This window comes from Alnus glutinosa, chromosome 6, assembly GCF_958979055.1.
Source record: "Alnus glutinosa chromosome 6, dhAlnGlut1.1, whole genome shotgun sequence".
Lineage (NCBI taxonomy): Eukaryota > Viridiplantae > Streptophyta > Magnoliopsida > Fagales > Betulaceae > Alnus > Alnus glutinosa.
Window position 1 is genome coordinate 6845659 of NC_084891.1, and position 72089 is coordinate 6917747.

At 38.3% G+C, this 72089-nt stretch overlaps 3 protein-coding genes across 3 annotated transcripts; 1 reads left to right on the forward strand and 2 right to left on the reverse strand.

Annotated features, from left to right (window-relative positions):
• Nucleotides 1–558: 558 nt before the first annotated feature.
• LOC133870071 (uncharacterized) lies at nucleotides 559–5077 on the forward strand. Its single transcript, XM_062307112.1, has 4 exons — nucleotides 559–676; nucleotides 948–1312; nucleotides 1913–4068; nucleotides 4794–5077. The coding sequence occupies exons 2-3, from the start codon at nucleotides 966–968 to the stop codon at nucleotides 4026–4028; spliced, it is 2463 nt and encodes an 820-aa protein (XP_062163096.1). The 5' UTR covers nucleotides 559–676; nucleotides 948–965; the 3' UTR covers nucleotides 4029–4068; nucleotides 4794–5077.
• A 37-nt stretch (nucleotides 5078–5114) lies between these two features.
• LOC133870072 (uncharacterized) lies at nucleotides 5115–15342 on the reverse strand. Its single transcript, XM_062307113.1, has 9 exons — nucleotides 15190–15342; nucleotides 14941–15033; nucleotides 14462–14695; nucleotides 10749–10857; nucleotides 9015–9060; nucleotides 8363–8448; nucleotides 8104–8162; nucleotides 6209–6338; nucleotides 5115–5409 (listed from the first exon to the last, which is right to left on the reverse strand). The coding sequence occupies exons 2-8, from the start codon at nucleotides 15021–15023 to the stop codon at nucleotides 6224–6226; spliced, it is 732 nt and encodes a 243-aa protein (XP_062163097.1). The 5' UTR covers nucleotides 15024–15033; nucleotides 15190–15342; the 3' UTR covers nucleotides 5115–5409; nucleotides 6209–6223.
• A 2230-nt stretch (nucleotides 15343–17572) lies between these two features.
• LOC133870973 (uncharacterized) lies at nucleotides 17573–21961 on the reverse strand. The gene is made up of 5 exons (XM_062308288.1): nucleotides 21444–21961; nucleotides 20158–20409; nucleotides 19720–19788; nucleotides 18440–18632; nucleotides 17573–18223 (listed from the first exon to the last, which is right to left on the reverse strand). The coding sequence occupies exons 1-5, from the start codon at nucleotides 21783–21785 to the stop codon at nucleotides 17802–17804; spliced, it is 1278 nt and encodes a 425-aa protein (XP_062164272.1). The 5' UTR covers nucleotides 21786–21961; the 3' UTR covers nucleotides 17573–17801.
• Nucleotides 21962–72089: the final 50128 nt, after the last annotated feature.

Below are 72089 nucleotides of genomic sequence, written 5' to 3' on the forward strand. Positions count from 1 at the left end.
AATTACTAATTTAAAGATTAATTTTCAATATTACATAATTGAGAAATGATCCCTACACTCATTTCTCACAACAGTCCCACAACAAGCTGACGTGGCTGGTAATATTTTAAGAGAAATGATCCCTACACTCATTTCTCACAACAGCTCCACAACAAGCTGATGTGGCTGGTAATATTTTATTATTTTTTTACAAAAAGAAATGAAAAGAAAACAAAAAAATAATAAAATATTACAAGCCACATCAGCTTGTTGTAAGGTTGTTGTGAGAAATGAGTGTAGGGATCATTTCTCATATTTTATTACTTTTTTTGTTTTCTTTTTGTAAAAAAATAATAAAATACTACCAGCCACATCAGCTTGTTGTGAAACTATTGTGAGAAATGAGTATAAGAATCATTTCTCCCCGTAATTATATAACAGTTTACTGAATAAATAATGTTGCTATTCAAATAAAAGTGAGATAAACGTACTTAAAAAAATAAAAAGAAAATAAAAAGAAAAAAGAAAAAAGAAAAAAGAGAAAAGAAAAGTGAGATAAACGTAAGATTACTCATGTGAGAGAAATGGTGTGCAGCCTTCTTTACAAAATATCTTTTAAAAAGGCTAGGGCTCCTCCTCTTTCCACCTCTCGTTCATTTTAACCCAGAGAGAGAGGGCGAACAAGCATTCAAGACAGGTAACCCTATTTTCTTGATCTTGTTTGTTTAAACAGAAAATCAACGAATTCCGATTGTCTCGTTTTCTTTCGTTTGAATCTGTCGTTGATAGATTTAGATTCGATGGTTTTGAATTTGGGGGTTTTGAAGCCCGATCTAACATATGAATGAAGAAAACCACTTCTTTCGTTTTTTCGTTTATTTTTTATTTGGAAAAAAAAATCAGCAGAGGAAAGTAATCTCTAGATTATAAATTTTAAGGTTATTGATTGTGGATTTGTGATTGCTTAGGGTTAGAAAGGTAACGCGATGTACAACGGAATAGGGTTACAAACCCCGAGGGGGTCAGGTACTAATGGGTACATACAGGGCAACAAGTTCTTCATCAGGCACAGGACTGGGAGGATCGCCGAGAACACCAAGGGATTCGAGCCGAACCAAGGCACAGCCGGTGTCACTCGGAAGCCCAACAAGGACATCCTCGAGCACGATCGCAAGCGTCAGGTCGAGCTCAAGCTCGTTGTGCTCCAGGACACGCTTATGGATCAGGGTTACACTGATGCCGAGATTGCTGAGAAGCTCGATGAGGCTCGGAAGACTCTTTTAGCCTCCGCTTCCGATGATGGACCTGCTGCCATTGGGGGCTCGGACAACAAGTAATTTCACTTTTTCAGTTTTTTGAATGTAGGTAAAGATTAAGAAACATGATTGCGTATTGTCTTCTTACATTGCTTAATATAGTTTCACTTGCAGTTGCTTTTAATAATTACTGGGTTGTTGATACTGGTTTTTTATTTTTTTTTTTCCCTTTTTCGTGTCATGTTGATAGGAATAATAGATTAATAGGATATGCTTGGTAGAATGTGACAGTCACAATAAATGTTGTAATAACATGTGCTATTGGGGATAAACAGTTTAGCCTCTCTCGATTGGGGCTGTAGGGTGGTGTTCCGGAGGCATATTTTTGGCCCATGGTTTACAATGACACTTCATTGTGTTCACTTCTCAATTGTGTGTATCAATTAAAAATATTTATACAACAGATTTTTGTAGAGGAAGGGAGTATAGTTAGCTATAAGGAAGAGGGATTATACCCCTTAAATAGTGTAAATAACATCCTGTAAAAAGGTAGTTGTTTTTGCATTTGTATCTAGCTTTACTTCCTACCATGATCTTTAAAATTTATATTTAACTAGCTTCTTATCAAAAAAAGACGGACGTTTTCTTAGAGAGTTTTTTGCTTTCTTCTTCATCAGGCTTTCAGAGACGCAGACCCACCAAATTGCTGCTAGAAAAGAGAAGCAGATGGAAACATTAAGAGCTGCTTTTGGGATAGCTGCATCTGAACTCAATGAACAAAATATTGAAGGGATTGATGATGCAAGAGATGGCCAGAAAAATGGTGTAAGTGATGACGTCAAGCATAATGAGAAGCGTGAGCATGCTTTTCTCGATAGGGAGTTCAGATCGAAAAAAAATATGGAGGAAGATCAGAAAGCCGAAAAAGATGATAAGAAAAAGGGTGTCCGTAAAGAATCAAGGCGCCACAAGAAGGAAGAAAGTAAAAAGAGGAGGCGGGAGACTGATTCTTCTGATACAGATAGCAGTAGGGACCATGGAAAGGCTCTTCGAAAGAAACATCACAGAGTTAATAGGGGGAGTGATGGCAAAAGTGATTCTGACATTGATGTTTATAAGAAGCACAAGCCTTCGAAGAACTATAAGAAAAGCAGAATGCTCGACAGCGATGATTCCGATTCTGCCACTGATTCTGATGGCAATGTCAATGCACGCAAGACTTCAAAGAAGCACAAGAAAAGCAGAGCGCATGACAGTGATGATTCTGATTCAGCTACTGATTCTGATATTGATATTGAAAAGAAGCGTAAGACTTTAAAGAAGCCCAGGAAGAACAGAAAGAATGATAGTGATACTTCTGATTCAGCAACTGATGATGAGGACATTGGCAATGAGAGTTCCAAAAAGGGGGCCAAGTATAAAAAATCTAGTAGCAGGCATGACTCTGCTGGTGGTTCTAGGTTTGATGGGGGCCCATCCAAGCAACAAATTCAGAATGGTAATCAGCCTGTGAGAACTAGCAGAAGACATGATTCAGAGGATGAATCTGATGATACCGATAGTGAAGTGGAAAAGAAAAGAAGTCAACTGGAGGGACAGAGGAACCAGCATACTGGAAGTCGTCAGAAAGAGAGAGGTGAGGTGGATGTGGAAGATCACAGAAAAAGTAACAATGGTAGACATCTTAAAAGCAGCATAGTGAATTATGTGGATGATGAATATGATTCTGACAGAGCAGGAAAATATAAACGGGAAATAACTGATAAAATTCGGAGAAGTGGCAGGCGTGACTCTAAAGACGATTATGATTTTGGTACTGATGCTGATGACAAAGCAGAGAAGCATAGAATTAAGAGGCATAATACTGATGAAACGGACTCTGATGTCCGTTATGATAGCAATGCTAAGATGACTGCCGGGAGACAAAAACCATTGGAGAAAGAGTCATTTTTTCCAATTGATGACATTGATAATAGTCTGTACAAGCCCAAGAGAGATGTGGATGGATCCAGCTACCAAAGTCGAGATGTAACAAGGAAGAGAAATCTTAATGATGTAAATGAAGATGGGCAGCCAGAATTGAAGTCAAGAAGCCAGAATTATGTTAAAGAGGAAGAGCACAACAGTGGGGAGCAGCAGAAGGACTCCAGAATTGAGTCTGAATTGTATGCTAGAGCATACATAAGCAAGGATGACCAGAAGAGGGAGGATTACAGAAGGATTAGATCTGGGGGACGGCATGATAATGAGACTGTTGAACGTGGTGGCAGAATTTATGATAAAGATGATGAACCACAGCGCCTTGGTAGAAAGGATGACCGGGATTATGAGGAGCACAGAGGGAGAAAGCATAGAAGAGATGATGAAGATTATGATAGAAGGCATGAGAGGGTTAATGAAGAGCAACAGCATGGAAGTAGAAGGCAGGTAAGAGGGGAGGAAGAAGAGCGTGACAACGGGCGTGATGAGAGGGATAGACATATGGACTACTCCAAGAAAGCGAGATATGATGATTCTCGATCAAGTGAGAGAAGAAGGTATGATGACAGACGTGATGATGATAGAGCCAGAAGGCATGATGACAGACGTGATGATGATAGAGCTGGAAGGTATGATGACAAACGAGATGATGGTAGAGCCGGAAGATATGATGACAAACGTGATGATGATAGAGCCGGAAGGTATGATGACAAACGTGATAATGGTAGAGCCGGAAGGTATGATGACAAATGTGATGATGGTAGAGCCGGAAGGTATGATGACAAACGTGATGATGGTAGAGCAAGGCGTTGAGGCTAATACTGCCATTTGTCTTGGAGTTTAAGTGCAGATGGTGAGTTGATATGCTCTCTTGAAATTTACTTTTATATATATATATATATATATTTTATGAATTCTCTTGAAAGTTACTTATATGCATTGCTTGTTGAATGGTTTAGGAAATTTTCCTATATAGGATTTTGGAGCCTTGTACAAATGTTGCATATTAGCGCACACTAGTTTGAACATGCATTTACAGAGGTAGGTTATGCCGGCTAGAGTGGAAATCAAATGCTTATCTTTGTACAGAAATGGGTGTGAGCATTATATTTGGATAAGTAAGGAACAAGAGCTTAAGGCCGTCCATCGTTTCCCAAAGCCAGACGTTATTTCAATATTTTTTTTCCTATGTCTTATTTTGGGTTCTATTTGAAGCGAGGCGGTTGTGTGGCCGTTTTTCTTGACATCTTCTGTTATGCTAGCTGCTCTACAAAACAGAGAAGCGTGTACTTGTTCAAACATTCGAGTTTGAACCTGCCAGTTATTGCATTCCATATATTTATTCAGTGTGGCTTCATCTCGGCTTCCAGTTTAGCTGGATCAATTTCTTTCTACTTTTACACATCTCATTTTCTCTCTACCTAGCTTGGTTAGGGTTTCTTCTCCAATCAATTATTATTATTAATATTATTATACCGTACAATTGTTGTATGTTTTGGAATTAATATCTGGCTAGACTACTTTCCAATCGTCATCTTTGGATTTTGCCGTTTTCTGATTTTAAATGTGTTGTTACAGCACTTGTCACATCAAAGTTTGCTAAATTGAGTATAGCCAGAGAACAGCTGAATCCTGTGTGGCTTACGAAGAAGGAAGATCCTCTTCTCAATGTACTGGAAGATGCATGTATTTTCTTTTGGCTTGGTATTTGGAGCATTTCTTTCTTTTCCAATACATTTTGAATCAGCTTGCAAGGGAGTGTTCTTCCCATTGTAATGTTGCCCCATGTATTGTAGCAACTGAAATGGGATTTTGTTTATTTTACTTGAGAAACCCCGCTTTATCTGATTATTAGTTTTTGATCTTTTGTTCTTTTGATGTTCAAATTAGAAGATCAGATGAAGCAAATAATCACATTAGAGAAGGCTGTTCCTGTACAATATACTATGACTCGTGTTCAAAGAAAATGCGTATGTCATTTGCCAAAGAATGTTGATTTTTTTTCACGTCAAATCATATTGATCAAAGACTGTCTGATACACTTTGTGACTCAATGTCTCCCGCACCATCCCTACAACTGGGTTCGCCGAGGGTTTTAAATCTTCCCACTGGTGATAGAATGCTTTGGAATAATTTACTGTTCCATTACTCTGACCTCTCTTATCCAAAGCCAGAGGCCGTATGTCATGAGAACCTGCAAAGCATTTTTTTAAGGACATTAATTTAAAATGTAAGAGAAAAATATGTTTTAATGTGGCAGTCAAAAGGGCATAAATTTGATAATTTTAAAGGCATATCAGCATGAATTTCGATAACTTTATGACGCAAGAGTTAGAACTTTATGACGCAAGGGTTATGCTACATCTTGAACATGTACCTGTAGAGAAGCTAATTTTGTAATAAAATAAAGATCAACGAAATTGAGGTTATAAGGGTTAGTGAGACTTCTTCATGTATTAATTTTTTGTCCTCACATAAAAACTTGGCCATAATAGTCCAAAATTTTCACGGTCGTAAATTCTTACAAACTGATTGGTAAGAAATTGACAAGTGTCTTTCTAATATATGAGAGGTTTCGGTTTTTTATTTTTATTTTTTAACATATGATTGGTAAGAAATTTCTCACATGTTAAAAGGACACTTGGCAATTTATTAAACTGGTTTCTAGAAAATTTTTGTCCATAAGATAATATTCTCTTAGTAAGTTATGCAAATTCAAGCATTTAATGCCAGAAATAAGCTGCAACTAGCTAAAATCCAACCATATCTTAAACTTTTGTTTAAATATAGAAAACAATCCCATTTTCACATGGTCTTTGCATGTGAATTTTTCTAGGCCATTCATTTGAATCTCAAAATGAATGGCAAGTAGAAAAAATATATATATAGGTCAACCAAAAGCAAAGTAACTATCTAGAATTCAATATCAGCCTACGTTTTGTAATTTAAAAAGATTTAAAAGAATTATAAATTATTAAAAGGACAGAATTTACTTGTACACATAGAGGTCAAGGACAAAGTTCATGGAAATGATCCAATTGCTGATGAACCCATCTGTCATAATCTTGTAGTAGTTGCTGCAGAAGCAATGGTACGAGCCTATCCACCAGAGCTTGCATCATTCTGTATGTCACCACACTTCCACTAACTGAATGGGGTGCATGTAATAGCCCCAGCCAAAGAGAATAATAGAGGTTCTAGAGAAACAAAAATGCATCTTGTAAAGCAGGAATTGTTCTTGTTCTTGGTAATATGGCATGAAAAGATTAGCCTCTTAGCTTCGGTGTAATCTAACACTTGGACTAGGTTGAGCTATAAGATACTCCAGAAGATTAAACCAGATACCAATATCGAGAAACAAATGGGTAGTCTCAACGTGTTATGTATTATTTATGGGAATGTTAGATAGAGTTGAGATCAATTTCAGATCTCAATGCAACCAAATTAAGGGATGAAATGATGAAGTGTTTACATGGGTTGATGCCTCTCTGGAAATAACAGAAGTAACTTCTTGTTAGAATCAGGGGAGAGGCAGATGCAACAACTGTGGTGAAATTAATATCTTCTGTACTTTTTCCTAGCAGAAATTAGGCCTCCACTCATAGATTATCAGATATGTACACTGAATACATAATGGTTCAAGGTATCTCAGACCAATTTGCAGCCCTGAAAACCAATAATTGGTTTCTTTTCTGAAATGCAGCTCCTTTTCATACCTTTATCAAAAGGATTACAAATACAAACGTTGATCATGGCACTTCTATTGTTTTGATTGTAAACAACGCACACAGTATATTGCCGAATATATAGCTAATTACTGATGTAATTGTGTTTGCCCAAAAAATCTGTATGCTAGGAAATTCTGCTGCTCAACTACAAAAAATAGGCAACCAAATATGTATGTTCTGGGATCTCTTCTTGTTTGTTTCCAGTCAATAACATGTAATCAGATCCTTCTGTTCTCAAGTATAGCCTGGCTTATTCTTTCTGGGCTATTCAATGTGCAAGGGGGCGCACTTATTAGCCAGTTTAGGTGAAAAAGATGAACCTGAGGTGCAATGCGATGAAACTGAGGTGAAATGTGAGGGCTCTTTTCTGAAAGGGCCTGTTAATTGTCTCCTTATGTTATTTATTTAGGTTTGCAATATTTTTTCCAGCGAGGACACTGCTATTTTTGCATCCTGGTTCTTCTCTAGAAGTACATTTTTGGCATTGTTGTGGTCCTACCAGGGTAAACATTTTATCACATCACCTCTAGGATTCATTAATATCTTTTCCAGATTTATTATTAGTGACAAAATGAAACTTAAAAGGGCAGCTTCTATATTGTACTATATGCATATGAATTTTTGTGGATGGCTGCTCTCAAAACTGCTGCCCAATTATAATATCAGTGTTTGGAAGAAATTACTTGCTTTTGTTTATGTGGAATGAAGTAGGTTACATTTAGGGCTGACAAGTTTTGACACAACCCACGAACCCGACATGAACCCAAGACAAAATTAGCGGGTTCGGATTAAGGGGTCTGACCCGTTTAATTAAATGGGTCGTGTTAGAGTTGACCTATATAGTCTTATACATATGCCTCGACAACCTGAACCCGACACACGAATACGAATTGTCACCCCTAGACCCTAGTTGGCCAGTTACATCTCCTGACCTGTCACCCATTCACAATAGCAATGGATGTTCATATTGGGTTGGCCTCTAGGATTTCTTGATTTTATATAATGATAGTTAAACCATGGCATGTTCATGAAGCAGCTGTTCCAAGATTTAATCTGACTATACGAAGGATGTGTTTATCGTTTTTCCAAGATATTTAAGCTCAAAGATAGGTTCCAAGAGGAGAAACTGCATTAAAAAAAGTGATTACTGAATTACTTACAAATTTCCAGGACGCTCAATAGCTGATATAGGCATCATGGTAAACGGGCGTGTGTAAATCTGCAACAAACAGGTAGCGTTCTTCACATACTAGTGATACCGTGTCCTAGCTCAATAACCAGCTGGAGCAAAGATGCATAAAAAACAAATAACTTCCACTGGACTAGAAAACAAACATGAATTGAATGAAATGACCAATTATCCTGCATATGCCACAATCAAATGAACATTATCATGAATTTAAAGGGAATAATTACAACCTCAAGAGTGAGATTCAACTTCACGTCAATCTCCAAAAACGACTCAAAATCATTTGTCTCCCATTTCATGTGATTCATCATAAATGCTGTAAGCCCAGAGCAAAGATTAGAAAAAGAAAAACATAATTATTCTTTGAAAATTATATAAATGCATTACAGCTCAAAACAGTGAACTTCACAGATCTTAGACAAAAAGTATGTAGGAACTTAGCCAGTCAAGCAATGAGAGTATCCTGGTTTTTTCTTGAAGAAATACACAAAATTTATCATGCACATTGAGCTTCTCAGACCCTAAAAAAATTTTGTAAACCTTACAATCGAGCGATGGAGATATTTAAACAAGGCCTGTTTTTTCATTGCAAAACTGATCATATTGTTTGCATCATGTCAAATGTATATAACACTCCACATATTATCTAAAAGTGGTAGGAAAGGTTCTTGTAGGTGTTTTAGAGGAACACTCTCCATAGTCCAGGACCATCTAATAAAAGTATTAATATTTTCAGGTTTAAATTGATGAAAGAGAGAAACAAAAAGAAAAGGCAAAATAGAAAAAGGTTAGCCCTCTGCAGTAAATTTTAAATTTTATTCCCATGGACAACTCTTTATTCTTCTCAAAATATGTCCAGTAGATCTACATGGCTACATGTACCTGAAAAATGGTTGTTTTGGCGTTCCATGATCTCTGAACCCTCAAACTGCATAACATATTGGGAACACTTCAATTATTATTATTATTTTTTTTAGTGTATATAAATTTCATTGGAAAAAAGAGAACAAACCAATTATTTAGGCAGCTTAGAAGAGATATCCCAAAAGAAAAAGAAAAAAAATAACTCACCATCAAATGTTTAAAAGGCCTAGGCACGCCATGCCATATAATTGATTGTGTGGCTCAAAGTAGTAAGTCAAAGTTCACATTTAACTAGGCAAAGTAACATTTGAGCATGATGCTTTTTTTTTTTTTTTTTTTCCCGGTATATATTATGATTTATCCCCAATCCATCCTGGTATTTTTCTCCTTCACATGTATAAGGCTTTTACGTCCTATTTAAGTTACAAGGCATTTACGTCCACCACCCTACGCCTAAAATGCATAAATGACTTGTAAGTCATTTATCACTATGCCTACATGTTATAATTCTCTATCAGATGCCCAAAGTAATAATGGAATGCGTCGTAGGTTGCATTTGGTTGCGTTGCCAGTTTACATTTCCCAAACACAGGAACAGGCATTTAACATTTGTTATGTTTTGTTAAAGCATTAATTAAATGAATAAGTTTACTATATCCTATCAGTTTAAGCTTTTGAGATAAGAGGTGATTTAACATGGTATCAGAGCAGAGTTCGTGAGTTTGAATCCCGACTCTATAGTTTACCCCAATTTCAGCTAAATATTCCACATATTGGGTTGCACTTGTTGATAGAGGGTTTGAACCCATATGTGAGGTGGAGTGTTAAGCTTTTGGAATAGAGAAATGTTTAGTTTCATCCTCTTACACATCTCTGTACAAGAGATGTGCAAATCCATCATTGAATATGTAGGACCTACATGTGGGTCCCACAGATTCAATGGTGAATTTGCAAAAGAGATGTGCAAGAGGTGTATGTGTGAGTTGTTCAGAGCATGGACTGGGACAAAAGAAAAGAACCAATTTTTCTAGTATTAGTGGTCAGTACCAATGTAACGACCTAGAAAAAAATATTAGCCACATTTACACTATCACTCCAAAATAACTAGTCAATTTGAAGCTTCCTTAAAATTCTTTATAAAGCCCAGTTTCATCTAGTAACTAGGCAATGTGAGATTTAACACTCATGACTATCTTTATAAATCACTCACTTTATGTAAGCTATTACTTATCTTCCCCATATGGGACCGGAGTGTTACAACCAATAAATAATATGACACCAAACACATCTCTTTGGGATAAGTAGTGATTTAACATGTTTTCAAGTATTTGAAAACTAAAACCATGTTTAGCAGTCAAGACATGTTCATGGCAAAGGTAATGGCAACGACATGTTGATAGTTGTAAAGGACTAAATTAAGGTGTTAATGCCATGGTGGTGGTGGTATGGTGAAGTTGGAGGTGGCCAGGGTGGAAATATGCTAGTGATAATGGTGGCAGATTGTGGTCGCAACGGTGGTGGCATGGCTGCAATGCTGTTGGTGGGGAGGTGAAAGCATGGATTTGATGTTGCTAAATGGTAGTGGAAGAAGTTTTTTTGTTGGAAGTATAAAACTTTAGTTTCTCTTTTACTGGTAATTATGTATCCCATGATTCCCATTCCTTTTATTCCCAACCATAGGAGGAGCCCCTTCCCCACCCCCTTGGTAATTTTTTTTTCTTATACTATGTTATCTAGAGGAGAAAAGCTCACCTTGCAAGAAAGCATCTCGACCTTGCAATCTTCATTTGTCTGGGTCACTTGTAAGTCCAGCACAGGGGCTGCTTCAAAATTTAAAAGTTGAACTTTTGGAAGAGAGCACCTGCACAAGCCATGGAGGATAATTTTTGTTTGAAACTCAATTTTAACAATGTGTAAACAAGAATCTCTCTGTAGTGTATACAAGTAGATCCACAGGGGAAAGTTTGGTGTCCATGAACACCGGGCTCTGTATTTGAGATGAGTTAACATGTAGTTTATCTATAGTGAAAAAAATAAATAAATCCAACTCATATGATTTTGGAGGAGATTACAACTGAAATAACCTGAGTCTCTGATTCATTTATATTGAATTTGAGAACTCTTATTGAGCTCAAGTAAAGAACTGGACTTTCTTGAAATATCATTGAGGCAATCTACTCATCCTTGCACATCGATCATACAGACCAGAAACGTCTTCTAATAAAACTTGGATAGATTAATTAACCAATCACTGTCAATCCATGCCACCAAAGCAGCACCAAGAAGATGGGAGGGAGTTACCCAGTTTTCGGAACAGAAATTGTAAAGCACCAAAAGACAGTGCTCATAAATGAAACTGAACAATAGAAAGAGGCTCCCCAGAAGAATAAATTTTTCCATCCCCAGAAGAATAGATTTTTCCATCTTCTTTGCTCCGCTCTTTGTAGTGTCAAGAAATTTGTGAACCTGTTTGGTAAGTAATTGTGTTGTGGAATATTTGTTTGAATAGTAGTAAGAAGTGATTGATGTGATATAAAATTTGAGAATGTTTTATAGAAAAGAGAAAAAGTTTTGTTTTGTAGTGGGTTTTTTTTATTTGAATAGTAATAAAAAATTATTGATGTGATATAAAGTGTAAAAAAATTAGAATGTTTTTGATTTGATGTTTATGGGAGAAGTGAAAAGAAATAGAGGGAGAGTTAGAATGGTTTGCCAAACAAGCTCTTAATGTTTCCAAGCTTTTGGAGTGGGTGTATGGAAACATATAAGGAGGGAGTGGGAGAAATTCCGCAATTTTGTTCGTTTTGAAGTGGGGAGTAAATCTAATATTAGTTTTTGGCAAGACTGGTGGTGTGGGGATAGTTCATTGAAGCAATGCTTTCCAGCTCTTTTTTGTATAGTAAGGAACAAAGACGCGTTGGTGGCGGATAATTTGGTGGTCCATAATGATGTAATTCAGTGGAATGTTCTTTTCATGCGACAAATCCAGGATTGAGAGATGGATATGGTCATTTCTTTCTTCGACCGATTATATTCCACTTTGACTCGTCATGGAGAGGGTGACAGATTAGTGTGGAATCCCTCTAAAAAAGGTTTATTTGAGGTGAGATCCTTCTACGAAGAGCTCATTAGGAAAGATGGCCCATCTCTTCCATTTTTTCCTTGGAAGAATATTTGGCGTGTTAAGGCTCCAACAAGGGTGGCTTTCTTCGTATGGTTAGCAGCTTTGGGCAAAATATTGACGCATGATAACTTGCGTAAGAGGAATGTAATAGTAATGGAGTGGTGTTGTTTATGCAAGAAGAGTGGGGAGTCTATTGATCACTTGTTGCTTCATTGCGAGGTCGTCCGAGCTCTTTGGAGCTACGTTCTTATTTTATTTGGGGTTGAGTGGGTTATGCCACGAACGGTGTTGGAGTTATTGAATAGTTGGGAGGCGGCAATTGGGAGTGGTCATGCTAAAGAGGTTTGGCGGTTAGCTCCTCTATGCTTGCTGTGGTGTATTTGGAGGGAGCGGAATGCTCGTCTGTTTGAAGATGTAGAGACACCTATGGTGGAGCTACGGAAGCGGTTGCTCAATACTTTATATTTTTGGATAGCGCCACATCATAGTTTGAGTGTTTTTACTTTTGTAAATTTTTTAAATTTATTTTCTGTTCGACCCTTTTAGGGGCTCTTTTGTATACTTCCCGTGTATAAGGGTTGCACCCCTTTGCACTTTTCAATAAATTGCTATTACTTATCAAAAAGCTATGTTTTATCTTTTAAGGGCTGAATGCCAGCTAAAAACTAACAATGTAGCTTTTGTATGTATTAGGTTTTTAGTGTTGGCAAATTCAGTGTTAAAAAATGTTATGTTGTAAGTTTTAAGTTTAGGGTTGAGTTGGGATCAAAATGCAGTTGAAGAGAAGTAAAAAATTGAAGTCTGCAAGACCTCAGTTGATACCTCAGTCTAAGCTCGTTGAACTAAACTAGTGCATCAAGTCCACTACTAAAAATTGAGACATTTGGTCAAAGGGTCATTCGACCGAAGTGATACAGAGTTGTTCAATACTTAAACATGAGAAGATCAGTCAAATCTCGTTCGACTGAGGTGATGAAATCAGTGATGAATCCCTGAAACCCTAATTGTTCGATCGAACAACCCAGCCACTGAGTGTTTTAATTTCAACTGACTTTGACCTAAAACCTCAATTTTCTTCTTCTGTATATAAGCCTCATTGACCATGACTTTTAGAGACCCAAAGAGACAATGTTTCATTAATACTGGAGAGGTTTACCATTGTTCTTTAGCCTAAACAGATTTTAAAAAAAAATTCTTGTTTCATCCTTATCATTTAAACCTAAGAAAAGCCTACAACCACTAAAGTTGTAGGTTGAAGCAGGAGAGGTTTGTTTGTATAAGTGATTTGTGTAGAAGAAGGCCAAAGGTTCTAGAGTCACTACGATGAGAGGTGAACAGGTCATTTGCCGGGGTTACAAATTGAGTCTTGAGAGTTACAAAGGTTTTGTAAGTAACATCAATTTGTAACATAAATCTTCTACAGTGGATACGTTTGGGGTTGGCTGGATACCTTTTGAAGAGTACTTCAAAATGTGTTGATTTCTTTTATGCTTCCTTTAATTTTGGTATTGATATATGTGGTGTTTGGCTATAAAAGTTAATAACTTTGTGATTTCTAGTAAAAGATGTATTAACTTAATAAGTAGTAAAGATTGGATTCTTAAACAATAATACCTTAATCAAGCAATTTTTGGTTTTAATGGTCAATGCTTGTTGATCTATAAATGTCCTAAGTTCCTACTTCATTCGATGACTTAAATAAAGGCAAACCACAAACAATTGTCACAAAATTCTGAAGACCACTAACAAATCACAAAATCTGATCATGATAGTTTCACCATGCAGTCCCTAGATCTTTTATTATACCATTGTTGGGATCCCTCGTGTTTGTTTGAACTGCTAGTGCCAAGTCCAGTAACAAGAGGACTGTAAAAGATCAGAAATAAGATCTTTTAATAGAATCATTCAAGATTCACACCTTAAAAATCCCCTCTTAGCTTCATATTCTTAACAAAGAAATTATCCCCAAGCCACTGGTCAAGAACAGCAACCACTTGCAAAATTTAATCCCTTTAGGTTCCCTTCATCACAAAATTTTAAAGCTTAGATGGCACAAAGAGATCCAACACTAGACTTATTACCATTCCAAAGGATGCATTCTTTCTAATATTCACAAACCTATATATTTGCTTCACAATGCAGCACAATCAGTCCCCATTAAGTCTTACAAAAAGAATAGCATTCATTTCCTTGCAGTTTCACCCTATTTTCCGTTTTTTGGAAAATTCAATTTCTCCACTCAAGAAGCAATAATAGTACTCACACAGCTCCATAGACCAGGAAAATAAATTCATTATTTTGTTGCTTCAAAACAGACCAGCAGAGAGGAAAAGGAAAGGACCTGTAAGTGTTAGTGTCGAGAGCTTGAAAATCTTGCAAGGCGCTTGTGTTTAGCATTGCTTGAATTCCAGAAGGGTGTCTTAGAAATTCACTAATATGAAGCGGCTTGCCCCCAGAGCCATCATCATAGCTTGGTAGCTTAATTCTCTGTTTCCTTGCAGCTGATAAATTTGCTTTCTTTGCATTCGACTCTGATGGGGTTGATATATTTACCTTGATCACTTCAGTTTTCTTCCTGTACAAGCTTTCAAATAGGAAAAAGTGGTTTACTTTTACCCTGATCACTTCAACTTCCTCCAACCCAAATGAAGGAAAACTTTATTAACATTTGAGAATTTGAATCACAGGTTTAATAGTCTGGATTGGAAGGATTCCTCCAACCCAATTGAGAGAAAATTTTATCCTTAAAATACCAACTAATACCAAATGCAACTTCCCCATTATTCATCCAAAAAAAAGAAAAAGAAAAAATAGTAAAACCTGGGTTCGGGCTTTGGGATAGCAGAAAACAGAAGTGGGTCATAGCCTTTTCCTCGTCCGTGCCATTTAATAGTTGAAAGCATGATTATAATGCTGCAAACCACAAAACAATACTATCTATAATCATGAAAAACTTGAAAAGGAAATACAGAGAAATAACAGGGTAGGGAAGCAATTTGAATAAAGATGACATGTTTTGGTTGCCAAGAAGAGAGAGAGAGAGAGAGAGAGAGAAGCATGTTCATTCACCAGTTTTGGTTTATATTTTGCTTCGGAAATTGGAAAAAGGAAAAGGGAGTTGCTGAGACAGAGAGAGTGTGAGAGAGCCAAAATCTCCAGGATGAAGGAGATTGAGAGAGATTGGTCGGTACCGTTAGCTTTTTATTGTCAGTGATTACGGAAATACCCCTCCCTACTCTGTCAATGTTTGCTATTCCGCGTCATAAACACTAGACAGCAACTCTCTCGCATGCACCCATCATGTGAGGCCACCAGATTACCACGTGTCTTACACAAACAGTTTTATTTTATTTTATTAAAAATTAAAAAAAAAATATGTATATTTTACTAGAATAAGTGTTAAATAAACTATCACATCTACTCGGTTTAACAATAACTAATTGAACATTTACTGAGGAGAAAGACTCATTTTTTTTAAAAAAAGAAAAAGAAAAAAGCAATTCATGCGACAAGTGTTAACATGTAATTAAAGTTTATTAATTTAATTTATTTGTTTATTTATTTTTTTTAAAGTAGGAGACGTTTATATAGTTATATGTTAACACGAGTCAACAAATAATTCTAAAAAGATGATACTTCTAGCATTACTCTTTTGTATTGGTCCTTGCTTTTCTAAGCTTATATAGTTATTTTTCTCCTTTTACAAACTACTCACAAAATTTCACTTTCTTGTTCTTCATCACATGAATTGTATATGCGCTATGGACTAATTTGATTACAATGATGATCGGTGGAAGAGAAAGATATATAAAGTTTGAATAATTCTATTTAGTAGACTTCTATATTCAGTTGTATAATAATGTATAGGAGTCTACTAAATACTAAATAACATTACTCATAAAGTTTTATACATTAAGACTAAAGTGGCCTATCAATAATGTAATCAATAGTAGAAATTCTTTAGTTTTTCCTCAAGTGATTAAAAAAGCTATAAAGGTATAGGTAAAATGTTTTTGATTTATTTATTATTTTTTTAAAAAAAAAAAATTAAATTAGGGGATATGTTTAAATGTGCCCATTTTATCAATGAAATACATGGTTGAAATATGTTTTGGTCATTGGAATTATGTTTATGTTTAAAAGAATTTATTCCTAAAAGTAAAAGATTTTAATTGAGTTATTGAGAGATTTTGATGGTAATAATTGATTTCGTTTGAGTGTGTGCATTTATTTATTTTATCATTTTTAAAATTTAGTGCTTTTTATTCATCATATTGAATAAAGCGATAAGGTTGTGATTCGGGGGTAATAAAGCCTCCCACTTTAGGTGGCATTTCGACTAGATCCTCCAAATGATAAGAGATTAATAGGAGATTTGCCGGTGGAAATCCACCTTGGTGTATCCCAGATTTTACCACTAAATCATGTCTCTTGAATCTTGGAGGTCAATTCATTGTCTGAATGCTACCCATGAGAGAGAGAGAGAGAGAGAGAGAGAGAGCACGAAATTAGCTGAATTCTCATCATAAGTTGAATGATTCTGCAGAAAAGTATGAGTTCTAAAATGATTAATAGCTAAACGTAAGCAGAAAAGTATGATTCCTAAAATGATTAATAGCTAAACGTAAGATCTTCGTCTCTTTTTTATTTTTCAAAGTTGATATATCTTTTAAAACCACCATTAGATAAAAAGTGGACAAAAGTCTTACATTTAACATTACTCTTCCCGGCATATATTTATGATACAATTTAAACAAAAAAGGTTCCAAGGAAAAAAAATAAAAGAAAAAAACAAGAAAAGAGAGAACAAGTTAAAATTATAAAAAGTAGAGGAGTGCGGAAAGGGTGCAAAAGCATATTGAGGATAAAAAGAGCGCAATATTGATTGCAATGACTTGGTATGTGATGTGTAATGGGAATTACTGTTTCATGATATGATAAGCATGTGTGATTAAAATAGGTCTAAAATTACATAGTGGAAGAAAAAATACAATCTAAATAGGAGACCATTGTTAGTAATGGGATTTGATTTATCAATCTCAAGAGTGATTTGGGAACATTTCATAGCGGGTGGAAACCCCGAAAGTCACACCCAATATGGGTAATTACATTGGTCGCCCATTCCCGACCTTTTAATTAAAAAAAAAAAAAAAGTGTGATGTGGGTACAAGATGATATACAATATGAATTACAAAGTTGCCTCCCACAATGATTCTACTCAATCCGAACGCTGATAGCTCTTTTGATATCTGTTGATTGCACAAACAACGTATGCAATGACAGAGGGTTTTGCAGGATCCATATGTCTCAATCAGGTGAATCCCACGTCCTAACCTGATCAGGACAAATGAAACCCATAACTCCCCTCTTCCTCATCCGTCTGGTTGTGCCCGGTATTAAAATCTTGTTAGGGTTAGAAGAAAGGCGTTTCACTCTGTTTTTGAAACAGTAATACCATAAACAGTCAAATTGAATTAATATGTATATCATCTTCGTTGATCTCCAACCTAAAATCAATCATGTGGTAGAACAATCCACAAACCAGCACTCGTTATTACATCTAAAATTCCAACTTCATAATGATGAATCAACAATGGCGTAGAACATCAGTGATACAGATTTATCATGATTTACAAAAAGATTTCTGCTCGGGAAACTGGGAGGTTCTAATCAAGACTCATTTATCTTTCAACCTTCTGAATCACCCTGAGCTTAGCACTCCTACACCGGCGGTTCAATCTCTCTTCCTCCTCGGATGGTGTTATTGGTCTTTTTGTGAGGATTGTTCCTCCACAGCCCTGTATCATTTGTCTAATCCAAGCTTCTTTTTCATCATTGTCATTTCTGATCTTTCTCAATTCACTCCCATGCCTCTCTTCTTCATCCCCATCAACCTCATTGCTGTTAATGATATCAAGGAATGTTTGTTTTACAATTCTGTCCTCCAAACTGTGGAAAGAGATGACAGCAAGCCTACCCCCGGGTGCAAGACAATCAAAACAAGAATAGAGGGAATCCTCCAATGTCTTCAGTTCGTCATTAACAGCTATCCTCAGAGCTTGAAACACCCTGGTTGCCGTCTTTATCCAACCTTGCCTCCCTCCTGTAGCAATTGAATTAAATAAACTTTATGCTTTTCTTATTGTTAGTGGGGACAGTTGTTGAATCCCCTTGTTATGGACAGAGATATGGGGAATGGTATACAGTAGACACATAACTTGTCTTGAGCGTGTCAGGCAAAGGTATCATAAATTTAGATGGGATATATATGAAGCAAAGCAACAAGAAAATTTCAATGGAAGAATGGTAAGAGTACTACCTCTTCTCCAAGGAGTTGCATTCTGAATAAGATCTACGAGTTGGCCAGTTGAATGCAACCCGCCATGTAATCGGGCTTTAACAATTTTATCCTGAAGAGAGCGCCAATTGCTTTCTTCCCCATATTCCCGCAAGATTCTCCCCAGTTCAGTATCTGGCCAAGAATTTAAAATGTCTTCTGCTTTCAGACTTGCCTGTCAGAGGCCTGTTACAATCAGTTAAATCAAACACAAATTTAAAATGACTATTTAGCAAGCAAACATAGGAAACCCCAAGGCCATTCACTCATTCCCCAACAAACAGTAGGGTGGTAAAGGCATGTACATCGAACAGGGAAACAGAAAACTGTCAATGAGATTTCTAGCATTGAAAAAGGTGGTTCAAAATTCCACAAATCTAGCTACAACCCATGTGATATATTGAAGAGGGAAGAGAGGCCGCAACAAATTGTCATGTCTAAGCATTTTCAAGACCCAGAAAAACACTTTGCGTTCAACCTACAATTAAGGTGCATGCATGCGGTAAGTAATTGGAGTCTTAGCATGATGCTTTCCGGCGCCATGTATTCTAATTTTTGGGTTATCAGAGCATGTCACTTGGTATGGACAGTTTATAGCCTAATTTCCTTAAAAAGGAAAGGAAAGAAAAGACCAAGAATGCCTCTGACAATTCTAGTAGTTTTCCACATTCGTTTCTCTAAAAAATCCTGCTCATCTGATGGACCAAACATTACAAAAAATAGCATATCAGTAGTCATATGGGTCACTAAAATGTCTGAAAAGCGAAATAACCAACCATCTTAAAACTACTAGTCACATTTTGTTATGTTACTACTACTACATACCTTCAAACTACACATAATCTTAGATTTTAATTCCCATTAGTAGACCACAATAGTCATTATCAAATCCCACTCTTGCAAATAAGAAAAGGACAGTAATAGGGCTACAATTATTTACTAGTCGTTGGAAAGTTTGAAGCTCACTATTTTGGTAAAGCTGTTGCGAGAATTGGAATAACTTATGAGTAAATATATATTTGAAGTTGTATGAGTTTTACTTAAAACATGATATATTTTCATTTTTCTTTTAACAAAGTGCTGTAGAAATGCCAACTTACCTCAAACCAAGAAAGGCACAATAAGGTAGTCCTACTTTCTAAGTAAAAGAGTAAATTCAATTCAATAAATGAGAGAGAGATTTTTTTTTTTTTGATGAATAAAAATTCAATAATTTGCCTATTAGCTGAAAGAACAAAGTCTCTGGAAAGCTTTACGGTTACCTGGGGATCCATTCGCATATCGAGTGGTCCATCACCAATCACACTGAACCCTCTTTCAGAATTGTTCACCTGTCCAAAAGAGAAGGCATTTCAAAACGGGGATAATATTATGCAATTTATAGGAAACAGACTTTCCAAAAAATACAGATCAAAGTACAAAACTGCCAAATTGAATGGCAAAAGATCGTAGCGGTCAACAGTTATACAATAACAAGAAAAGCAACCTGATACGGCTCTAGAAGGGGAAAAACATTAAACTGTTACCCGCATAATTAATCAAGCCCACTGCCCCAGCCCCAAGATATACGAACATGTCATAAAAGAAAAGGAAGAGAGGAAAAATAAAATCTGATGTGATACATGTAATGAAGATTGACACATACACAAAATGAAAGTCATGTATGGCTAAGAAACTAAAAAGTGCAAAAGAAAACAAACCTGCATGGATGACATTCCCAAATCCATTAAGATGCCATCAACTCCAGTGTCTAAGATTTTCTCATCAACCTCACTAAGCACAGATTTGATATACCTAAAATTCTTCAGAATGGTATGTGATTTCAGGTCTGAAGTTGGGTGACAAGAATCACCATGCAAGATGCCATCAATTCGAGTTCTAGCTTTCTCGTGTGCCACAGGATCAACATCCATGCCAATATAATATTTCAATTCTGGATGGGCTTGAATTATCTGATGTTTACAATAAGTAATGGAATAAGAATTACAAGCGTTTGGCAGGAGAAAGTCAAGTAAAAATTCGATGATACAAATTGTTAGATAAGAAAAAACTGACAAAGAATCGTCACTGAAAAGACCAAGTATAAGAACCAACCAGTAAAAACATATTTCAGTTAATATGAAACGACCTTTTTTTATTTTTGATAAGTGGTCAATATATCTCTGTCCAATGCACACATCAACTTTATGTTAGTCCTACACATGTCGGAATAGAAAATGAAAACCTAATCTTTGCATGCAAAGAGACAATTCAACTCAATTGGCTGGGGACCACCCCATCATGAAGCGGGAATTACTAGTTCGAATCTCCCATTCTCCTTCCCTTGGGGCCAATATATAAATAGGAAAAGAAAAGAAAAGGCAATTCAACCAGAATCTTCTAACTTGGATCAGATGATACCATCAGCATAACTTAAGGACCTCGGCAAGCCTAAACCCAACAAGCAAAAGCATAATATGGAGCTCCACAAAGGACGAGAAAGTTCTCAACTCACTTAGAGCTCTTTTGTGCATCTTTTTTCTCCAGTAAGCTAGTCAATAAGTAAAACTACGTGCATAAGGTTCATTAAAAGCAATGTATATTTTCTCATAAGAAGTTTGTAACAGGAAGAATCTCCAGGTCCTAGGAACATTCAAGACCATCCGTCTTCTTACAAAGAAAACAGCCCATAAAACAGCTGCAATGGCAATGTATCTGAACTTTCGGTAAGGAAGCTCTGACCAGCACAAGAATTCAATGAATTTAGACAAAAATTGCTGCTTTCTAAAATTTTAAGCTGAATCATAGTGTTATTTCAAAATCCTGTTAATGGGTTTGAGAAAACTCAATGATAGATGGGCTCTAACCCAATGGAACTCAAATTAACCACAAATTGAGAGTTGAAGTATTAACGATAATCATGTATTCTTTCAACTCCGAAAATCAAATGCTAAGCATTGGCACAGTAATGATTTAAATTGAAGAGCGAGTATTGGGAGGGACTGACAGCGGAGGAGTGTCCGGCGGCTCCGACGGTGCAATCGACGAAAGAGCGGAGTGGCTTCGAAGAAGAAGAAAACAAAGAGAAGACGTCGAGCACTTCACCGAGCATCACAGGGATGTGCCCGGCGCTGGAGTCGGCGTAGAGGTGGGCTGCGTCGTCGCCCAAAGCTTTGTCCGAGCGCGTCCTCCGCTTCTCCTTCACCACCACCAATTTCGCCTCCTTTTGCTTCCTCTTTTTGTTACTACTCCTTGAAGCACCGGTGGTTATGCTACAAGTGCAAGTGAGAGTTCTTGTGGTGGTGAAGAATGAGGAAAGCAAGAAGAGCTTTGCGGTTGATTTTGCCATTTCTTTCTACTCCCTCTAACACACCATTATCGTCCATTTAAACTACTGTGTTGGGAGATTTGATTCTTTTCCATTGTCAGATGCTGTAGCATCTATCTCTCTTTCTGGTTTTACTTGAAGCTTTTTAACCAAAACCCTAACAGGCTAATGTCAGGGATTGGTTGATCCAAACACGTCCATAGTGTAGTAGGTCCTCATTTGAATCAAGAGATATGTTATATACAAAAAGTGATGTGCAAAAATCATTTCTCTTGAACCAGAGACTATTCGGTTCTTTATAGGGTTGGTGCATTTTTGTCTAAAAATGTGAAAAAGATAAAAATGCCCCCACACTATAAAAACTGGATACTCTCCAATTCATTTAAATTTGAAAAGATCCGTTTCCATCATTAGTTGGGTCGAGCTAGAGTTTTAATGGAGCCCATATTCATGCTTCATTTCTTTAATTGTTTCCGGTCCATTTTAATAAGAAAAAACATACAAAATTAATCACTGTAGTTTATCTGATTTACAATTAACTCACTATGATATCAAAATGAATCAGATCTATGAGGTATGTCAAAAATACAAATCATTCCTTGCAGTCAAATTTCATCAAAACACTTGATGGATTTCGTTAGTGGCCGATGGGGGTGGCGGCACGCCACCTTCGGCTTCCTTTGGGCCACCCCTAGCCACCACTAGGGGTGGTTTGAAGGTCACCCCTAACACTGGAGTAGCGTGCGGCCGCCCCCATGGGTTGAGAAGGGTCTTTTTCTTTTCTTTTCTTTCTTTTTAAGTTTTTAATTTTTTTAGCTTTTTAGTTTTACATATTTTATATTTTTGTATTCACAATGACTTGTGCCATTATTTTATTAGCGTTAACGTGGCACACTAACAAAATGGCAATTCCATGTACCACTATATTGTGAAAGACTAGATTGGTTCGTTCTGCCATAAGTACCTCCATATTCTGTTGGGTGGGGTTCAACAATGGGTATGAGTCAATGATTAGAAAACTTGTTTTTGATGGAATTTGATTGCAGAGAGTGATTTGCATTTTTGGCATACTCAGAGACCTTTGAGTTCATTTTAACGTGACATTACTACATTTGAGATGAACTCTCGTAACGGAATAATTTTTTTTTTTTTTTTTTTCGAAAGACTTAGAAATTGATAACACAACGCATAAGAACTGACTGAATTACCTCAATATATTAATTAGATGCATAGTTTTTCTCTACACGAGATAAATACTCCAAGTATATCAAAACAAGTGCCACAACACGCATACATAAAGATCCTACCAACTACAAAAATCATTCTAAACGTTTACCCAACTTAAATACAATGACGACTTTAAACACAAACAATTACAAATAAATACAACCAGCTACAACAATGTTAGCTTAAAATCATTATAGCTAGCGAAAAGAAATCCAAGCCTTCATCTTCTGAACCTGTATCCATAATTATGTGATTGTCGTCATTACAATAACCCTATATTGTAATTGTGTGAGTCAACCGTTTCAATAATATAAAGGTTACTGATTTACTTATTAGAAGCACATAATATATAATATAACTTTATGTCTATATATGTATATACAATTCATGGTCCATAGTTATAGGGATGTAAACGAAATAAAGCTACTCATGAGCTCGTTCAGGATCGGCTCGATAAAGCTAAGCTCGTGCACGATTTGGTTATTAAATGAACCATTTGTAGATAAGAAACTATACTCAATTATTAAACGATATAAACTCGTATAAAAGTCAACTCGCTCATTTAAAGTTCGCGAACATACTCGTAAAAAGGCTCGACTCGCTTATTAGGGCAACTTGTATATATATATATATTGATAAAAATTACGTATTTAGTATATTACTTATTAATTAACAATAACTAATTATTGCTATACAATATATAATTATATCTATAAGTATCTATATAATATATAATTTGATAAATAAAGATAATTAAGATGTTTATATCTTATATGATCTAAGAGACTATTACTCTAAGTCTAATAATTAAGTATCTAATGATTGTTGAATTAACAATAAATTGTTAATAATATGATTTAATGAAAATCTTGATACTTAATCATATTATTCAAATAATCCTATCATATACAATGACAATGTAATTGGTATAATTCCGAATCAAGTGATTAGCATTAAAATTAATATGTTTCTTATAATTACAAATTAAGTATAATCATTATAATTCATATCAATAGATTATATGATCATATGCATATTATCTAACAATTTATATGATATTAAATTTGAGGTGATATGATACATTATATCTTTATTATATAATGTAATAATCATATCAACAATACTTATTTTATATCATTGTATAATTAAGTGTGATCTAAGTTCTAATAATGTACTATGATCTAACAACAATAGGCGATATGATTTAACAATTCATTTGATTAAATTTAGGGAAAAATACAATTTAGGTTGACCCAAGCACGTCCTCAGTGTATTAGGATCCTCTCCAGTTGATTTTGAAAGGGAAAATGTCCAGTTCTTTAGAGTGTATAGGCATTTTGTGTCAAAAAAAATGTGCAAAGACAAAAGTACCCCTACATTATAAAGAACTGGATACTCATGAGATGCAAAGGAGATTAAACTTTGGGATAAAACCCAAGAGCAGGAGGAATAGAAGTTGACACATGGACCAGAGAATTTTTCCTTGGCCTCATGCGTTAACTCCAAGAGATGGAAGACTAGGATTTTGCAAGCCCTAGCCGTCCACCCCTAGGGGAGTTCTAGCTCTACTAGAACTTCTACTACAGCTTGTCCCACATTGCTTAAATCTCCAACTCTCTTAGTATTTAGAACCTATAAATAGATATGCCTGTAGCTCTTGAAAAATAATTAACTGCAATAGTTCTTTAGTTTTTACTAAGAACTAATTTTTTGAGTTAACTCTCGAGAATAAGTTTAAGTTTTGAAGAGCAAGTTGAGAGCTCAATTTCTTGGTTATCATTAGTCATTGGTAAGAAGATTTGAAGGTCTCATAATCTGAGACTTCACACGTTCTTCGTTGAGTAGCAAGGAGCAAAATTTTTCCCATAAAGCCAAGGAGTGGTCGAGTTCTTCAAGTAAGTGTTTTTGTTTTGCAATTTCTTTTAAAATAGCATAGTTCTTCACTTGTTTTTCATAAAGTTCGATATTGGCTTTGGGCGAATATTGACGTCCTTAAAGATAAACAAGCATTGTACCTCCACCTAGTACTAGTAAGTTGGGGATGCCGCCTCCTCTCCTCTCTTTTCTAGCACCTCGAGACATTTATCAAGTCCAAGCAATGCTTGAACTTGTTTGCGGTAACAGGTTTCGTCAACATGTCTGCTGCATTCTCAAAAGTGTGGATCTTCTCAAGTAACAATTCACCTGTAGCAACCAATTCTCTGATCTTGTAAAATTTCACATCAATATGCTTGGTGCTCGCATGATACACATGGTTCTTTGCCAAATAAATGGCACTCTAACTGTCACAATATAACTGAACTCCACCTTGCTGAATATCCAGCTCCCTGACTAACCATCTGAGCCACAAAGCTTCTTTTGTAGCCTCAGCCGCCACCATGTACTCTGCCTCAGTCGTGGACATCGCAACAGTAGACTGGATCATAGATCTCCAACAAATAGGTCCTCCTGCAAGAGTAAACTCATAACCTATGGTTGACCTCCTGTCATCCAAATCCCTTGCATAGTCTACATCCATATACCCCACAACTGACAAATTACTCTTTTGTCTAGCAAAAGTGATGTCGTAGTCTGTAGTATCTCTCAAATATCTGTAAATCCACTTGACTGCATCCCAATGTTGTCTCCCTGGATTTGCCATGTACTTACTCACCACACTGATTGCCTGAGCTAAATCTGGCCTAGTACATACCATAGTGTACATTAGACACCCCATTGCACTGGCATATGAGACCTTAGACATATCTTCAGTCTCTTCAACTGTCTTTGGACACTGTGAGGTAAACAAACAGAAATGATTTGCCAAAGGTGTACTCACCGGTTTCGCATTCTCCATGCTAAACCTCTCCAGCACCTTCTTCACATTGCCGACTTGGAATAGCCATAATCTCTTGGTATCCCTATCCTTGCAAATCTCCATCCCAAGAATCTTTTTGGCTGGGCCTAAATCCTTCATGTCAAATTCTTTACTCAACAAGATCTTCATCTTGTTGACCTCTATTTTACTCCTAGCTGCAATAAGCATATCATCCACGTACAGTAACAAAAAAATAAATGAGCCATCATCAAGGTTCTTCACATATACACAACAGTCATACTCACATCACCTGTAGCCAATTCTGATCATGTAGGAGTCAAACCACTTGTACCACTGCCTCGGAGACTAATTTAGCCTATAAAGTGACTTCTTCAATTTACAGACCAAGTGCTTTTGTCCAGGTTGACTGAACCTTTCTAGCTGCTCCTCCAAATCACCATGGAGGAAAGTTGTCTTTACATCTATCTGCTCCAGTGCCATATCATAATGACTTGCCAAAGCCAATATTGCTCTGATGGAAGTATCAAGTATGCCTGACCACTGGGGAAAATATTTCCTCATAGTCAACCCCTTCTACTGTGAGTACCCCTTTGCTACCAAACGAGCCTTGAACTTCTCCCCCCCTTTTTTTCTGATATTGCTTCCTTTTTCTTAAACACCCATTTACACCCTATCACCCTCTTCCTCTCTGAAAGCTCTACCAAATCCCACGTCTGATTCTTATGTAAAGACTCCATCTCCTCTGCCATAGCATCCACCCATCTACTATTCTCTTGGCTATTGACAGCCTTTTGAAAAGTAGTAGGATCTCTGCTACTAATAACAAGAGCATAAGAAGCCATATCTTCAAAACCATACCTGGTTGGTGGCCTGATAGTGTGCCTGGGTCTGCCTATGGCTATAATGTGCTGCTCCTCAACGTTTGAAGTAGAGGTCTTTGTACCCTGAGAAATGTTCTCCTATACAGGAGTCTGTAGCTCCACTTGCACAACATGCTTATCACTGCTACCGCTTTTTGACACCTGCTGCTTTTCACCCTGAGTACTCTTTAACATGGAATTTTCATCAAATACCACGTCTTTTTTGATCACCGCTTTCTTTGCCTTAGATCCCATAACTTGTAACCCTTAACCTCTTTCTCATATCCAAGAAAGACACACTGTCTAGACTTTGGGTCAAGTTCTAATCTCTCTTCACTAGGTAGTGCACATAGGCTGGACACCCAAATACTCTCAAACTAGAGTAATCTACCTCATTACTTGTCCACACCTCCTCTGCAACCTTGCCTTCTAGTGCTACCCTTAATGACCTGTTTATCAAGTAGCAAGCCATACTCACTGCATCTGCCCAAAAATTCTTTGCAAGTCCAGCATTCAACCTAAGACATCGTGCTTTCTTTGCGATCGACCTATTCATCCTTTCTGCCACACCGTTTTGCTCTGGTGTCATGCGTACTGTGAAGTGTCTCTTTATCCCATGCTGCTCATAGAAATCCCTGAACTTGTCATTTTTGTACTCAATACCATTATCTGACCTGAGGCACTTGATCTTTCTCCCAGTCTGGTACTCCACCTTAGCTTTGCACAACTTGAACTTGGTAAACGTCTCTAGCTTGTGCCGCATGAAGTACACCCAATTTTTTTTGAAATTTCATCAATAAAAGTTGATAAGCACTGAATGTTGCAAATTCAAGCCTCTTAACTTGCATACGTTAATTCCTTAACATTGTTATTTGTTTGATTTTGTGTTGTTTTATTGTTTTCAAGTTTTAAATAAACATGCAATTAATTCCATTGATTTTGGGCATAAAGCAAATTTTAAGAAGACCTAGAAGCTTAACCAATCATAATAGAAGACCTATATGATATGGTTAAGTTTAATCAAATCAAGGAAATGATTAAATCGGAATTTCTCCAATAAGAGTCAAAATCGGATTGGATTAAAATTTGGATTCTGCACACGTCTTAGTGTTTTAATCATAACTTTCTTCTCAAGTCTTGGATTGTAATGAAATTAGTGGCGTTGGAAAGATAATAAAAAATGAAACAAATATGTGAGAAATAGGAAGAACCTATTTTTGACGTTTACTATGTCAAAATCATCCTACAATAAATGATCGCAAATCTAGATGAATCCTATTCTGATTTGTACTAGGATTTCTTCTTAATTTGACTAGAAGACTCAAGTACGATTTTTCTGTAATTCTTTGGGCTTCTTTGCTCCCTATAATTAGACCCCTAAACTTTAAGAGAAGGTGTGCTTAGCTTTAAACATAAAATTCTTTTTGGATGCTTAACAAGTTGAAGAGGAGAAGAACATGGCAGGAGGTCATTTCAGCACCACGATGAGTGGCTAAATTTGTAATAGGGTATTGATGTAGCCCTTTCCAAGTAACAATGATTTAATTGTATTTTAATTTGGAATTTTTTATATGCATGATGGTTGTATAACTGTGAAAATTGATCTTAATGTTTATATTCAATCATTATGAATTTCATATCTTGTCTCAAAAAGTCTTTTATATTAATTGAACTCAATCCTTTATATTTTCTGTGATTATGTGAATGATTATTATACAATGGTTTTAATTGACATATGATCAAGAGAGTTAGATAGGCCATACCTAGGGAAGATGGATTGTACTACAACCTAGTTTAGTGTAATTTAGGTGGATGGTCCATGCCAACCGAAGATGGATTATACTATTTCATTGATTATGTGTATCCTATTAAAGACGTAGCTAATTCTTACGCAGTTCTTGAGGTTCGACACCCTCAATATAGCTCTATCCTACAAGGATTCGTCATATTGTGAGTGGTTATTTTTATTATTGATATATTTTGGTAAACAATAGACCACATCAATTTTTGGCACCGTTGCTGGGGACTATTTAACGGTTGCATTATTAAGTTTTAAATATTAAATCTAGCTTAATTATTTCCTGTTTCTTTTTATTTATTTTTTTCTTAATTTCGGTTTCTAATTTTGCTTTTAGTTTTTTTTTTTCTTTTTCTCTTAGTTTTTCTTACTCAGGTCTAACGCATCCAGCGGTCTGCGATCGAACACACCTTCCCAAATCAGTAGTACTAAAGCTACTGTACTACAAAGAGCGCATGGCTAGGGACCCCTATGAAGGTTATCAAACTCACTTTGGGTTTGATCACTTTGATTTAGAGCCAGAGGCTTTCTCTAGACCGGCAAATAATCCTTACTTCGATTATTATGACATGGGATGGATAAGCCATCATAATTTCTCTTGGCATGATCAATGCCACGAATTACACTATCAAGCAAATTCGCAGTTCAACAATCAAGCGGTCTATCCACCATCTAACTTCCATCCTCCCCACCAGCAATGGTAATCATGTCCATATTGTACTGAATTTAAGGATAACTGCCAGCCTTTTTCCACATATCGGTCTCCACAATAGCAGTCTCAGGCCACACCATCTCCTCAGTTGGATTCTGACCTTCAAGATCAGCTGTTGAAATTTACGAGCAAGATGGAGCAATATACCCCTCAATTCTTCGCCGAGATAGAAGCCAAGATGAAAGCTCACGTTGAACAAATCATTAACCACCTCAATAGAGAAGAAGAAGAGCTTCAAATTTAGCGGGTGACCAATCTTGATGGATACTACATGGTGGATGAGAGTACTTCTTATCATGAGCAAGCCATCACCACACTGAAGAATGGAGAAGTGGTCGAAACTCACGTGAAAAATAGGGAGGAGCAAATTGAGGCCCCAAAAGCTTTACATTGGGCAAAAGGCGAGGAAATGAGCACTGAGGCTCCTTCATCATCCACTCTTATTCTTGAGACGCCATATGAATCCTGAGCCCGTATTCTAGGTAATCTAAAAATTTCACTTTTAGACACAGATAACACTCTCACAGTCATTATTGTTGCTTATGACTTAACAAGAGGCGATGATAGTAGTTTGTTAGAGCTTTTAGAAGAGCAAAAAGAGACCATTGAGGTAGAAAACTTCCTTGAGTATTATCCTCATTTTGCTCTAGTTCATGATTCCCTTTTGGATGAAAAACTATTTGAGAATATTCAGAGGGATCTACCTCGATATGTGGACATTCGGAATTACCTTTCAATAGGTAAAATTTATTCTCTTTGGTCCAAGAGAAGAAAAGATTGGTGCTTCAAATTTAAACTTAAGGGTTAGAGAGCACTGAGCGCATCAAGGATGTGGATTCTGTTGGCCTGGCGGATCCCATATATTTTGACTAAATGAGTCAGCTTCATAGGTTCAAGCACAGGCCTTGTGCACTCGAGTCCTCCATCAAGCTAGGGTACATGATCTCCTTCCAGGTTTATCTTTTCCATTGTTGTTTCATTCTTGGTTTATATTTTTACAACAATGTGTTGCACTTGACTGGTATTTGGTTGGAGTATCACTCTCTTTTTCAAGAAATGTGTTTTTGCAATCAAGTTTGGGGGTATGATATGCCCCAAATCTGCTTATTCAAGTATTTCTATCATTTTAGTGTTATGTTCAGTGCTATACACACGTTGGGGATAATGCGTGATTCAAGTTTAGGGGTATGGAAGAACGAAATAATGTCCAATATTTTGCTTTATTATCTCTAAGAATTTGGTTGAACTTGAATTCTGATTTGTATGTCATTGGTGAGCTTAACATGATGAACACATGATCACTTGACTAGGAAATTAAGAAGTTTTGTTATTTTCTCTGGCAGCATGAGATATTACTTGTTTCAATTTGATTCTCGCAAGCACACAAGCACGTAGTCTGTGGGGTATGAAATCTGAAATCAAGTATGTCAGTTGTAAATATCTTAGATGCAGTTGGCAACTTATTGGAGAAATAACCTTGGCATATAGTTAATAAATAAATAAATAAATAAATAAAATAATATTGATCACTTTGAGCTTTTTGTTGAGTAACCGAACCTCTTGCCTCATTAAGTATTGAGTGTTCGCGTCAAAAAGTGAAAGTTTTCTTTGATTGATAGAATGGCTAAGTTTAGCTTTGTAACATTTTTTACTTGAGTTAGTAAGTCTTTAGGATATTTTATACCTAGTGCCCTGAAACCATCTGGTTTGAGAGTCATTGATCTAACACTCGTTATATGAGCCAATTAGAAAGCTTAAGGGAGCTAAGCACTGCACAACCTGGATATTTATATATATATATATATATATATATATATATATATATATATATATATATATATATAAAGAAAAAGAAAAAAGAAGAAAATATGCCTTGTTTGTTTTATCTAATGGGGAGTCCAGCGAATTTTGAATATTGAACTATTCATGATTGAGACTAATTTTTAAAACCTCATGACTATATGTTAAGTTCATTGTACATTAGTTGAATCTTGTGATATCTCATAATGCCATGTTTGTAACTTAATTTTTAATTCTCTAAAATTGTGAAGATGGAATTTGTTTTGTTAACTTTGCTAATGAATAAGAATCATTGTTTTTGTGCTACTTCAATCTTATGGATAACATGATTTGCATAATGTTTATGGGTATCATTATTAGCAAACCCTCATGAGATTTTACTCATCTACTAGGGAGTCCTAGGGGTTTAAAAAGCTTGTTGCATATGCAAAATGTAATCGTACATCCCGAAAGAAGGATTTATCTTGTTGTTTCCCAGTTTATTTTCTGTTTTGTATTGCTAAGGGACTAGCAGTATGTAGGTTTGAGGGTGTGATAAGCGCTGAAAGATTCAAGCCCCTTAACTTGCATATGTTAATTCCTTAGCATTGTTATTTATTTGATTTTGTGTTGTTTTATTGTTTTTAGGTTTTAAATAAACTGCAGTTAATTCCACTGATTTTGGGCTTAAAGTACACTTTAAGAAGACCTAAAAGATATGGTTAAGCTTAACCAATCATAATAGAAGACCTATATGATGTGGTTAAATTTAATCAAATCAAGGAAATGATTAAATCAGAATTTCTCCAATAAGAGTCAAAATCGAATTGGATTCAAATTTGGATTTTGCACATGTCTGAGTGTTTTGATCATAAATTTCTTCTCAGATCTCGGATTGTAATGAAATAGATGGCGTTGGAAAGCTAATAAAAAATAAAATAGATATGTCTGAAATAGATTTTTCCTAATTCTGAAGTTTACTATGCTAAAATTTCTCCGCAATAAATGATTATAAATCTTGACGAATCCTATTTTGATTTGTATTATGATTGCTTCCTAATTTGATTAGAAGACTCAAGTACGATTTTTCTGAAATTCCTTGGGCTTCTTTGATCCCTATAAATAGACTTCTAAGCTTTAAGAGAAGGTGTACTTAGCTTTAGACATAAAATTCTTCTTTTAGGCTTGACAAGTTGAAGAAACATGGTAGGAGGCCATACAAACACCACGATGAGCGGCTAAATTCATAATTGGGTGTTGATGTACTCCTTTCCAAGTAACAATGGTTTAATTGTATTTTAATTTAAGATTTTCTATATGCATGATGATTGTATAACTGTAAGAATTGATCGTAATGTTTATATTTAATTATTATGAATTTCTTATCTTGTCTTAGAAAGTCTTTTATATTGTGTGTATCCTATTAAAGACGTAGCTAATCCAGACCTAGAGAAAATAGGTCATACTGCATCTTAGTGGTTAGGTGGATGGTCCCTATATCATTCATAGTATGAATTTCCTTTGTTAATTTATAATGGACCATTGTTATGTGGTGAGTGGGAAAATCAATTCCCTATTCTTTCTCTCATAACTACTCTCTTTACATTTATGTCTGTTACTTTTATGCACTTATTTTTAGAAAATAAAAATCAAACATCTTTTAAATTAAGTTATATTTAATCTCAAAAAAATTTATAGCAATTCCTATGCTGTCCTTGAGGTTCGATACTCTCAATATAGCTTTATCCTACAAGGGTTCATCCTATTGCAAGTGGTTATTTTTATTATTGATATATTTTGGTAAACAATAGACTACATCAAAAGTCAGAAAATACATGTGCCCCCCCTCCCGGTGATGCTGTCCTCACTTGTCTCCAAACATCTGAATGAACATAATCCAAAATACCCCTTGTCTTGTGTGTGGCTGTCTTGAATTGCACCCGGTTCTACTTCCTCAGAATATAGAACTTACAAAACTCAAGTTTGCATGTTTTGACAACCTTCAACAGATTTCTCTTATGAAGTTTTTAACATGCCCCGCTCACCCATATGTCCTAACCGCATATGCCACAAAACAGTATAATTAGATTTAGACTCCACAGAAGCTACTCCACATACAACTATACTCCATAATAGTTTGTAGATGTTCTTTGAATTTTTCTGACCCTTCATCACAACCATTTCACCCTTAGTTACCTTCATTATTCCACCTTTAGACTTATAATTGAACCCATTAGAGTCTAAAGTACCCAATGAAATCAAATTCTTTTCTACATCTGGTACATGTATAACATCACATAACGTTCTAACCACATCATCAAACATTTTAATTCTGATGTTATCTATGCCAGTAATTTTACAATGTGCACCATTACCTATAGTAACTATACCAGAATTAACTGACCTATAGGTGTCAATCCAATATCTGTTGGACGTTATGTGAAATGAACATGCTGAGTCCAAAAGCCAAGAATCTACAGGATGCCCTGAAGTTGAAGCAACAGAGAGCATATCATCATCGTCCTTGTTCTTCTTCCAGTCTGGACAGTCTCGCTTTATGCGCCTTTTCTTCCAGCACTTGTAGCAATTGACGTCCTTCCTCTTCATAGACTTTGACCGAGAGTTATTTCCCTACAAACCCTCTTTGTTACTTCTTCTTCCACACTTCTGGTTACCCTTCACAACTAGCCCTTCTCCTTGAGAACTTTCGTCGCTAACTTTCTTCCTTTGATGAAAAGCCAGTAGGGCGCTTGTAACGTCCTCTAACTGCAAGGACTCTTTCCCCCACGTCAGAGTCGTAACCAAATCTTCATACATGTTGGAAGTTGGGAGTGAATTGGTAGTCAACTCGACTACGTGAATTTTAAATTTATATATTGAACCACTTCGCAATAGTATGAATCAATTGTACTATAGTAAGGGTTATCGAACCACAGAGATTGGGGGTTGTTTTGTGTAACGGGATATCTAAAGAGCGTATTTAACTTAACCTTGAAAATGAAAATAAAAGTAAGGTTGTAGAATTGAAGCTACAACAAATAAGGTGAAGAAATGAAAGTGGAAATGAAAATAAACTTAAAGGAAACTTAGGGTATTGATCTTATCCAATCCTTAACCAATGAAATGCTTAAAGTCTATATGGATCTTCCTAACATGCATGATATGAGCGCGTGATGAGCGTCAACCATTACGACGACCTTGACATGAAAATACTTTTGTTAAGGACGTAATCATAAATCACCTAGTTTCACATCAAACACTTTCCATGTAAAGATTTAAACTATAATTGAAAAAACGATTATACTACCAAAGGTGTGGGGGGTTGATGCTCCCTAGCTTACTACTCTATAACACATCCTAATAAGCATACACAATGCGTGAACACCCTAATTAGGCCACAATAATAAGGTATCTAGTTTCACACTGATCTATTCCATGTAAAGATTAAACTACAATGGAAAGACATTTTACACTACCAAAGGTATGAAATGACCGGTGTTCCCTAGCATACCCTATAAGGTGACTCTAATAGGTAAACACACATCATGTCAAATGAATCATTGCAAAAGACATCATTCTTGTTTCCAAGAACGTTGATTTTATTCAAGAAATCTAAGCAAACTCATAGACAAGTTTAACTCTTTTTCATGAATAATTAGAGTGGAATTTTGAAAACAAAACCTTTTAGCATGGATTTTGCAATCCTCTAGCCCTTCACAATCATCAAACATATCTAGAAAATCCTAAGAACATCAAGAACACTTCATGATTTTTGGAGAGGATTTTGATCAAACCCTAAGAACTAATTTAGCTATGCATAATTAAATCTAATCTAAGCATGAAATCTATGGAAAACAATAAAGAAACAAGAAGAAAATGAACTAAAACAGTAGATTAAAACCTAAGGAATTCGGATTACAAGAAAGACAAGAAAAGAAATACAAAACTAAACTAGAACATGAAATTTAAAGAAAAAACAACAAAGGAATTAAGCTCTCTGGATTTCGGTCCAGAGAGTTACATCAAAGGAAACTAAAAATACAAGAAATTAAGTTGATACACCTGAACAAATCCGAAATCCCCAAAAGATGCATGTTTAAACCCTAAACCCTAATATCATAAATATAGCGATTTAAGTTACAAAGAACTAATCAAGGATCAATTCTAGCCGCACAAACAGATCTAGTCGCCGTCCATTTCTGTCCATAAAACCCAACTTTCAATTTGGATCTCACAAAGATTTGGAAATATCTGGACCTTCTGGAAGATGCGAAGTCGATCGATTGAATAAATGTCGATCGATCGAAAATATGTTGCTCTGAAAATCGATCGATCGCATCTGGATCGATCGAAGTTGAGTCGACTGAAAGTCGATCGATCGAATTATTGGCTGTACAAATAATCGATCGATTGAAATGCCTTGGATGATTTTCCATCTTTTCAGGATCAACCTCGACCTCTGGAAATGACCAAATTGCCCTTGATGTATTTTCAAGTCTAATTCAAGTGTTTTGAACTAGATTTCAATTAAGACCTGAAAATAAGACAAAATACAAAACTACAACAAAACGTTATATATACAACATAAACTAGGTCTAACAAATGCAAATTAAGGGGTTTTGAATCGAGTAATTCAAGACTTACCATGAATTCAACAGCAACAACGCCTTGTCTTTGTCTTTGAACTTCACATCAACCCTCTTCAAATCACTGATTATCTTATTGAATATGTTTATGTGTTGGCTCAAATCTGAGCCTTCCACCATCTTCTGCCGGTACAACCGATGCTTTAGATAAAGCTTATTCATCAACGACTTGGACATATACTGATTTTCCAATTTCAACCAAACTGCCGCCGGGGATTCTTCGTCCATGACATGATACATCACATCATCTCCTAGACAAAGCCGAATAGTAGCCACCGCTCTCGCCTCAATCTCCTTCCAATCTATGTCCAGCATATCATCTGGTTTCATCCCATATAACACCTTCACCATCCCTTGTTGCACCAACAAATCCTTGACACGCCGCTACCATAACCCGAAGTTGCCTATTCCATCAAACTTCATAACATCGAATTTTGTAGAAGATGTGCCAACCAATCATCATAATGAACCTGCCTCTAATACAAATTGTTGTTACTGTGTACAACAATGATGAATCATATGGAATCAAAACAAGAAAAGAGTAAGAGACAAGTAAGACACAGATTTAACGTGGTTTGGCAATTTGCCTACGTCCACAAGAGTGAGTGTGGCTATATTCCTTTTATCAGTTTGGGTTACAATACAACATATATATAATGAAACCCTACTATCCCCAAAATGCCCTAGTAAACCTAGCAGTAAACCATGTTTCTCAAGACTCGCGTCCGGACGCTAGCATAAGAACTTAACTGTTCGTAGTTACCGCATTTACGTCCTGACACTTGTACGAACAAGTGCTCTTGGTGGGTCGTGTCTTTTGGGTCGTCCGAACGATTGCGCTAACACCAAGTCGCTGTGGTTTGCGTCTGCTGAACTGTTCGAACACTGGTGGGCGTCCAGGTGCCTCCTCTAGCTGTCCGGATGGTCGCCCACTACCAGCTTTACTGGTACTCTTAAACTTCTCTCTATGCCCAAGAGAATATGAGTCACTTATTTTAACACTGGTGTTCCTACTGTTTACCTTTTCTAGGACTAACACGCATCATGGTGCGGAGTTCAACACACCCTCTTAAAGCAAAGTTTTGGCAAATGGTCTATTGCACATTTGCTTTTATCCAAAAAAGAGATAGTGTGGTCGTACGTTTATTTTGTGCACTCCTTATTTTTAGTTTTTTGCACAACATATTCAGTACTAATGGGGTTTTGCAGCGAGGGTTTGGGTGTCTTTGGTTAAGGAGAATGTGGACTTATCTCATGGATCTAGTGACAGTTAACACCAATGTAGTGTTGGCAAATCCAGATCTGTTACGACCTGATGCGAATGTTATCAGCCATGCATAGGTGTAGATCAATGTAGACTTGTTACGTACGAGTTTTAGGTCTGCCATGGAAGATAAAAAAATCTTAAGAATGAAACCCATCACTCATTTTGAACCACGAGATTTTGGTAGGCGTAGGGAGTTATTGGATCAAGTACGTCGACAATCGGCAACTGGCAATCGTTCCCACCGACAACGCTAACTCTTAATGATGAAAAATTAATAATGAATACCCCCGCCTAGTCCTCGATCTAGGATCCTATAGGGGAAAAGTGATACTCCCTTACTCGGTTACTCAAATAGTGCCAGATACGCCCGCCTAATATCGTCATCGCAATTCAAACGTCAGGTGACAAACTCCTGTCTGGGCCAACTTCGGTCTTTTCGGGCACAAGCCATAATCCTTTACTCGGTTAGTCAAACAATGCTGGGTATGCTCGCTTACTATCGCCTTCGGCGTTTTAAAGATCAGGGCGACAAGCACCCATCTTGGCCGACTAGGGAATATCCCACCGGGCATGAGTGATACTCTCTTACTCGGTTGCTCAAAGAGTGCCAGTTATGCCCGCCTACTATTGTCGTCTCAAAGGTTAAGGGAAAAGTTCCCAATTTGGTACCAAACCTCATGTGGGCCCATCTTTGCTTCGGCCTAACATTGTGTGCTCTACTTAAGCACTGTAAATTTTGTCTGCATTTTAATTATGACTAATCAATTATGCATGATATATTGTGTCGTCTAAGTCAACTGTTGACCCATATTAATTATGCTCAAAAGATTGGTGTTGATGTAGTTGTCACGCTTGCTGGCCAACGCTGTCAAAGGCCTGCCAGACGAAAAAGAGATCAAGAGTTGTGTGCCGTGCATGTGGATGATGACAGCGATACCACCTCCAATGCTTAAGTCAATAATCGATTGAAAGAACAATTAAGAGATAACAATCAAGAGATATATGAAATCTAGACATCAATATATGGTGTAACTGAGTGCATACCTTAGCTCAGCTTTCCCTTGGGTTTTATTGCTAGTTCCTCTCCTCTTTCGGGTTTGGGAGAGCCATTTTCGGCCTGATTTTCTAGGGTATTCTTGAAATTTTCCTTGCCTTGATAGTCTCCTTGATCGTACTTGCCTTTTCTGGCTGGACCCTTTATGTTATGAGCTTTTGGCTCGTTTTGGGCAATATTTCCTAGAGATTTGCACTACACTATGTGGTCTTGGCGAGACTTTTAGGCCGATAGGGGGTGCTAAACACAGACGTCCTAAAACCGTGTTTGGGTCTTGGTTGTTGGGCTTGGGCTACCCAATGGGAATTTGGGCCCTCCATACCAGTAGTCCACCATTATTTTGGGTCATGAGTGTGGCCCAATGGGAATTTGTGTATAGTGGGTTTAGGGGTGTTTTGGAACTCGTCGAAGGAACTTATGGTTGGGTCAGAGTTTGGGCTGTTTGCGGGGTGCGACAAAGTCTGAAAGTTTTTCAAAGAAGTCAAACGACGTCTATAACCACTAGCTAGTTATCAAGATGGCGCGAGCTTTCACACTGGTACGATTTAGAGGGCGTAATTTATTCGTATTGTGTACTTGTAATTCTCAGGGGATGCATAGAAGCTTTTGAATCGGTTTGGGTAGCTATTTTCCATGATGGCTCAGTTTCGAATCCATTGTTCCTACCATTTACCTTTTTGAGCACTGACACACATCATGGCGTAGAGTTCTGCACACCCTTTTAAAGCATAGTTTTGGCGAACGGTCTCTGCACATTTGCTTTTGTCCAGAAAAGAGATTGTGTGGGTGTATGTTTGTCTTGTGCACTCCTCATTTTTAGTCTTTTGCACAACAAATTCGGTACTGAATGCCGTTTTGTGGCGAGGGTTTGGGTGTCGTCCATTAAGAAGAATGTGGACTTATCTCATGGATCTGGTGACGGTGAACACCAATATAGTGTTAGTAAATCTAGATCTGTTACGACCAGATGTGAACGCTATCAGCCACGCGTAACTGTTGATTGATGCAAACTTGTTACGTATGAGTTTTAGGTCTGCCATGGAAGATAAAACAATCTTGCGTATGAAGCCCATCACTTATTTTGAACCATGAGCTTCAGTTTCCGGTAAGCGTAGGGTACACCTAGAAGAAGTACTCTTAATGGGTAAAAGTCTTTAAGAAGAACAACTTGAGCAATTGGCAATCGTTCCTACCGACAACGCTAACTTTTGATGTTGAAAAATTAACAACGAATACCCCCACCTAGTCCTCGATCCAGGATCCTAGTGGGCACAAACGATACTCCTGCCTAATATCGCCATCGCCACTTCAAAATTCAGGCAACAAACTCCTGTCTGGGTCGACTAGGGTCTTGTCGGGCGCAAACCAGTTATCCTTTTCTCAATTAGTCAAAAAATACTCGGTATGCCTGCCTACTATTGCCATCGGTGCTTCAAAGATTAGGGAGACAAACAACCCATCTTAGCTGACTAGGGAATATCCCGCAGGGAACAAGTGGTATTCTCTTACTCGGTTACTCAAACAGTGCCAAGTACGCATACTATCGTCATCTCGACAGTTAAGGGCAGAGTTCCCAATTGGGTACGAAACCTCCTGTCGGCGCATCTTTTCTTAGGCCTAACAATGTAGGCTTGACTTAAGCACTGTAAATTTCGTCTCCATGTTTATTATGACTAATGAATTATGCATGATATATTGTGTTGTCTCAGTCAACCATTGACCCATATTGATTATGCTTTCCTATTGATTGTGCCTAAAAGATTGGTGTTGATGTATTTATCACGCCTGGCATTTGGCGGTCTTAGAGACCTGCAAAACGAACAAGGGATTAAGAGTGGTGTACCGTGCAAGTGGGTGATAGCGGTAGCACCACCTCCGATGCTTAAGCCAGTAATCGAGCGAAACAACAATTAAGAGATAACAATCAATATATACATGAAAGCTAGACATAAATATATGGTTTAAGTGAGTGCATAGCTTGGGTCAGCTTTCCCAAGGGTTTTATAACTGGTTTCCTTCCTCTTTCGGGTTTGGGAGAGCCATTTTCGGCCAAATTTTCTGGGGTATTCCTCATATTTTCCTTGCCCGAGTAGTCTCCTTGAATGTAGGAGCTATTGTCATTTTGGCTGATTCCTTCCCCTTGGGGCTTATGATGAGGCGTCTTTCTGTCTTAGAGGTTTGTGTCTCTCTTTTCCTTGGTCCTTGCCTTTTCTGGTGGGACCTTTTTTTGTTTTGAGGTTTTGGATCATTTTGGGCAATATTTCTCTGAGGCTTGCACTACACCATTTGGTCTTGGCAGGACTCTTGGGCCGACAAGGGGTGCTAAACACAGACATCCTAAAACTCCGTTTACGTTTAGGTTGTTGGGCTTCTACTGCCCAATGGGAATTTGGGCGAGAAATCCTCCATACTAGAAGTTGACAATTCTTTTGGGTCACGAGTGTGGCCCAATGGGAATTTGAGTACGGTGGGTTTAGGGTGTTTTGAAATGTGCTGAAGGAACCTATGGTTAGGTCAGAGTGTTGGTGAGTTTTTGTGCGTAGACGGGGTCCGAAAAAGTCTAGAAGTCTTTTGGGGAAGTCAAACAACATCTATAACCACTAGATCGTTATCAGGATGGTGCGAGCTTGTGCGTTAGTTCGATTTGGAGGGCATAATTTATTCGTGCCGCATACTTGTAATTCTCTGCGGATGCGCAGACGCTTTTGAATCCGTTTGGGTAGCTGTTTTCCCTGATGGCTCAATTTTGAATTTGTTGTTCCTACTGTTTACCTTTTTTAGCACTGACACGCATCTTGGCACGGAGTTCTGCACACCCTTTTAAAGCAAAGTTTTGGCGAACGGTCTCTGTACATTTGCTTTTGTCTAGAAAAGAGATTGTGTGGGTGTATGTTTGTCTCGTGCTCTCCTCATTTTTAGTCTTCTGTGCAACATATTCGGTATTGAATGGCATTCTGCGACAAGGGTTTGGGTGTCGTCAATTAAGGAGAATGTAGTGTTGGTAAATCCAGATCAGTTACAATCAGATGCGAACGCTATTTGCCACGCATAAGTGTAGATTGATGCAAACCTGTTATGTACGATTTTTAGGTCTGCCACAAAAGATCAAAAAATCTTGAGAATGAAACCCATCACTCATTCTGAACCATAAGATTCTGCTACAAGCAAGCGTAGGGTGTTTTGGATCAAGTACTCACCATGGGTAAAAGTCTTTAAGAAGAAAAACCTGAGCAATTGGCAATCATTCCCATCGACAACACTAACTCTTAATGTCAAAAAATTAACAACGAATACCCTCGTCTAGTCCTCGATCCAGGATCCCGCTGGGCACAAACAATGCTCCCTTACTCAGTTACTCAAATAGCGCTGGATACGCACGACTAATATCGCCATCACTACTTCAAACATCATGCAACAAACTCCTATCTGGGCAGACTAGGGTCTTGTAGGGGCGAAAACAGTAATCCTTTTCGCGTTTAATCAAATAATGCTAGTACACCCGCCTGCTATCGCCATCGGCGCTTCAAAGATTAGGGTGAGAAACAACTGCCTTGGCCGACTAGGGAATATCCCACTGGGCACGCTTGGTACTCTCTTACGTGGTTACTAAAATAGTGCCAAGTACGCTTGCCTACTATCGTCGTCTCGATGATTTAGGGCAGAGTCCCCAATTGGGTTCCAAACCTCCTGTGGGCCCATCTTTGCTCATGCCTAACAGTGTGCGTTCCACTTAAGCACTGTAAATTTTGTCTCTATGTTAATTATGATTAGATAATTATGCTTGATATATTGTGTCGTCTAACTCAACCATTTACCCACATTGGTTATGCTCTCCTATTGATTTTGCTCTCCTATTGATTGTGCCTAAAAGATTGGTGTTGATGCAGTTGTCACGCTTAGCGGCCGAGGGTCTTAGAGGCCTACAAGATGAACAAGAGATCAAGAGTTGTGTGCCGTGCGAGCGGGTGATGACGGTGGCACCATCTCCGATGCTTAAGTCAATATTCGAGCGAAATAACAATTAAGAGATAACAGTCAAGAGATATATGTAAGCTAGACATAAATATAAGGTGTAAATGAGTGCATACCTAGGCTCAGCTTTCCTCAGAATTTTACACTGGTTCCTCTCCTCAGAATATAAGGTTTTTTGGGTATTCCAATTATTTTCCCTGCCTGGGTAGTCTCCTTGATTGTAGGAGTTGTTGCCATTTTGGTTGATTCTCGCCCTTTGGGACTTACCTGACAAGGCATCTTTTCCTGTTGGAGGTGTGTGCCTTGTATTGTAATCCATTTTTTTTTTTTTTTTTGATTTTAATTCCCTGATTCATGCCATTTCTGGCAGGACCCTTTCTCTTATGAGGTTTTGGCTCGTTTTGGGCAATATTTCCTAGTGACTTGCGTGGTCTTGACGGGACTCTTGGGCCACACATACATCCTAACATCGTGTTTGGGTCTAGGTTGTTGGGCTTGGGTTTCCCAATGGGAATTTTAGCGAGAACTCCTCCATACCAGTAGTCCACCATTCTTTTGGGTCTGAGTGTGGCCCAATGGGAATTTGCATACAATGGATTTTATGGGTGTTTTGGAACGCGCCAAAGGAATCTATGGTTGGTTCAGTGTATGGGTGAGTTTTTGGGACTCAGGCGAGGTACAACAAAGTCTGGAAGTTTTTTGAGGATGTCAAACGATGTCTGTAACTTATTTGGGGATGCTAGTTATTAGGATGTCGTGCTGGTTCGATTTTAAGGGGGTAACTTATTCATATCGCGTACTTGTAATTCTTTGGGGATATGTGGAAGCTTTTGAATTGGTTTGGGTAGCTGTTTTCCAAGATGGGTTAGTTTAAAATGCTGGTCTTCCTATCGTTTACCTTTTCTAGGACTAACAAGCATCGTGGCATGGAGTTCTACAAACCCTTTTAAAGCAGAGTTTTGGCAAACAATCTCTACACATTGACTTTTGTCCAGAAAAGAGATAGTGTGGTCGTACGTTTGTTTTGTGCACTCTTTATTTTTAGTCTTTTGCTCAACATATTCAATACTGAATGGCGTTCTGCGACGATAGTTTGGGTGTCATCCGTTAAGGAGAATGTGTATTTATCTCATGGATCCGGTGACGGTGAACACCAATGTAGTGTTGGTAAATCCAGATCAATTACGACTGGATGCGAACGCTATCTGCCATGCATAAGTATAGATCGATGCAGACCTAATACGTACAAGTTTTAGGTCTGCCATGAAAGATCAAAAAATCTTGAGAATGAATCCCACCACTCATTCTGAACCACAAGAATCGACTAGCGGTAGGCATAGGGTGTTCCTGGATCAAGTACTCACCATTGGTAAATGTATTTAAGAAGAACAACCTGAGCAACTGGCAATCATTCCCACTGTCATGCAAACTATTAATGTCAAAAAATTAACAATGAATACCCCCGCCTATCCAAGATCCTGTCGGGCATGAGCAGTACTCCCTTACTCGGTTAGTCAAATAGTGCCAGATGCGCCTCTAATATCACCATCGCAACTTCTAACGTCAAACGACAAACTCCTGTCTGGGTCAAGTAGGGTACATCTTGATGGGCGCAAGCAATACTCCTTTACTCGATTAGTCAAACAATGATGGCTAAGCCCCCTTACTATCGCCATCGTTGCTTCAAAGGTCAGGGCGATGAACACCCGTCTTGGCCGACTAGGGAAAATCTTGCCAGGCACGAGTGGTACTCTCTAACTTGGTTATTCGAACAGTGTTGGGTATGCCTTCCTACTATCATCGTCTTGAAGGTTCCCAGTTGGGCACCAAACCTCCTATAGGACCATCTGTGCCCAAGCTTAACAATGTGCGCTCTACTTAAGCACAATAAATTTTATCTCCATGTTAATTATGACTAATTAATTATGCTTGATATATTGTGTCGTCTAACTCATCCATTGACCCATATTGATTATGCTCTCCTATTGATTGTGCCGAAAGGATTGAAGTTGTTGCAATTGTTGCGCCTGGCGACCGGCAGTCTCAGAGGCTTGGAAGACGAACAAGAGATCAAGAGTGGTGTGTCGTGCGAGTGGGTGATGACAGTGACACCACTTCCGATGCTTAAGCCAGTAATCGAGCGAAACCACAATTAAGAGATAACAATCAAGAGATATATGCAAGCTAGAAAGAAATATTAAGTGGGAGTGAGTACCTTGGCTCAGCTTCCCTGGGGTTTTGTAGCTGGTTCTTTTCCTCTTTCAGGTTTGGGAGAGCCATTCTGGGCTTGATTTTCTAGGGCATTCCTTAGATTTTCTTGTCCGAGTAGTCTCTTTAATTCGATGAGTTGTTGCCATTTTGGCTGATTCTTGCACTTTGGAGCTTTCCTGACTAGGTGTCTTTCCATGCTGGAGGTGTCTGCCTTTAGTTTTGCAATCCCTTCCTATCCTAGTGCTTTTGATTGTGTGATTGTTTCCTTTTTGGGCTGGGCCCTTTCTGTTCTGAGGTTTTGGCTTGTTTTTGGCAGTATTTCCCTGAGACTCGTGCTACACTCTATGGTCCTGGAAGGACTCTTGTGCTGACAGTGGGTACTTGGCACAGAATCCAAATACCGTATTTGGGTTTGGACGGTTGGTCTTAGGTTGCCACTCCAGTAGTCAACCATTCGCTTGGTCATCGGTTTCGCCCAATGGGAATTTTGGAGGGAACTCCTCCATCCCAATAGTCCACCATTCCCTTTAGGTCACAGGTGTGGTCCAGGGTTGTTCTTTAGCATGCCGAAAGAACCTATGGTTGGGTCGGAGTGTGGGTAAGTTTTGGGTCATAGGTGGGGCCCCAACAAAGTCAGGAAGTTTTTCAGGACATCAAACGACTTGTGTAACGACTAGCAAGTTATCAGAATAGCCCAAGGTTGTGCGTTAGTTCGATTTGGAGGGCTTATTTAATGCGTATGCATATTTGTAATTTTTTGGGACTCGTGGAGGCTTTCGAATCGGTCTGGGTAGCTGTTTTCCATAATGGCTCAATTTTTGATGCTGCTGTTCCTATCGTGTACCTATTATAGGAGCAACACGCGTCGTGGAACGAGTTCTACAAACCCTTTTACAGTAGGGTTTTGGCAAACGGTCTTTGCACATTTGCTTTTGTCCAGAAAGATAATGTGGGCGTACATTAGTGAAGGTTACAGGCTTGCTTACAGCAAAGCAGAGCTACTCACTCCCAAAGGAGATGCGGCCTAGGGTTCCTTCAGTTGAAGAACGAGGGCAGTGGGGGTAGCAGGTTCTGCCGAAGTGTGCTTGTCCTTCAACATGCTTCGAGCGAGCCTTCGCCTTCCTGTTCCTTGGCCGACAAAAGAGGGGTTGAGCATTCTAAATCTTGCACCTTACACTTGGAGGAATCATTAGAGTATCGTGGCCATAGCATTCTGTTAGGTAGGGAGCGTACAACTAAGACATGAATACAATAGTAAAAGGAGATTGTGGACTTATCTCATGGATCTGGTGGCGGCGAACACTGATGTAGTGTTGGTAAATCCATATTTGTTACGGATGGATGCGAACACTATCTGCCACACATGAGTGTAGATAGATGCAAACCTGTTACGTACAAGTTTTAGATCTGCCATGGAAGATCAAAAAATATGGAGAGAAGAAAACCCATCACTCATTTCAAACCACAAATTCGGTTGCCGCTAGGCTTAGCATATTCCTGGATCATGTATTCACACCAACGCCAGTTCTTAATGTCGAAAAATTAACAATGAACACCCCCGCCTAGTCCTCAATCCAGGATCCCACCGAGCACGAGCAGTATTCCCATACTCTATTAATCAAACAGTGTTGAGATACCCCCACGTAATATCGCCATTGCCACTTCAAAGATCAGGGCGACCAACTCCTATCTGGGCTGACTAGGGTACATCTTGCCAACCGAAAGCAGCACTCCTTTACTTGGTTAGTCAAACAATGTGGAGTATGCCAGCCTAATATCGCCATCGGCACTTCAAAGGTCAGGGCGACAAACACTATCCTAGCCGACTAGGGAATATCCCCCCAGGCACAAGTGGTACTCCTTGACTTGATTACCCAAACAATGCCGTGTATGCCCACCTATTATCGTCGTCTCAAAGGTTCAGGGCAAAGTCTCCAACTGGATACCAAACCTCCCGTGGGGGCCATCTTTTCTCAAGCCTAACAGAGCATGCTCTACTTTAAGCACAATAAATTTCATCTCCATGTTAATTATGACTAATTAATTATGTTTGATATATTGTGTCATCTAACTCAACCATTAACCATATTGATTATGCTCTCCTATTGATTGTGCCTAAAAGATTGGTGTTGATACAATTGTCACGCCTGGTAGCCGATGATCTCCAAGTCTTGCATGACGAACAATAGATTAGGAGTGGTGTGCCGTATGAGTGGGTGATGACGGCAGCACCACCTCTAATGCTTAAGTCAGTAATCGAGCGAAACCACAATTAAGAGATAACAATCAAAAGATATATGAATGCTAAACAGAAATATAAGGTGTAAGTGAGTGAGTACCTAAGCTCAGCTTTCCCTGGGGTTTTATAGCAGGTTCCTCTCCTCTTTTGGGTTTGGGAGTCTTCTGGGGTATTCCTTAGATTTTCCTTGCTTGTGTTGTCTCCTTGGTTCTAGGAGTTGTTGCCATTTCGACTGATTCCTGCCCTTTGGGGCTTTCCTGACAAGGCGTCTTTCCATGTTGGAGGTGTCTGCCTCTAGTTTTATGATCCTTTCCTTTTCTAGTGCTTTTAATTCAGTGATCCATCCTTTCCATTTTGGGTGGGACCCTTTTTTGTTTTGAGGTTTTGGCTCATTGTCAGCAATGTTTCTCAGAGACTTGTGCGGCATTTTGTGGTCCTAGCGAGACTCTTGCTCCGACATGGGCTGCTTAACACAGACATCCTAATACCGTGTTTGGGTCTGGACGGTTGGGCTTGGCTGCCATTCTAGTAAGGCCCCATTTCCTTGGGTCACGGGTCTGGCCCATTGGGAATTTGGGCGCCGACATGGGGTGCTTAACACAGACATTCTAATACCGTGTTTGGGTCTGGACGATTGGGCTTGGCTGCCATTCCAGTAGGCCCCCATTTCCTTGGGTCACAGGTCTGGCCCATTGGGAATTTGGGCGGGATCTCCTTCATACCAATAGTCCACCATTCCCTTGGGTCACGGGTTAGGCCCAATGGGAATTTGCATATGGTGGATTTAAGGGTGTTTTATAGCGTGCCAAAGGAACCTATGGTTGGGCTAGAGTGTGGGTGAGTTTTTAGGCCTTAGGCAGGGCCCTACAAACTCAAGTAACAACTAGCTAATTATCATGATAATGAAAGGTTGTGCGCTGGTTCAATTTGGAGGGCGTATTTAATGCATATCGCGTAATTGTAGTTCACTGGGTTGCTATTTTCCACAATTGCTTAGTTTTTTATGCTAGTGCTCCTACCGTTTACCTTATCTAGGACCGACACGTGTTGTGGCGTGGAGTTCTGCATACCTTTTTAAAGCAGGGTTTTGGCGAAGAGCCTCTGCACATTTGCTTTTGTCCAGAAAAGAGATAGTGTGGGCGTACGTTTGTCTTGTGCACTTCTCATTTTTAGTCTTTTGCGCAACATAATCGGTACACGATGGTGTTCTACAACGAGGGTTTATGTGTCGTCGATGAAGGTTACAGACTTGGCTAAAGCGAAGCAGAGCCACTCGCTCCCGGAGGAGATGCAGCCAAAGTGTGTTTGTTCCTCCACATGCTTCGTGCGGGTCTCCGCTTTCCCGTTTCTCGGTCAACGAGATAGGTGTTGTGCATTCTAAGTCTTGCGGTGTACACTTAGAGGAACCATTGGCGTATCGTGGCCTCAGCATTCTGTTGAGTAGGGAGCATACAACTAGGACACAGAAACGATGATAGTAAAGGACAATGTGGACTTATCTCATGGATCTGGTGACGGTGAACATTGATGCAGTGTTGGTAATGCAGACCTATTTTGTACGAGTTTTAGATCTGCCATAGAAAATCAAAAAATCTGGAGAAGGAAACCCATCACTCATTTCGAACCACGAGATTCGGCTGCCACTAGGGTGTTCCTTGATCAAGTATTCACCATGGGTAATCTTTTATCTTTAAGAAGAACAACCTGAGCAACTGGCAATCATTCCTACCAACGACACTAATTGTTAATGTTGAAAAACTAAAAGTGAATATCCCCACCTAGTCCTTGATCCAGAATCTTGTTGGGTACGAGCGGTACAAACTTACTCGGTTGCTCAAATAGTGCCCGATACCTCCGCCTACTATCGCCATCGCAAATTCAAAGGTTAGAGCGATAAACTCCCACCTGGGCAAACTAGGGAATGTCTTGATGGGTGATAAGCATTGAATGTTGGACATTCAAGCCCCTTAACTTGCATATATTAGCCTCTTAGTTTCATTGTGATATAATGTTTTATGTTGTTTTTATGTTTTAAGCATTCTTAGGGAATCTAAGGGAAAAACACAAGTAATCTTTCAGTCTTAATGCTTTAAATCTAGCAATTTGCAAGGCAAAACGCACAAGCGCACATTAGGAAGGCTCGGGCACATCGAGTGCATCAGTGAGGCTCGAGCGCATCAGGAAGGTTCACGCGCAGAGAACCACCAGCACAACTAAGCTCAAGCGCACACTGAGTTTGAGTGCAAAAATAGTTGGGCTTGAGCGCAGTCGTAGGCGGTAGAACAAAAAACAAGGCAGGCCTATGTGTTCAAGAAGGCCACAAAATCAACTAGGGTTGATCTCGTATTCTATAAATAAACCATATATTCGTGCATTAGAGAGATTACATAGTACAAATCAATAGGATTAATTGCTACTTTTTAGGAGAAAAATGTAGAAATTTCAGCAACTTCTTGGGATGGATTTCTCTTCAACATAGGCAATTTCCAGCATCTTCATGAGTGGCTAATCATCTTAAAGTGCAACCGAGCAACTTCATCACAAAGGTATGTATACTCTGCGTGTGTGATAGTTTCGTGCACCTTGAAGCTACCAAATAGGCTTGTTAGGGATTTCAAGAGGCGGAGCTTGGCGTCATTGTTCCAATTGGCCACCGACATGGCTTACCAATGCCATGTCCGAGTTATTCTACTAGAATTTATCATTTGATTGTGAATGGCTAGGAGTTCTATCAACTTCCCTTGATGGGGTTGATCTTGAGATCACTATGGAAGACATCACCCTTGCTCTAGAGCTTGAGAGTGCCCTCACGAGTGCCCACCAGACTTGGTCAAGTGAAAAGACACTCCCCGCTATGGCATCTTCCCTACCAGCCTCACTTGTGCAAGAAATGGTAGATGATTGTAATGCCCGAAAAAGACACCATACTTAAGTTATTGATATATGTGTATACATAAGTATAGGGCTTAAGAATTACTAATAGTCTAATAAAATTATATAGTTATGCATGTAGAGAGTTGGATCAGTAAAGTTAAAATCGATCGAGCGACTTTCTGGTAGATCGAACGATTATAGGTCGAAGTCGATTGAGCGACTTTATTATAGATCAAACGACTTCACCCAGTGCACTGCAGTTTCCGTTAAATGCGAAAATTGATTTTTCCACCTAATAATTTGGGACCCACACATTGTACTTGATGCCAAATGATCATACCCATATTTAGTTAGCCTAGTTAGTCCATTTTGGTTGAAACCCAACTAGATTTCCTTAGATATCATGTAATCATAGACTAAGATATGAAATAGTCACCTATGAGATTTGAGCTATGAATTTGAGGTATTGGCTGGCTCAAATCCGGCCATTGAGGTGTTGATTTGTTGGTTAGATCTCAGCCCTTCAAGAGTACTATATGTAGGATGCATGGGGAGTTAATTTTCATGAAAAGGAAACCAAATTTTAGCCTAAACTCTCTCTTGTTCTAGTGCTGTAGAAGCAGCACAAAAATCCTCCCATTTCACCTCACTTTCCAGCAACTAGCAAGCCAAATTTAAGCTCTAAACCACCCTCATTCTCCCACAAAATCAGTAGTGAAATGTGAGTAGAAACCACCTTTGATTTGAGACCAAGAAACCAAGCTTTACAAGTGGAATTCTCTTGAACAGCAACTCTCCTCCACTCTTTAAGTCATTAGAAAACTTTGGGTGAGTATTTTCTCCCTTAAACTTCTCATAGAACAAGTAGTCCTATTGTTATTTTGAAATTATGATTTGCTTTTGCTTTTAATTATGTACATATATGTATGTTATATGAAAAGTTGGCTAACTTATATTATGGACATATGAGTATATGTGTAAGCATGTGGGAGAGTGTTTACTACATAAGATAACTAATTTGGAATGGGTAAATTGTGTTCTAAAATGGATCAAGAAATGTAAGCGTGAGAGTATATATATATATATATATATATGTGTGTGTGTGTGTGTGTGTGTGTGTGTGTGTGTTTGGATTTACTAACTTATATATATATATAGAGAGAGAGAGAGAGAGAGAGAAAGAGATATATGTGTGTGTAAATATTAAGAGGAAAGAGATGAATTTGTATTTAAAGAAAGGAATGTGTTTCCAAATATTTATGTGTGTGTTATAAGGATATGTGAATTAAAGAAAGGTAATTCATATGTGTGCTTGATTAGATGACATTTGTATTCTTGTTTTAAGGTATGTCATGTGTTAAATGATGCCCTAAAGAATGGATAATTCTAGTAGTACTAATATAAGAATTGGTAAGTAAGCAATAAAATAAATAAATAGATAAGAGATCATGTTTAAATCTGTAGCCGTTGCAATTTCTAGGAAGAGATATGGTAATAATAATGATTTCATAAAATGCTTTATCAATCTGTTATCATCACATGATGATTATTATGCAGTTGTAATGGAAAATATTCGAAGCAAAAACTAGTAAGTATCTCTATACTTACTGAGGATGAAGCTGGTTGACTTTTCCTATAATATTATGTTTACTGTTTTATTTACTTGTTTGCGCATGTGACTTTTCATATTTTATTATTTTTAATAATCTGTCTAATAACAAGCTGTTGGATCTAGATCCATAGTGGGTACCTGAGGCTTCACATGAGTTCCTAGGTTCTCAGTGAATGAGGAGGTACCTGAAAAGAGACTAATAAATACAAAAACTGGTATACCTAGGTCACCAGGGAAACCGAAGTTTCCAGGAGCCTAGGCTCCCAAAGAAAATAACTAAAAATTAAAGGGAGGAAGACCAGGCTTCAAATAACATGTTAACCGTGCCTATGCCAACAGAGGAGTGGAAACAGAGAAATACCTAAAACTTTACACTTAAAACTGTCATTGCTTTATGATTACGTTTATGTTCATTTTATGTCTATGATTCACGATCATAGATTATATTTTGCATATACATGTGATTATATGGCCATTGCATTATGTTGCATTAATTAAATAAATCAGCACTCATATTATTATTGGAAACAGCAGACTCACTTTAGTGTTTATGTTGTTGTCTTCTCTTTGTATGGTATTTGTAATGATTCAGGCTATGAAGAAGAAGAAGAATATCAGAACTATCCCGACTCATAGATGGTTCCTGGTTCAGTTTTTTGTAAGGCTGGATAGCCTTTCTTTTTGGGACTACCCTGTTGTAGTTCACCCCACTTAGCTCAAGACAGTACTTATAATTCTCCAGTTATATGTATATATTTGGCTTGTATGATTATCTTGTCCTGTGAGGCATGACTGTTATTATTGTTTGTATAATTATACTTACTGGCTTATTATATATTTTGAGGTATTTCAGTAGTAGCTCTGAGGTGTCAATCTATTCCCAAATCTATATTACATTTATTCCGTTGTCAATAATTACCTCTGATAAGTTAGTAATGTCACGTGAAAATTCGAAAATTTTCACTTACGCTTTTGTAAAAGCGGGGCGTTACAATGATATGTGTGAAGGCCAATACATGAATGAGCATCGCAACTACACGAGCAAATCCTTGTTGACACCAAATCTCTGGTTTGTGGATACCGTCTTATAGAAGAATGTGTGTCCTTTGGGGCACAAAACTTAGAGACAAGATTCATTCTTAGAGGCGTTGTATGCCTTCAATGAAGGTTATTGGCTCTTAATCCCAGCCCTTATTTGGGAACAAATGCATTAGTGTTGGGGATAGGCTGATCTTCAAGAGCACGAAGGCTGCGGAAACTTGGTCCCTACCACTTCTGTACCTCATTACCCAGCTACTACAAGCAAAGGGTGTGGAATTTCTGGATCAAGATTCACCATCACAGACTTTTTTAAGTTCAGATTGCAGCAGTGGAACCAAAGCATCTCCCACATGTGACAGCAAGCCCCCGCCATAGCCGAAGAGGCACACGCTAAGGAGATGGCTGCTCACGATGGCATGGATGAAGATCAATCTGGTGAGGATGAAGCTGAACCATTGCACGAAACAATCACACGTGCAGAGTATACATACCTTTGTGATGAAGTTGCTCGGTAGCACTTCAAGATGGCTGATCATTGTCGAGAATACTGGGAGGATCAAATGAAGAATCAGCAGGATCACATGAAGACTCAGCTGCTGCTGCAGTCTCTTTTAGAGAGATTTCCACCTGCCTTGGGCACATTTCTCTTTGCACCACAGCCTCCATCAACATGATCTAGTGTTGCATTTCTGTTGTGTGTTATAGTGATTTCGGTTTTTTTTTTTTTTTTTTTTTTTTTTTTTTTTTTTTTTTGTGTGTGTGTCTATTTGAAAATGCCTTTGAATTGTTTTGTTTTATGCTTGATGAACATTGAATATTGCATATTCAAGCCCTTAGCTCACATATAATAGCGTCTTAGTTTCATTGTGATATGATGTTGTGTAGATATGGTGCTTGAAGATGAAGTTGTAGAGGAACCACTATATTCCATAAAAAGATAGACCAATTCACGATCATTCAAAAACTCTCTAGAATCATTAACTCCATAAAGCTTCGAATGGCATAAATTTACAAGGTGAAGCTTGAAACAAGGATCCAAGGCAGCTGCTATAACCAACACTACACTAAATTCTGACCAATATTTCTCAAATTTAGAGAGCATTTGCGTTGCCATTAATCTCTTATATTCATCTTCGTTCTCAAGTTCTTGCTTCAAGGTTACATAAATCACGAAAATTGCATGAAAGTATAAGTTGGCTGTGGGATACTTGGTACTAAAAAAATCACACGTAGCTTGGTAAAAACCAAGCTAATAACTACTTATATTAGTTGCTTTTTCCCACTCAAGTGCAGTAGGGCAATGCTTATAGTTTGAATCAGCCATCTCCATATAACTAAAAGCTCGACGATAATGAATAGCAGTCTGAAGCATAAGATATGTAGAATTCTATTTGGTTGACATATCTTGTCTTAGCCCCTTTTTACTATCCAATGACATTTGATTCACACAACTTGAAGAAAATTTTTGTTTTCTCAATTTTGATCCTCTAACATACTTCACACTATCACGAATCTTATGGAGAACACTATCAAACTCTTTCAAACCATCTTGAATTATCAAATTAAGAATATGAGCACAACAATGAATGTGAAAGAACTCACCTTCACAAATAAGGGATTTTTTAATATTCAATTGATGTTTTAATAACCCAACATAAACATCATTGGAAGAAGCAACATTATCCAATGTTATAGAGAAAACCTTGGTTTCCATCCCCAACTCTTCTAACATATTATATGTCTTCTCACACAAAGATATACCATTATGTGGTATGGGCATGAATGAAAAGTTCAACACCCTTTTATTTAAGACCCAATTTTTGTCAATAAAATGTGATGTGAGACACATATACCCATCAATAGTCAAAGAAGTCCACAAATCAGATGTTAAACAAATCCTCCCAGGACAAACATTCAACATAGATTTAACCTTTTATTTCTCCCTTAGATGCAAATTTCTCAAATCAGCCTTAAGAGTATTCCTAGAGATAAGCGGTGCATCACTACGCAAGTATCTCTTATACCATCATACTTAACAAATCGAAAAGGCAAGTCATGCTTAATAACTAAAGCAACCAACAATTCTCTAAATCTTTTGGGACAAAATTTAGAACCACTTATAGACATAGATCCCTGATTTCCAGATATGAGCATCTGCCCAACATCACGAGTGTCTCTCCTCGGACAAGTTACTAACAATGATGTGTGTAGATGAGTAACTAAGTACTTGTTGATGATTTTGTTGGAGACTTTGATGATGATTTGGTTAAATTAATTACAATGGAAGATGTCTCTGTTTCTACAGGGAGAGAATAAAAAAAAGGTCCAAAAGCATAGGAGAACTTCAACTGTTTGGAAATTTTTTGATGCCATTCTTGGTATGGGTGATCATAAGCTAAAGGCAAAATGCAAGTTATGTGGCACTACATACTTGGCTACAAGTACGTATGGAACTGGAAATCTGAAGCGTCACATAAAAACTTGTCTGATGAGAGACACTAGTGATGTTGGGCAGATGCTTATATCTGAAAATTTGGGATCTATGTCTATAAGTGGTTCTAAATTTTGTCTCAAAAGATTTAGAGAATTGTTGGTTGCTTCAGTTATTAAGCATGACTTACCTTTTCAATTTGTTAAGTATGATGGTATAAGAGAAATGATAAAATACTTGCGTAGTGATGCACCGCTTATCTCTAGGAATACTCTTAAGGCTAATTTGAAAAATTTGCATCTAAGGGAGAAACAAAATGTTAAATCTATTTTGAATGTTTGTCTTGGGAGGATTTGTTTAACATCTGATTTGTGGACTTCTTTCACTATTGATGGGTATATGTGTCTCACAGCACATTTTATTGACAAAAATTGGTTCTTAAGTAAAAGGGTGTTGAACTTTTCATTCATGCCCATACCACATAATGGAATATCTTTGTGTGAAAAGACGTATAATAAGCTAGAAGAGTGGGGGATGGAGACCAAGGTTTTCTCTATAACATTGGATAATGCTGCTTCTTCCAATGATGTTTCTGTTGGGTTATTAAAACATCAATTGAACATTAGGAAAACCCTTATTTGTGAAGGGGAGTTCTTTCACATTCGTTGTTGTGCTTATATTCTTAATTTGATAGTTCAAGATGGTTTGAAAGAGTTTAATAGTGCTTTCCAAAAGATTCGTGATAGTGTAAAGTATGTTAGGGGATCACAATTGAGAAAACAAAAATTTTCTTCAGGCTGTGTGAATCAAATGTCATTGGATAGTAAAAAAGGGCTAAGACAAGATGTGCCAATCAGATGGAATTCTATATATCTTATGCTTGAGACTGCAATTTATTATTGGCGTGCTTTTAGTTATTTGGAGATGGCTGATTCAAACTATAAGCATTGCCCTATTGCACTTGAGTGGGAAAAATATAAGTAGTTATTGGCTTGCTTTTTACCAAGCTATGTGTGATTTTTTTGGTACCTAGTATCCCACAGCCAACTTATACTTTCATGCGATTTCCATGATTTATGTAACCTTGAAGTAAGAACTTGAGAGCGAAGATGAGTATAAGAGATTAATGGAAACGCAAATGCTCTCAAAATTTGAGAAATATTGGTCAGAATTTAGTGTAGTGTTGGCTATAGCAACTGTATTGGATCCTCGTTTCAAGCTTCACCTTGTAAATTTCTGCTATACGAAGGTTTATGGAGTTAATGATTCTAGAGAGTTTTTGCATGATCGTGAGAAATTGGTCTATCTTTTTATGGAACATAATGGTTCCTCTAAAGCTTCATCTTCAAGCACCATATCTATTGATACAAGACGTGTTGATCCCCATCAACATGGCAAGCAGACTTTCGCAATGATGAATGTAAAATTATATGTTTATTTTGTGAGTTTATGTGATATTGTTAGTATTTTAGTATATATATACTCCTAACTACTTAGTAAATTTTGTTTATATTCTTTTTTTTTTTTTTTTTTCATGTAGGGAATCATCCAAAAAAGAATCAATTAGAACTTTATTTGGATGAACCTAGGGATGGTGGATGATATGAACGAAAATTTTAACATTCTTTCATTTTGGAAAAGAAATGAATTTCGCTATCCTAAAGTAGCTACTGTGGCTCGTGATATATTGAATATTTCTATTTCTACTGTTGCTTCAGAATCCACTTTTAGTGTTGGTGGACGTGTGATTGATCAATAAAGGAGTTTGCACAAGCCTGATATTGTTGAGGCACTAGTTTGCACTAGGGATTGGTTATATGAAGAGAAAGGTTATATTTGTTATTTGCATATTTAATTTTTTCATTAACTTATATTATTTTTTTTACTACACTAATTCCTCTTATCTTTTGATGTAGAATTCACACAGATGAAGTTGGATGAGTTAGAAGAAGATATTTTTGACATTGAATATCAATTCCAATGACTCTCCAAATTCATCAGCAACAAATTCTATTAATATTCCTTAAAATTGTCATATACGTGGATGAGCTCTTTTTATATAGAACTCTTTTACTAAACTCCTGGTTGTTGCTTATGGGTTTGTTTTGCCTTTACAGGTTGACTGAATTCTCTGTTTGCTAACTTTTCTTGGAAGACGATCTCTAATTTGTTCTAGAGGATGATTGTTTGACATGCTTTGGTTGGGTGATATTTTTTGAGGTTAAAAATGTTTTTTGCATAGGCACGACAAAATGTTAATCATTCGAAGTATTTGTTTCAGACGTTCGGGAATTTACAGTCATCATGTCTTATTGAAGAAGATTTCATATACTTGTCATAAGTGGTAAGGTCTCTTTGATTAAAGTTTTTTTTTTTTTTTGGAAGGTATAATTGTAGTATGTATATGCTATCTATATACTTACCGGCATCATTGGCTATTTGTGCAATATAGTTCATGTTTTTCTTTTCACTTGCAAGTTGGATGGCTGCTTGGTCTTGTGTCCCTAATTCATTTCTTCATGTGATAACACTGTTATATGCAATTAAGAACTTTTGGAATTGATTTTCAAGAAATGTTTTACTGTATGGGTATGTAACTAAAAATACATTCTCTGTTTTAATAGCATGTTCTGTTTCAGTTGTTCTCCTATATGAGGTGAGGCAGACAAGTTTGATGTTCAGTAATGGGTATAATTGGTTTGCTTGGTTTTTTGGTTGAATCCGACTGAAGATGCCAATGCAGTAGAGGACTAAGTTGAGTCTGAGAAGTCAATGTCTAAGGTGAATGATTAGGATGAAGGAGATGAAGATGCGAAATGGCATCATGGAAGAAAATGCATATTGGTTATGTCTTGATTATTTAGATGTTGGTTCAATGTTTTTTTTGGTTATATATTAACATTCTGAAAAGAATACGAGTTTGACTTTTGTTAGTTTGTGATTGGCCTCATTCTGATTGGACAAAATCACTTGTATGTAAAGATGTTTTTCACAGGGATTCCACTATTCAGAAGTGTTCCAAAGTGTCTGCACTGTCTGCAAGTCAAGAGAAGTTGGTTTCTTGCTAGCCATCCGAATGACGTGTCATCCCGTCCGGACGCTCATCGGTCCACAGTTCCATCCGTCCGGACGACGTGCCATTCCGTCCGGATGCCCGACAGACCAAGCATCATTCGTCCGGACGACGTGGATTTCCGTTCGGACCCTTCACTATATCGAGAAGCTTCTATTCCAACTTGCATCCATCCGGACATGTCAGCAGCCCGTCTGGACGACATCCAGTGATCGATCAGCTTCAGATTTTCTTTCCAAGTTCAAATAAGGGAAGATTGATGCAAACGTCCGGACGACGTGGATTCCCGTCCGGACGCACTCATACATAAGGCAAGAATCGCAATTCAAATACAACCGTCCGGACGTCAGTCAGCTTGGTCCAGACGCGTGCTAAACAGATATGGAAATTACGTGTTGAAGATCAACCGTCCGAACGGCCATCCCCCTTGGTCCGGACGCGCGAAGCCTTATATGGAAATTACTTGTAGTGAACGTGCAATCGTCCAGGCGACAGTGCCTCACCATCCGGACTCGACTCTCAAACAGGAAAGATTTTCAGCGAAAATCTCAGAAATTCTGTCGTACAGTTGTCCGTCCGGACGACTCAGGTCCACCGTCCGGACGGCTTCCGTACTTATCACAGTAGTCGCCCATTTGAACCCTCAGCCTATAAATAGAGGCCCCTGGGCATTGAGAATTGCAAGAATTCGGTATTGAATTCCATCAGAGCTTAGAGAGTTATTTTGTGAGGTTATTGGAGCTGATTTGGTCTCTCTCAAGCCATTGCAAGCGTGCTGTTGCTGTGCTATAATTGAAGTCTATCTTAGGGGTTGGCCCTAAGGTAAAGGATTCCATTGAAGACCCCTTTAGGTAGGAGACCTGGTTGGGAGGCGTTCGTGTTGGGTTACACGTTAGAGAGCAAGGTACGACCACTGCATCAAGGGTATGTGAGTGTTACTATCTTGTATCTAGTCTTGTCTTCTGAATACTGGATATCCTGGGTTTGGCTGCCCCAAAGTGGTTTTTCTTATCTTGAGTTTCCACGTCGTTAACAAAAATACTTGTGTTATTTATTTTCCGCATTGTTTAATTTTGTTAACACGATAAGCACACAATTGTCTTATTTTAGAAGTCAATTCCATTTTTCAATTGGTATCAGAGCTTGGTACACTTTGAGAAGATTAATTTCTTGAGTTTTATTTATTTTTGACTTCTATTTATTATAATGTCTCAAACTCTTAATTTTGTTCCTGCCTTTGATGGTACGGACTCTGGCTATTGGAAGGCACGTATGTGTTTCTTTTCTGAAATCTATTGACTGTTGGAGTCTTGTTGAAACTAGTTGGACTAAATCAGAGGATGCAACACTTGAACTAGTCCCTTAGAAAAATGCACGTCTTTCCAATGATAAAGCCCTCCATGCTCTGTGCCAAGCACTTTCACCATCTGAATTTGCAAAAATTTCAAATTGTGAATCAGTCAAAGAAGCATGGCAAATTTTGGAAACAACATATGAAGGCACCAAACTTTTAAAATCTGCCAAACTTAAAATGTTGATTTCAAAATTTGAAAAGATTAAGATGTTGGAAGATGAGACATTTGGAGAGTTTTACTCCAAGATGAGTGGCCTGAGAAACTCCATGGTGAGTCTTGGGAAGCCTATCTCGGATGTAAAACTCATCCGAAAAATTCTAAGATCTTTTCCTGAACGTTTCAGGATCAAGGTAACCACCATTGAAGAAAGCAAAGATCTAGAAGAGATGAAGATTGAAGAGTTGGTGGGATCTCTTCAAACATATGAGCTGTCTCTGCCCCCGGTCAAGAAGCTGAAGACCATTGCCCTAAAGGCTTCCAAAAAGAAGGTAGAAGCCTCATCTGAAGATGACTCTGAGAAGGAAGAAAAAGTTGTGGCTATGTTAGCCAAAATTTCAGAAGACTTATGAGAGACGACCTATTCAAAAAGAAGTTTTCTGAAAAAGTGAAGAAAGCTGCCAGAGAAGCTGAACCTGAGGTAGTAGAAAAGAAGGATCCCAGAGGGCCCAGATGTTTTGAATGCTTAGGTTTTGGGCATATCTGAGCCGATTGCGGGAACCTTAAGAAGGGCAAGGGAAAGGCGTACAATGTGACTCTCAGTGATGAGTCAGAAGAAGAAGCTCCAAAGTCTGAGAAATTTCTGGCCTTTATAGCCCTACATGTTGAGGAGGAAGACTATTATTATTCAGAGAATAGCGATACTGGGGAAGAGCTCAAGGAGGCTTACAAGACACTCTACATAGAGTATGAGAAGCTGAGGGAAGGTCGTAAGCAGCACCTTTATGATCTGAACAGTTTACAAACTGAGAAGAGTTCATTGCTGCTCAGAATACAAGAGCTCGAGGAAAAGCTACTAGAGACGCAGCTCTAGCTAGAAAGAGTCACTGATGAGAAGCTGACTCGTATGTTGTCTATCCAGAAGAGCCCAACTGACAAGACCGGTTTCAGGTATGTAGCTTTCTCTTCTGATGCTCCCTCTACTTCAAAGACTGTATTTGTAAAACCTGCAGTCCCAAAGCCTCCTCCCACTGCTAAAGATAAAGGGAAGGACAAGATCAATGATGATGTTTCAGGCATTTAGAAGCCTCATTCCATCAGAAGATCACCCATATGCCATCATTACGGTCTAAGTGGGAATGTTCGTCCTCAGTGCTCCCTCCTGAAGGCTCAGAAAGCCAAGGCCAAGAAAGAAGTGCCCCGACAGGCTAATTATGGCACTAGACCTGCGGCCCAGTTTCAGACTCCGTGGCATTAGGCTCCCTATTATCAAGCACCAAGATATCAAGCTCCTTGGTCTCATGCACCACGATACCAGGCATCTCAGCATCAGCAGCCTCAGCAGCGATTTGTACCAGCCAATCACAGTGGCAACTCCAAGAACAAATCCAAGTAGTTTAGAAGGCCTCAGAAGGTGAAAGAAGATCAATATCACAGTGAACCACCTATCTGGATACAGAGCATGATGGAGTGGATGATGTCCTGCCAGCAACCACCCTCAGGAAGGCAGGCTTGGGTCAAGAAGGACGGTCACCTCATGAGGGGGAATAGACGCACCTAGCAGGTTCAGGTGTTCATGCCTAGGATTTGGTCCCTAATCCTACGGCATCAGGTTTGATTGCGTATCTCACTTGCTATATTTATATGCAATCTAGAAACCAGTTGTGCTTTTGCCCCCTATTTATCTTGAGAGAATCTTGCAGGTACTTTTGGGGAAGACAGAAAAAGTAGGTCGAGCGACTTTTTTTCTGTATTGGCATCATCAGGTTTGATCTTGCCTTGCATATGACATTATTTCCATATTGCATTATTTTTATTAAAAAAAAAAAATTGGGAGAATTTGCAGGATATTTTTTTCTCGTGGCATATCAGATATTGCATGCGTTTTCACTCAATTCTTTATGCATTAATCTACTCTGCTTAGATATAATTGAGAGTTTATGACTATAATCTGCCAAGTGTTTTCCTGTATATGCAAAAGTAGGATAGCTTCTTTTCTCATGAGATGAAAAATGTGCACTTTCCACGACTCCACTAAAGGTACATCTTTCCTACTCTGACTTTGTGTTTCTAGAACTTTTGGATAAGAGAAGAGGTCTTTGATAAGATGGCCAAATTGACCACATGCTAGTTGAACCTAGAACCTAAAAACTCTGGCATTCCCTCTAGGTTGCAGCACTGTAAGAATCAAGCAGTAAATCATATGAATTGTGTGCTTTAATATTCACTGCTTATGTGTTGAATTTGCTTTATGTCTTGCCCTCTACGTGCAAGTAAAATATTTACTTTGTCCTTCATGGTACAAGTAAAATAATTAGGTGCTACATCTCAGGGGGAGTGTATCAAATAAGGGTGGCTAGGCCCTAGTAAGTTATAAAGTTTAACTTTTGACTAATCTTGCATTGATTTTCTCTCTTGTCTAGAAAATCCGGTTGCTATCTGTCATGTCATTGAAATTCATACCTTGTGGGTTAAGTCTTCACACACACGCATTGCATGAGTTGAGTCGTCTATTTAAATTTTTTATGTCCAGGAAAATATTTGTGCTGATTGAATTCTCAACTCTCTTTTATATCTTTGCTTAGTTTTGAGATGCTCTCTGATTGTGTTATCAGTGGATTAAACATGCGTGTTCTGAAACTGACTTGAGAAAAATTGATTTCTGTAAATTTTCCTCAGTTTTCTGATGTTTCAGTGTGGAGCATCCGGACGGTCACTCTTGGCGTCCGGACGGGTGGAGCTTAGTCTTCTGAACGGGATCAGGTTACGTCCGGACGCGCGCGTTAACCAACGGCCGGATGGTAAGGATACTGATCCGGACGCGCGTGACTTGTCCGCATGGTTCTGAGGCAGCGCGCGTCCGGATGGCATTAATACACCATCTGGACGGGGACCCCACATGCCCTATAAATAGATGGTCGCCACATATTCTCTCTACCCCACCAAAAAGTTTCCTTTTGGCATCTTGTGAGTTATTTCTTACGAGCTTTTGGCTTTATCTCCCTGTTTCTTGTCTTTTTATGCATTCCTCTCACATTCCAGGTATTTTTCTAGTCGTTTCCTTTTTAGTTTATTTTTAAACTGTTGGAATATTTATATCTTTTAGGAATGTTGTTGAAATTTTTGAAATGCATATATCTGCTGTGTTGGGACTGGTTGTATGTCTATATTTTTGGAAAAGTCCTGTTTACTGCTATTATAAATTTTGTGTGACCTAACAAGAATATTTTTGGATTATTTCTGGCAAATCTTGTTGGTTTCTTTTTACAGTATCATGTCTGCAGTCAGTTCCCAATGCAGGGTCCGCCAGAGGACAGAGGAAGATAGGAGCACACTACAAGCCAAAATCATGGACTGCACAGTCATTGCCGAGCGCAATGTGGTTCGCTCTAACATCATGGTGCCTCCTCTGGATAGTATTTATGACACTATCCAAACTTATCATTAGGGCTATCTTTACACATGTGCCTGTGTTGTCCTCACCAGGCTTGTCAGACTCTTCTATGCCAACTTAGAGGTGGCGCAGGACGATGACCATGGGTTGGTACTTCAGTCCACTGTTGACGGACATATCATCATTGTTGAACCACAGGTCATCAGCCACTTCATCGAAGTACCAGTCCTTGAGCTGCCCGGCAGTCCTTATAATGAGGTGGTGCTTCCTCCCTCTATGGACGATCTCCGAGAGTTCTTCCATGCAGTTCCACAGGGAGAAGAGCGTGCTACCACCATCCGGATCGGCGCATTATCTCATTCTCATCGCTTGCTGGCTAAAATAGTTTAGCACAACCTATGGCCAGTTGTCAGGCACAGTGACCTGATTCTGAAGAAGGCCCAGTTCGTTTATACCATCCACCTCCGCTTGCCTCTTTGCCTGTGCAAGCATATTTTGGGCGTTATGTTGGAGGCCCGTGATGAGGGAAATACCGGTCTCCCCTTTGGATGCCTACTCATCAGATCATTCTTCAGTCGGGAATCAACATTACTGGAGAACCTAAGATGAAGATTCAGTAGCCCATCAGCAAGCAGACTTTAATGAAGTCTAATGCGCAGTTGCGGAGAGATGACTCCGATGCTGAGGTGCCCATACCTGCTGCTATGCCAGTCGTCTTTCCAGACAAGTCAATTTTCTCAGAATGGAGGCCTTAACTGCCATTCAGGGAGGAATGAGCACCATGCAACAGTCCATCACTTCTATGCAGGAGGAGGTGCACTCCATCAACAAGCGTGTGGAGCAGAACCAGTTGGATCTCAAGGAATGCCTCAAGTATCATCATCCTGGCAGTAGTGATGATGAGGATGATGCGCCTAGGACTGCACCCATGGCAGAGGATGCTTGAGTTTTCCTTTGTTTTGTTGTCTTTTTGTTGTTTGAGACATTTGGTTTATATTTTGCTATGTTTTGTTAAACTTGTGGACTAATATTACTCTGTTTACCTTGGTCCTTCTGAGACCGTTAGGGGGAGTAATTTTTATTGCAGTTTTTTTTTTTTTTACTTTGTTTTACCCTTTGTCCTTTTGTGACAAAAAGGGGGAGTAATTTTTATTCTTGGACCGGGAATGTATTTCCAAACCGGTCAAGTGATTTTTGTCCCAAAATGGCCAAAATGGGAGTTTGTTAGTTTGTGATTGGCCTAATTCTGATTGGACAAAATCACTTGTATGTAAAGATACTTTTCATAGGGATTCCACTATTCAGAAGTGTTCCAGAATGTCTGCACTGTCTACAAGTCAAGAGAAGTTGGTTCCCTGCCAGCAGTGTCATCCCGTCTGGACGCTCATCAGTCCACAGTTCGTCCGGACGACGTGCCATTCCGTCTGGACGCCCGACAGACCAAGCATCATTCGTCCGGACGACGTGGATTTCCGTCCAGACCCTTCACTATATCGAGAAGCTTCTGTTCCAACTTGCATCCATCCGAACGTCTCAGCAGCCCGTCCGGATGACTACATAGATTCCCTTCCGGACGCGCTCATACATAAGGCAAGAATCGCAATTCAAATACAACCGTTCGGACGTCAGTCAGCTTGGTTCGAACACGCGCTAAACAGATATGGAAATTGCATGTTGAAGATCAACCGTCCGGACGGCCATCCCTTTTGGTCCGGACAGGCAAAACCTTATATGAAAATTACTTGCAACGGACGTGCGACCGTCCGGGCGACAGTGCCTCACCGTCCCGATGCGGCTCTCAAACAGGAAAGATTTTTAGCGAAAATCTCAAAAATTCTGTCGCACAGTTGTCCGTCTGGATGGCTCAGGTCCACCTTCCGAACGACGTCCGTACTTATCATAGCAGTTGCCTATTTGAACCCTCAGCCTATAATAGAGGTCACCGGGCATTGAGAACTGCAAGAATTCGGTATTGAATTCCATCAGAGCTTAGAGAGTTATTTTGTGAGGTTATTGGAGCTAATTTGGTCTCTCTCAAGCCATTGCAAGTGTGCTATTGTTGTACTATAACTGAAGTCTATCTTAGGGGTTGGCCCTAAGGTAAAGGATTGCATTGAAGACCCCTTCAGGTAAGAGACTTGGTTGAGAGGTGTTCGTGTTAGGTTACACGTTAGAGAGCAAGGTACGACCACTGCATCAGGGGTGTGTGAGTGTTACTATCTTGTATCTAGTCTTGTCTTCTGAATAGTGGATATCCTGGGTTTGGCTGCCCCGGAGTGGTTTTTCTTATCTTGAGTTTCCACTTTGTTAACAAAAATACTTGTGTTATTTATTTTCCGCATTGTTTAATTTTGTTAACACGATAAGCACACACTTGTCTTATTTTAGAAGTCAATTCCATTTTTCAACTTTGATTAATTGATGGGAACCATAGGCCGATCCTCATTAATTGGGATTTTGGTTTTGGAGTGTGTATAACGTTTTGACATGGTTTATTAGAATTCTGAAGTAAATGCTCAAATGCATTACATTGTATTCCTCTGGTTTGCAGTTTTGCAATCCAAATATGAAGAAATGCCATTTTCTATCCTTAATCGTTTGCTTTATTTCTTATGCAATTCGAACCAACTGCTTCTGTACTTAAAAAAAAATGCAGTTCAAGCTTCATTCTTTTAACTTTACAGTCTTGGACTGTTAATTTCGTGAGAAGAGAAGGCAACCAAGTTGCCCATACGCTTGCACAATTGGCTATAACTCAACTTCTCCACCACATATGAGTCGACACGTGTCCTAGTTGCTTATCTGGAATTGTACGTGAAGAACAAAGTAATTTCATAAATCTATAAAATTCCAGATTACCTTAAAAAAAAAAATGTAATTTAAATGAGTAAACCACTAATTTTAACACAAATGGCATCTTTTTGCCATATGAACATTCCAACAAGTTACACAACAAGTTACACCTATACTTCATGACATTTGTTTTACTATAAAACCAATTTATTAAAACAAAATTACGCATTAAATATACGGAGAAACGTTTGTTATCCACACACATTCGCCAACTTCCATCTTTCTTCGGTACAAGTAGGGCCAGTACTGCGCATGGACTCATACTCTCGCAAGTGTCCCTTCCGAATTAACCCCTCTACCTGCTCTTGCAAAATAGCATTCTCCTTTGGGCTCCCAACACTAAGTCAATATAGTGCTGGATATCTCTCATAGGCGGCAGTCCTTCAAGCATCTCTTTAGGCATAATGTCTTGGAATTCTTCTAACATCGATCGCATTATCTCGGGAACTTCTTGTGAGACGAAGCCTGGAGTTCCCTTGATCACCAATGCTATGACATCTTGGGCCTCCTTAACTTCTTCTATAAATTTTGAACCAGTGATAGGAGGACTGGCTTGCCCTTGGAATGAGTGGAATTTTTGACTTCTTGTAAGGGTCGAAATGTTATCTTCCGGCCATTCTGAAAGATAGTGCAAACGTTAGCCCTTCCCTGTTGCTGGGCATCCATGTCAAATTGCCAAGGTCTTCCCAGGATTAAGTGGCATGCCTCCATCTCCACTACATCACACAAAATAGAATCCGAGTAATGCTTACCGATTGAAAATGTGAAACGACATCTCTCGATTACTAGTGTCCCGGTTCCTCGCTTGATTCATCTGATCTTGTATGAGGCTGGGTGCTTCTCAGTTTTCAAACCCAACTTCGAAACCATCTCCTTAGACACTACATTCTCCCCGCTACCACTATCAATAATCACATTACATACCCTTTGGTTGACTATGCAGCGAGTACGAAAAATCTTGTGCCTTTGAGATTGATTCTCTTGCCTCGGGGTTAAGAGTAAACGTTGAATTACTAAGGATCAGGAAAGTGGGATTCCCTCATCAGCGTTAGCCAATTCCTCTTCCTCATACTCGGGTGTATCATCATCTCCATTCTCGGATCTTTCTTTTGGTTCGGGTTCGATCAAGTTTACCATTTGCCTCCGGGTACATTGATGCGACCTATGTCCCGATTGGTTACATTTGAAACACTTGTCTGGACCAGGCCGTGCATACGGATTGTTGGCTAGTTGTCTCTGGGTGTTTGACCTGCTGTTGACTCCTTTTTCGGGGGGAGGCACTGGTTGACTTGGTGTGACCGTCAGGACTACAGGTTGTTTTCCCTGACCTTGTGTTGGCCACATTGAATTGCTTGCGTTTCTCTCCCAAGTTGGTGCTCTAGGCCTCTCTAGTTGTTTCTCTGCTCGAGTTGCCAAACTAACTGCCTCGTTTAAAGTAAAGATAGGATGCATAGAGACCTTATCTTGTATTGCCACACGTAATCCACCAATAAACCTTGCAACTTGTTGATCTTCTGTCTCCATGAGATTATTCCGAGCAGATTGGCGATAGAAATCATCAACATACGCCTGGATGGTTCGACCTCCTTGTCGACACTCTTGGTATTGCTGGAATAGCCGTTGCTCAAAGTACGGTGGTAAAAATCATGCTTTGAGTAGTCGCTTCATCTTCAACCATGAAGTCACAAGTCCCTTCCTTTGTCAGGCTCGAGAAATTTGTTATTTCTCCCACCAAGCAAAAGCTCCTCCCTTGAACTTGTATGCCACTAATTTCACCTTGCGATCCTGCGAATACTCATATAATCACAGAATCTCTATACCTCTATCACCCAATCTATGAAATCTTCAATTTGAAGATGCCCGTTGAATGATGAGAGATCAATCTTCATTTGGTATTTATGGGATTCCTCCTACCGTGATCCTGACGTCTGGGTTGCTCTCCATAAGCATCTCGGTAGCCAGCGCCTTCATAGACATTCCCCATATGGCCGGCGCCACAATGTCCTTCACCCCGTCGATCTACTCCACCGTTCTGTCCGAACACTCCTTCAGTGAAATCTTCATCATCACTAAGATCCTCATAGATTGGTGGTCGGTTTATGGGTGTAAGTCGTTGGTAAGGAATAGGCCTCACTTGGATCCCATCTTTATCATGGGCATCATTGTCCCTGTGATTACGATTAGGACCTATGTGCATGCACTCCATCATCTCTCGCAACTGGCATAACTCCTGCTACATTGTCTGCTAGAACTCTTGAAATTCGGCCCTCAGAAGAGCCTCCCTGTCACAAGTGGCGTCGTTAAAGGGATCGTCTCCATTGCGCTAATTGGCCATGATTTGGATAAAGCCTGTTCTGATATCAACTGATGTAGCGGAAGACTAAGGTAACTAATCAAAGAGCAGTGTCTTTGATTCTGCAAGGAGAAACATCTTCGTTTTCAACCCAAAAAATAAAAAATAAAACAAGCCCGCGGGCTAAATTAAGATAAAACTCCACAAAGCATTTGAGAGAATTCTCTGATTTTATAACAATTCAATTTATTGAGTTTTACATAATAAGCAAGCCTATTTATAGAAGATAAATACTTGTAGAGAAAGTAAAACTATTCCTAGTAACAATAGTAAATGATGTGGTCTTTTGTTTACCAAAATATATCAATAATAAATAACCACTCGCAATAGGACGAATCCTTGTAGGATAAGGCTATAGAGAGGGTGTCGAACCTCAAGGACTACAGGGGTATTACTATTAAGTTTTTCGAGATTAAATATAACTTAATTAAAAAGATGTTTGATTTGGTTTTTTTGTTTTATAAAAATAAATACATAAAAGTAAAAGACATAAAAGTAAAGATAGTAGGGATGAGATAAAGAATAGGGGATTGATTTCACCACTCACCGCATAACAATGGTCAATCATAAATTAACAAGGAAAATTCATACTATGCATGATAAAGGGCTCGTCTCACTCGAGTAGTCAAGAAATTACCTCTAAAGAATAAGTATAATCCATCTTCGGTTGGCACGGACCGTCCACCTAACCATTAAGATGCAGTACGGCCCGTCTTCCCTAGGCATGGACTAGCTACGTCTTTAATAGGATATACACACAATCAATGGAATAGTATAACCCATCTTCGGTTGGCACGGACTGTCTACCTAAATTACACTAAACTAGGGTGTAGTACAATCCGTCTTTCCTAGGCATGGTCTATCTAATCCTCTTGATCATATATCAATTAAAACCGTTGTATAACAATCATTCACATAATCACAGAAAATATGAAGGATTGAGTTCAATCAATATAAAAGACTTTCTAAGACAAGATAAGAAATTCATAATGATTGAATATAAACATTAAAATCAATTCTCACAGTTATACAACCATTATGCATATAGAAAATCCCAAATTAAAATACAATTAAACCATTGTTACTTGGAAAGGGCTACATCAACACCCTATTAGGAATTTAACCGCTCATCGTGGTACTGGGATGGCCTCCTGCCATGGTATTCTCCTCTTCAACTTGTTAGGCCTCCAAGAAGAATTTCTGTCTAAAGCTAAGCACAAGCCCAAGCACCAAGCACACCTTCTCTTGAAGCTTAAGGGTCTATTTATAGGAAGCACACAAGTCCTAGAAGCCCTTGGAATTCCATAAAAATCGTTCTTGAGTCTTCTTGTCCAAGTAGAAGATTGAAACTTTAATCCAAGTAGGAAAAGGATTCTAAATTCGGCCAGAATTGCGGTCTTTTATTGCGAGACGATTTTAGCATAGTAAACGTTCGAATCAGAGAAAAGCTATTTCTGACATATTTGTTTAATATTTTATTAGCTTTCCAACGCCACCAATTTCATTGCAATCCGATATTTGATGCAAAATTTATGATCCAAACACTGAGACATATGCAGAATCCAAATTTGAATCCAATCCGATTTTGACTCTTAATGGAGAAATTCCGATTTAATCCTTCACTTGATTTGATTAAACCTAACCACATCATATAGGTATTCTATTATGATGGTTAAGCTTAAACATATCTTCTAGGTCTTCTCAAAGTGTACTTTAAGCCCAAAATTAATGGAATTAATTGTGTCTTTATTTAAAACCTGAAAACATTAAAACAACACAAAATCAAACAAATAACAATGCTAAGGAATTAACATATATAAGTTAAGGGGCTTGAATGTGTAACATTCAACGCTTATCAGTAAACCTAATCTTGGTAATAATAGTAAACTTTATTCTGGTAGTAAAAGTAAACCCAATCCTAAAAAGGAAAAGATTATAAAATAAAATCCTAATAATGAAAAGATTATAAAATAAATAAAAATTATTTATTTTTTTATTGCACACCCTGCATCATCCTGACAATTCAATTTATTGAGTTTTATATAAAGCCTATTTATAGAAGATAAATACTTGTAGAGAAAGTAAAACTATTCCTAGTAGCAATAGTAAATCTAATCTTGGTAATAATAGTAAATTTTATTCTAGTAATAAAAGTAAACCCAATCCTAAAAAGGAAAAGATTATAAAATAAAATCCTAAAAATGAAAAGATTATGAAATAAATAAAAATTATTTATTTTTTTATTGCACTTCCTGCATCATCCTGCCTCATTGTCGTCTTGACCCTTCTTAGCAAACGACTCCATATCCATACTTCCATATCCATCTCTTACATTTAAGTCATCAAATAGTAGATGAATTCCACAATTGTTCACTTCAATGGGTTCCCCAACTCTGATGGACACCTCCACTTCCTCTCCACTTTCCATCTCGGGAATGATATGGCAAACACAGAATGATCTTCACATGCTATAGGGATGGCAGAGAATAGTAGATGAATTCCACACTTGTTCGCTTCAATGGGTTTCCCAGCTCTGTTGGACACCTCCACTTCCTCTCCACTTTCCATCTCAGGAATGATCTTCGCACGCGCACGCTAATATATTTCATTCTTGTGCTTTGGGCTCCATCCTTGACCTTTTAGGGCAATTAGGAAGGTGGCTGATGCAAAGAGGTAGATTACAAAAATTGTTCCTTGCTAAATCCAATTCCTCTAGTGAAGATAAACACCCAAGATCAATTGGAATCACATCTTCAGATAGATTGCACTCGCTTAGAACTAGTTTTCTCAAAGACCATATTCTAGAAAGGATGCTACTTTATAGATGCCATAAGCTTCTCATAAGCTAATTAAGGAATAAGACCCCAAAAGAAAATGAACCCAATTTATGATTCTCAAAGCAAGTTAGATGCCTAAGTCGCTTCTGTCCTTAGGAATGGTAACTGGATATGGAAGCCTGCTCGGTTTGATGAACTTGTTACCATTCAGAGTAGGCTCTCAGAAATCCGGCTTGGAGATTCTGATCGACCGGTTTGGACAGTGGCAAAGAAAGGAATTTATGTTAGTTCTGATACTTGGAAACATTTGAGAAAGAAGAAAGCCGAAGTTGATTGGCGGCCTCTCATTTGGTTCCCCTATGCAATCCCAAAACAAGCGTTCTTAATGTGGTTAGCTGTGAAAAATAGGCTTACTGCAGGTGATAGACTTTTGGCCTGGGGATATAATGGCGATACTCAATGTGTATTTTGTAGACATGGAATAGAGAGTAGGGATCATTTGCTCTTTCAATGCAGTTTCAGCTCCCGAGTTTGGCAGAATTGTATGCACTGCTACAACATTGTTGCTCCTGATTTTGACTGGACTAGCGTGATTGCTACTGGATGTGTACAGTGGAAAACTAAGAGATTAAGGGGAGTATTATGCAGGCTTGCTTTGAGTTCTGTTGTGTATCACTTATGGAGAGCTAGAAATGAGATTAGGCACCAAGGAGACCAAAGACGGAGGAACAGTTGCTGAGATCGATTTATTGGGAAATCCGATCCCGTATCTCAGGAAAAGGCAGATTCCCGAAGACTAAGGAAAACTTTGCTCTTTGTTTAAACTGGAATATCCCTTTTGTTGTTCTGGTTTAGGTTTTTTCTGATTTTGATGTTTTTTGTTGTTCTTTGCTTTTGGTTGTGAGTTTTGTTTGCTCTGGTTGTGCGTTTAGGTTCTGTTGAGAACCTTTTCTTTGTAAGAAGTTGCTTGTTGGTGCTATAAAATTTCACTTATTCATAAAAAAATTAAAAATAAATAAATAAAACGAACCCAATTTCAGAAACCGCCAAAACATACAGAAAACGAACCCAATTTCAATCTGGGAAAACTAACCAAAAAAATACAATTTATAAATCTAGCTTAGAACCAATGGATTCAACCAATTCAAAATTGCCTAAAATTTACCTACAACACGTTTCCCCTCCTTCAAATAAATTCAACAATTAGAAGCTGACACTAATTCGAATCAGAAGCGGAATCAAAACAAATAATAAGAAAGCCAACAGACATAGTTGTTGAGCTGGCGGATGAAGCTGGAGAAGTTGTTGTGCTTGAAAAATGCCGGGAGGAGGACCCGGGCAAACTCGGGCGGGTTCCACGCCACGAAGCTCGTCTTGTTCTGGCTCCACGACACGATCTTGTCCGTCGCCGAGTCATCCACCATGTCGTACGTCTTTATTAGAAACGGCGCCAGGCCGCCTCCCCCTCCTCCTCTGCTCCTGCTCGTCGTCGGAGCTCCGTCCATTTTCAGGTCCAGGATTCCTTGGGTTGGGCTTTGGATTTGAATGCATGGTTTGTTTGTGGACGCGATTAATTAATCGACTTACTTATAAAAAAATAAATAAATAAATAAAACAAAAAACAAAAAATTAATTGACTTGAATAGTGTGTCTCAGAGACAAATGAGACGGTTGTAAAATCTGTAAGATGGAGGACCTGTTAACTTTTCATACACGGTTTCAATTGTAGGACAATTTTTTCTTAATAATTCCGTCTATTAAATTTAACATCTATTTTTCGCGTGCACCTTTAATAATAAATTTTAAATCATAGATAATAATTA

Excerpts from the sequence above, each read along its gene's own strand:
- LOC133870071 (XM_062307112.1), top strand. The coding sequence starts at position 966 with ATGTACAACGGAATAGGGTTACAAACCCCGAGGGGGTCAGGTACTAAT. Across the intron at positions 1,313-1,912 it reads ATTGGGGGCTCGGACAACAA|GCTTTCAGAGACGCAGACCC; the intron begins GTAATTTCACTT and ends CTTCTTCATCAG.
- LOC133870072 (XM_062307113.1), bottom strand. The coding sequence starts at position 15,023 with ATGCTTTCAACTATTAAATGGCACGGACGAGGAAAAGGCTATGACCCA. Across the intron at positions 14,696-14,940 it reads ATCCCAAAGCCCGAACCCAG|GAAGAAAACTGAAGTGATCA; the intron begins GTTTTACTATTT and ends AAGCTTGTACAG. Across the intron at positions 8,163-8,362 it reads AGTTGAATCTCACTCTTGAG|ATTTACACACGCCCGTTTAC; the intron begins GTTGTAATTATT and ends TGTTTGTTGCAG.
- LOC133870973 (XM_062308288.1), bottom strand. The coding sequence starts at position 21,785 with ATGGCAAAATCAACCGCAAAGCTCTTCTTGCTTTCCTCATTCTTCACC. Across the intron at positions 19,789-20,157 it reads TGGGAATGTCATCCATGCAG|GTGAACAATTCTGAAAGAGG; the intron begins GTTTGTTTTCTT and ends TCTTTTGGACAG. Across the intron at positions 18,633-19,719 it reads ATATGCGAATGGATCCCCAG|GCAAGTCTGAAAGCAGAAGA; the intron begins GTAACCGTAAAG and ends GGCCTCTGACAG.